At 37.4% G+C, this 72,089-nt stretch overlaps 2 protein-coding genes and 1 pseudogene across 2 annotated transcripts; 1 reads left to right on the top strand and 2 right to left on the bottom strand.

Moving 5' to 3' along the window:
• The first annotated feature begins 14,194 nt into the window (after positions 1-14,194).
• On the top strand, positions 14,195-15,468 carry LOC124103830 (E3 ubiquitin-protein ligase SH3RF1-like; annotated as a pseudogene).
• Positions 15,469-53,772: 38,304 nt separating this feature from the next.
• LOC131424791 (cerebellar degeneration-related protein 2-like) lies at positions 53,773-56,176 on the bottom strand. The gene is given in 1 exon segment (XM_058584389.1): positions 53,773-56,176. A coding segment is annotated over 1 exon segment (1,179 nt). The 5' UTR covers positions 55,960-56,176; the 3' UTR covers positions 53,773-54,780.
• On the bottom strand, positions 53,773-56,238 carry LOC124103827 (cerebellar degeneration-related protein 2-like). Its single transcript, XM_058584390.1, has one exon. The coding sequence runs from the start codon at positions 56,236-56,238 to the stop codon at positions 56,005-56,007; it is 234 nt and encodes a 77-aa protein (XP_058440373.1). The 3' UTR covers positions 53,773-56,004.
• Between the last annotated feature and the right edge of the window lie 15,851 nt (positions 56,239-72,089).

Genomic DNA, 72,089 nt, shown 5'->3' with positions numbered 1-72,089 from the left:
CCCCCCCTCCGTCTGGAGAGGGGAGACGGTGAAGGGGCGGAGAGGACAGATGGGTGGAGGAGCCGGGAGGAACGGGGGCGGGAAATATCCGCCGTACTGCTGAGTTGAATCCTCCGGGTGGACTGCACGGACCCCGCCCCTGCAGGAAGAGATTTGCAGGGGTCCTGCCAGGTTAAAACACATGGCTGTTGATCTAGATGGCCACGCGGCCTGGCTGAAAGACAATATCTCTGACTTTGCGGATTAGAGGGAGTTACTCAAACAGAGACAATACAAACGTGACATGGACACACAGTAAACGTTTAACACAAGTTCAGAAGCAAAGATTAAAGACAGACAGTGAACTCAACCTGAGAAAAAGAATAGACAGCAAGACCAGATGGGTTGGCAGCAGAGCACCTGACAGGGGCGCCTCCATCCCCCTGAGGGCACTTTCGTCCCTCTACCAGATGAGGGCACTTCTGTCCCTCCCTGAGTCCTCCAAGGCATCCCTTTGGAGAACGTGACCTGTGGCTTCAGGACACTTCTGTCCACCACTGCCAACCCAAACCGAAAAACCGAAACTGAACAAAAAAGCTCTGAGAGCTCACACTCTCCACTGAGCCAAAAACCAAACCTGAACCAAAAAGCTCTGAGCGATCGCAAAGGAAAAACAAGGAGAAGAAGGAGGAGAAGAAGAAGAGGAAGAAGAAGAAGAGGCGCCTTACTTACCCCCTAAAGGAGTCCGTTGGGGTCTTCTTGTCTGGTGATGCGCAGTTCCTGGCCAACGCACCAAATGTAAGGGTCCGGCAAAGCGTCGGAGGAAGAGACCATCAAGAGACTACTCATACAATTGGCAGAAGGGGATTTATTGAGATTCCAGCATGCTGGGGCTCCGTGCCCACTCAAGAAGGGAGAACAGCCCAGAGCCCAGAGCAGGGGTTGAACAATGCTTAAGTACACTTTTTGGGGAGGGCGGGGGCTTTGCATACATCACAGTCTCCTTTAACAAATCACCTTACACCGTGGGAAAATCAAACAACAACTCCTAGACTTGATTAGTACATTCATTGGCGGGGACAGGTCAGGCTGGAGTGATAGGTCATTCCTAAGGAGGGGGTTACATTCAAACTGATTGGTTTGGGCCTTGAATGCCTACGTGACAAGCTGCACAGGGTCTTAGGCTATAAATCAACTAAATGCCCTGATTTTTCTGATTTTCCTTTTTACCTTCCAAAGGCTCACACTTCTCATTTTCCATTTCTTGCTCTTTTTACAGTTGCTGTAGGAATTCTTTATGTACCATCCTTCCAGCTTAGGGCTAGATTCCTGTCCTTTGTCATGCAAGTTCAAACTAGCTGGTATGGTTATATTTAACTATATATTCCCTTTTATTCATTTTGTTTTTTTATGAGTCTGTTTAAAAAGGTGGCTCTCCTCCATGCTTAGCAGATACACATCACATGCTTTTCCAATAAATGTAACATTTCCCTCTTTAGTTTGGGCCTGTAGTTCACTGGACTATGGGTTGTGGAACAAGTGCAGGCTCAACCCTCAGGCAAGCCCATCTATGAAAGCATCTGATATTTCTCAACTATGTGAAAAGCTGGCAATCACATTGTGTACTATTGTATCTGATGGCATAAAATCATAAGCTCTGCTCTTCAATGAGTTTGTAAAAGTAGCACAAACCCCCAGCCTGCTTGTGGACTGAGACCCAGCTGGACTTGATGCTACTCTCTGGGACCCCAAGAAGCCCAAGTAGATTAAAAGGCACACATTCACATATGTTATCTGTCTCTTTTCCATTTCCTATAAATATCTCCTTGCTAAAAGTGAAGATTCACCATATCTCATTTTCCAATCTCACTCTGCAATAAGAGGAATCAGGATTTCCTGGCATGACAGCTGACTGTGAGGCAAGGGCAGAAAAGAAACAAGGTGTTCCCAGAGGCTCTGGTGGAGCCCAAAGTCAGGAAGCACTGAAAGAAAACCAAGAACACAGAGTCCTGCAAAGTGCTGGAATGTGTCAAGGGACAAAGCAGCACCTCAAAAAATGATGGGGAAAAAAACTGGAGCAAAGGGGCAAGATGACACAAGGTATGGGTCAATAATATCCAGGTCAATATTCAAGACAAGTATCAGGAATCATATGACATAAGAAGGTAGGTGGGGCATGTAGAGAGTCCCTCTCCTGGAAGCAATCTGAGTAACCAGCAGACAGTCCACCTTTAAGGAGGCAGCTCCATCCCTGCTTCTTGCTCCTCCAGGGTGCTCCCTGCATGACACCTACTCCAATGTGCACAAAACAGAAGGTAAAAGGGTGAAAAATGACATGGAAAACACTGACTGGATTGAGCTTCTGTCCCAGGCCTGATGGAACACATGGTTAAGATGTCCCATCTCTGTGGCTGACATCAGTCAGAGGAGGCACTAACAGAGCAGGCACATGGTCCCCACTCCCTGCTCCAGTTTCCACATACCCTGCCTGGTCACACTGCTGGCTGGACCTCTTCTGGTTCCTGGGGATGCCTGATTCATAATCATTTATTGTTTTGCTCAAATAAACTCAGTTTAAGCTTGTCCATGGGTTTTCCCTTTTAACAAGATTCACCCATGTCCTGGAGAAACCTGACTCATGCTGCCTTAACCAGATGACAGAGGCTGACAGCAGCAGTGTAGTCAAGGTGATGGAAGGCAGCCTCAAAACCAGAGCACGGGAATGGACTCTGTAATCTTTTGCCCCAAACACCAATAGAAATGTGTTCAAGAGAAAACCATCAGGCAAATCCCAGCCAAGGGACAGTCTAAAACATGCTTGATCAGCATTCATCAAAATCATCCAGATCATCAAAAACAAGGAAAATCCGGGACACAGTGGAGCCGGCCTATAATCCCAGCTGGAGATCAAGCAAGAGGATCACAAGTTGCCAGCCTCAGCAACTTGGTGAGACCCTGTCTCAAAATAAAAACCAGAAAGGGCTTGGGATGTAGCTTGAAGCTAGAGTACCCCTGGGTTTAATCCCCAGGACCAAACCAAACAAAAAACTAATAAAACACAAAAACTGAGAAACTGCCACAGTCCCAAGAAGCATAAGGAGGCATGGTGGATCCAGTAGGGGGTTCTGGGACACTGAAGGACCTAAGGTAATCAAGGACGCCTGGATAATCAAACACCTACCTGGACACTAATGCTTCCACATGGGTTCAGCATTGTGAAAAATGTACCAACTCATGTAGGATGGGAACCTGGTGTTGAGGATATGGGAACTCTCTGTACTGTGTGCAGATCCAAAAAAAATATCAACTAAAAAAGCTTACTTAAGAAAAACAAAATGGTGCAGGACTGTATCCTCTTGCCCATTAACAACTCGAGAGCCAGACTGGAAGCTGCATGCAAGGAGCACAGCTGGCCCTGGGCACAGGCTGGCTCCCTGCAGGCCAAAGGTGAGGGCTCCCAACAGCTTGGACAAGGGGAGACTCTCCCTGATATTCCCAAATCTGCAGCACCAGGAGGGCTTGATGAGGATAGCCAGCCAAGAAGATGCTGGTACACCAAAACCAAAAGAGGACACCATCCATGCTCACTTCCCCAAGATGAGGAACAGGAGAGTCATTCAAAAGACTGAAAGGTGCACAGCAATGTGTAGGTTATGCCGTCCCTCTGGGTCTTGCCGTATTCCTTGCTGGACTCTTGTTATGCACTGACTGGAGAAAGATTCTTTAGCTTTGTACATAGAAACAGTTGGCTCCCAACTGTAAGACTCTCACCATGCTCTCAGTAAAATCCCAAGAACTTCTCCTACCCTAGTCTTTTCAAGTTTAAAATGAGAGTAACATCCACAAACCCCACTGGTGTTATGAGTTCCAGAGCAAATATTTACGCAAAGTACTTGGGGTCTTACAAAAGCACAATACAAATGAAAACTTCCATCAGCATGGCTGTTTACTATGACAATGCAGCCATGCACTCAATATTGGAAATTCAATATCTGATACTTATCTAAGGACCAGATGAACAGCAAGTACCATCATGTCGTTCACATTTTCCAGAACATATTCACTGAATGTTGCTTCTTTATCAAGGGCTGTTTATAAGGGACAGATACCATGTTGTACTACTGGCTTTCCCAGTTAAGGAGAAATGTTCACATGCTAATTTAATACATCACAAAGCATGATAACATCACCAAATGAGCAAGTACTCTGAGGTATGCTGGTAGTCTCCCTGCTGCTCCTCTTGGCCCATTACAGGTACCACACCTCAGAAGAAACAGCTTTTACCAGGGTTTGCTGTGCGGCCACAGAGAGCATGGGGCCAGCCCTTGCTGATCTTGGCTTCTTTCCATTTGCAAGTTTCTGCAAGGATGCTATTCTCTTTGTTCTCCTGCTGAAGTCCCTTTCCTTCTCTTTGTCTCATCATAAATTAAAGTATAAACCCCCAGGGGAATGTCATTGTCACTGTCAAGCAGTAGCACCCATCCTCCCTTGATGTGAAAACAGCAATGACAACCAGAGGAAGGAGATCTCACCATGAATAGAAACTTAGCTGCCCCAAGAGTTCCACACCCATCCTGGCCCGTTCCCTGCAGCTCTGACAAAGCCCCCACTGTGCAGCCTCACCCACAAGCTTGATAATGTGCTAATTTAATTTTCCACTATAGAAACCAGAAACAGCTCAATTTTAAGATTTCCATTTGTAGTCAATTCAAACCCTTTTTAGCTTCTGTCCTATTACCATTTTGGGTCACAGAGCAGCACTCAACAGTTGTTTTATAGTTTAATCCAGAAATCAACAGCACTCCCTGTACACAGTGATGGCTTATCAAACTCTCTCTTATGTTGTGCATGTCAGCATGTCTGTCTTAATAAGCCCTGCTGGCAGCACGTTGTGCAGGGTCTCGACATCAGGACGTCTGGTAAAGACATTTCTGACAGCTCTGCTAACCAGCAATCTGTCCCAGGCTCACTGCCCCAAATTGGGAACAAAAGCAGGTTACTTTCTTAGAAATGTCAACACTGCACCTAAATCTCAAGCAAATTCAAAGTGAAGCTAACAAGGTAAATGTCACTTTAAATTCTGCCTTGGGCTGCAAGATTAAAAAGTGCATATGTGCTCAGTGAAGCAAGAGCCAATGCTGTCTTTCACCAACAACATGAGAAACAGCCCATGTTTCCAGGTGTTAGCTTGCAGGAATCACCAGTGAAGGCTGTGCTCTCCAGGGTGGCCATTCTCACTTGGCAAATATTTGAACATCCTTGTTACAGAGGGACCTGTGGTTTTGTAATGAAGAGATACATTCTGTGGTTTCATACACAGAAGACTTCGCTGGAGAAAATGCTGCATTATGATTTTCTAAGGGTCCTTCTCATTAGGAAAGAACCCTGCTCTAGAAGGTCCCAGATCCTGATCCTGAGAGGCTACTGTTAACTTCCTCACTTGTTTTAACAAATCTTCAACTTCTGCAGTGCTTGGTTTGGTGGTGCTGTGGGGACACAGGTACTCAGACACCACCTCTTTCTTCATGGTTTTTAAAGTCTAGAAAGCAAACCCCTGGACATAAGCACTCTGCGAGACAGCCAGACACAAACTCAGGCAGAAACAGGTGTGGGGGCAGTGAGGAGGCTTGGCCTTCTCCACATGGAAGTAGTGCTTGCCTGAGCACTGTGGTCACAGCTCTGGGATGAAGGAGAGCCAAGAGACATGGCCACATGGGTAAGATGGGAAGGGAGGACAGAGGCATTGTGGACGGGAAGGGCAACCAGCAAGGGCACCTTGTGGGGGAGCTGAACACATGCTGGGGCCCCAGTGGCAAGGGCACAGGGGAGCAGAACCCCGTAAGGGAGAAGAGGACACTGACAGACTGGATGTACCCAGGTCCAAGGAAGTGGATTTTGACCTCTAGGAAAGAAGGAACCCTGGAGGAGCTGGGCAGCAAAACAGCAAGACCATAGCTGGGCTTTGGGCAGCGGCTCCTGTGATCTGCTGAATTAAAGAGGGAGGCAGCCAGCAGCCAGACACAGATCACAAGTCCTGAAACCTTTCAAAAAAGCCAAAAAGGAGCAAGGTGCTCAGACCATCATTCAGGATACTAAAATATTTGGCACTCTCAGCCAGTGGGCAGCAGGACCCAGGCTGGAAAACCAGCAATGATGCCAACATTGTGTCTCAGGACACAGCTGGGTTTGGGGTGCCCTGGCTGTAACAATCCACTCTGTCTTCTCCAAACTGAAAGAGCAGGAGCTGTAGGTCAGACCCATATCACCCCTGCCCACTACATACTAAGAACCAATTGCTGAGAAGACTGACTGCTACCATTTTTGAGGAGCATTCTCTGAAGGGCCTTGCAGAGATGTCTTGTCTCATCCACAGTCCTATCAAGAGGCACCACAGCCTTCACCATGGAGGTGAAGAAACCCAGCACACAGTAGACCACTTTGTCTCCTTGCTAAATGTTTCCTAAAATACTCATCATTCCTAAGTATCAGGATGATTATTTAAGGACAACAACAACAACAAAAAAAACTATTTTTTTGCTATCAGCAGACATCATCTGCTCTTTACATCCTGCCACAAACCCCACATGAATATTTAAATTTAAATTAATTAAAATTAAATAAAATTTAAAATTCAGTTTCTCCATAAAATCAGCCACATTACACAATCTGCAGTCACATCCCCCAGCTATACAGTTCAAGGACCCCTCCAGGGGGTCAAGAACCCCTCCATCACTGCACAGTCCTCTGTAACCAAGTGTGAGCTCCTGGGGGAAATTCGCTCCTAAGTTGAAAATAACTTCCCTAGTCATGTGCATCCTGTCACACTGCCTGGCTGCACCTCCAGCATTCAGCTGACTGTGTGCTGTGTGCGGTGCAAGCTCATTAATTGCTGGAATGCAGAGGAAATTCAAATAGGGTTTCTTCCCCAAAGGAGTTTACAGTCAAAGAGAATGAAGAACCATATTAATGTAATTATACGATGTTGTATTGTAACATGTTCGGCGAAGCTGGAACCAAACAGACAGGGCAGAGGAATTTACCCAAGTTGGAGAAGGATGAATGCAGTGTGGACTCGGGACCCTGCCACAGGGGCAACTAGAGCCAGAACTACACATCACATGTACAGCACAGCACAGCACAGCAACAGCACAGAGGGGTTGCAAAATCAGACACTGAAGGAAAAGTAAGCCATGGAATAGTGTTTACAGCATGAGCCATCAAAATAAATACTGTGTGTTATTTGAGTGATATTTATGGATGGATATGGTTATTTAGAAGGCTTTGACTTTTAAATTAAACTATACATAAAGCAAGTGAGAACTCATTAATGTGTTCATTAACACTTGGAATATTGTATTTCTCAAAACAAAAGAAAGAAGTAGAGGAACATACAGAAATGGGGAAAAAAGGATCAGTTTTATGGCGAAAAATGGAATGAGACCCCCTCAGGTAAAGAAGGAAGAAATAGATCTGGAGGGTGGAACTGAAGACAACATTTGCCCAACATAAAAATGGCATCAGAAAAGTTGCCCCATGTCATTAACCATCAAAGATATGCAAATCACCCCACAAGAGAGAACACCTCCTGCTTCTTAGAATGCCTTCTATCAGAGGGTGGAGAAGGCAACCCTGCTTCTGCAGCTGGTGGGGATCAGGGCAAATGGCATGAGAGTCTCAAAATATCAAACAGAACTACCAGATGACCCAGCAAGCCCCCATCCAGGCTCGTATCAACAAAAAGGGAAACCAGGACCTCATAGGACACCATACCCCATGTCAGTGAAGCAGTAATTACAGGACCCTGGGCACCTGGCCCCCTGCTCACACAGGTGTCCCCATCCTTTCTGAATACTTCCACAAGCTCAAGATGGCCCACCATGGCCACCCAGGTGATTTCTTCCTTGCCTCCCCTGAGGCACGTCCTTCAGCCTAGGGGAAGGTTGACCTTCCAGGTATGTCTGGTCTTGGTTCTCCTCCTTCAAGTGCCCCCATACCTGTGGGGTTCTATCACTGGCACAATCTTTCATCAGAGCTCAGTCATTCTGTACTCAACTCCTGTCCCACGCACCTGGATGTCCTGCCACCCTCTGCCCACCAGACTACTCTCCCCTCTCACCTACAAACATTGGACAGAAATCCTTACTCCACAAATGGCTAGGCCTCTGTCCTGGCTCTGCCCCATGGTAAAATGCATCTGTCCATTTTTGGCCCAGTCCACTGCTCCAGGTATGAGGTGAGGCAGAACATCATGGCAGAAGAGTGTCATGGAGGCAAGTTGCTGGGCTCCTGGCAGCCAGGAAGCAGAGAGATAGAGAGAGAGGGAGCTGAGGAATATAGCTCAGTTGATAAAATGCTGCCTCCTGTACACAAGGCCCTAGGTTCAATCCCCAGCACCTCCCCCCCCCAAAAAAAAACAAAAAAAAAGAGAGATGAAAAGAGAGAGGAAGGGCCCAGGGACAGATATGATCCAAGGCCACATGCATAGTGACCTATTTTCTCCAGCTACACCCACCTAAGTTATCAACCAGTAGTTCTTTCAAATTATTAATCCATCAGAAGACTAGCCCACCCATGAGTTACAGCCCTCCTCATCTAAGCATCTGGCCTGTGAACAGCCTGCATGGCCTCATGAGGAAGGCTATGTGGCTGGAACTGCATGTCCCACCCACTCTGTTTCCAGTATCCTCCCACAGGCCCTCAGAAGTGCATCATTTTATTTTTTGCAAACATGATACCAAAGGCTTATGAAGATTAACTTAATGAGATTTGAACAGGAGGCCAAAGTGCCAGGATTGAAACCCAGGTAAGCCACCTCCAAGGCCTGCATTCTTGGTGTTGGATTACCCTGTCACTTCCTTAAGTATGTCTTAGGACATACCTAAGACATCTCTCTGATAAAATACTGAGGGATGCATCTCCAGATGCTCCATACATGTTTCCTGGAGAAGGTGGAGGGAAAAAAGGTCCTCTTCTCATAAACTGACTTCTTGGATGCACTAGAAACAATGCACCTCTGACTGGAGGGGAAGATGAAAGAACAAAGCTAGAGCCAATTGCTTGGTTTTCAACAGGGAGAGATGAATCAGGCACATTGGAATTTTACCAAAATTGACTTTGGTATCATTTCTACTAGATTCCATTTCTTTTTTTTTTTTAAAGAGAGAGAATATTTATTTTTTAGTTATTGGCGGACACAACATCTTTGTTTGTAGGTGGTGCTGAGGATCAAACCCAGGCCGCACGCATGCCAGGCAAGCAAGCTACCTCTTGAGCCACATCCCCAGCCCTAGATTCCATTTCTGAAGACAGAGGCCCATCCACTTTATCCAAACAAGGCATATTAAAACTTCTGTGTTTTGCCAGTCCAGATAGTCTACAATAATTAGAATAATATATATTCTGCTTTTGTATAGGAAGATATGGATCAGAATATGGTGGAGGGATCATCATACTACAGGCATTTTCCCATGGATGTGACAGGGTCCCAATATTATAAGGCACTCTCTGAGGATCAATTAACCCATCATAGCCTGATTTTCTTCTTTCAGTGATAATCTGAGGTCCCAGAGGATTCTCCCAGCCTTTTGAGCCTCTTTCTCCTCCCACTGGAACCAAACATGAGAACATGAGTGGACCCTTCTTTTCCAAAAGAGGGGCTCTCATTTCAGATGAAGGTTGACCTAATAGTAAGGGACAATTTGGGGAATGCTCTCTGGCAAAGGCTGTAATCATCAGTTCATAAGGATATTTTTCTAACAGTTTAAATTTAACCTCATTTTAAGTTAATTTTTGTCTGTTGTGAGCATTTTGTTTCCTTAAATCTTGAGGTATCTTTTAGCACTCTGAGCTACTAGCTCATTATCATGTGCTTTTTTCTTATAGTTCATAATCTGCCCCTGATAAGAATGAATGGTTCTCTCCAATCTTCTTGAAGTTCATTGACTTGCTTTCTTTAGGTCTCCAGCTGTTCAGTTGTATGGCTGATGTTTTCATCTACTTTGGAAAGTTTCTCCTCTCACTCTACCTGGTAATTTTTCTCTCCTATTAATTTTCTTTGGAATTTCATTACATTTTTATATCATTCAATCATGACATTAAATTTCTGCTGAAGATTCTGATTCTCTCTTTTAAATTCTGTATTTTTGACTGCAAAGATACTTGCTCTGTCTTAAAATTTTTAATATGTTCTATAAAGTCTTCCTTTACTTCATCTACTCCAGATAATAAAGTAAACATTTTATTTCTTTTAAGGTTTTAAAAGGGCCATTTAACTTAGCACCATAAACCTGTTCCTTTATAGCTCCTTTTGGCTGATCATCTAAGTGCACACCAATTTCTGAATCACTCTTCACTTTCAAGTCCAAGTTACCAGCATCTCTTAGGTTTTCTCCAAGCACAGAAACCCAATCTTTCATCTGCACCAAGTGTTCAGTCAGAGACTTAGAACTTATTCTACATATACTGTAGAGTCTTCCAATGCTATTTTCTGTTTATTAAGATCATTCACTATTTCTTTCCATACTTCAGCTTCTTGTAAAAGTTGTTTCTGACTATCCTGAAGTTGGAATTTTCTTTCAAAACCTCTTTTATTGCTACCTTAAACCCTTCTGCATTCATTTGAAATATTTTCAAGGTTGTTTCACCTTTGGCTATTGGTAACTTGAGGGGTTTTGATTCATCTTCTAAGGAATTAATCCTTCTTGATATATCTGCCATCAATTCATCCTGATGAGAATATTTAGTCTTCTCTTCTTTTAGCTCTTTGTCTAGAAAAAGTATTTCATCACCAAGTTTAGATTTAGACTTATCCAGCTTTTCATATATTGCCTCCAAATTTTCTGTTCTGTGGACTTCTTCTCCAAAATGGCATCCTTTAAAGATGACTCTAAGCCTTCATACTCTTTTGAACAAGGTCACTTTTTCAAGTAGTTGACATTTTTCTTCAATTAGTCCAGCAAGTTTGGGGGCAAACATTTTTCCTCTTCTCACATAACACCTGCTTCTAACACATTGAAAACATCTCCACAGAAACAAGAGTTCAGCAAAAATCCAATAGCTGCATTTATCAACAATTCCAAAGGATATCCATAAGGATGAGGGCCTGGTTTCATATCCACAGACAATGATGCCAGAGCCCTGCATATTTCTTCCAGGACCAGCCTCAAATACAGCTGAGGGGCAAAAAACCTTGGCCTCTCCATCACTCTAAGGCTGCTTTTAGCCTACTCCTGTTGCAGCCACAGCCTGCCCAGCCACACCCAAACAGGCTGTGGACACTCAGGTCTTTGGTGAGGAATTCAAGCATGCACCAGGAAACAGAGCATACCATTGTGAAGCAGCTGCAGGGGTGGGATAGTGGAGCTAGAGGCATGGGCATGGGAAGCCACAGTCATAGGCTCCCAGGGGCCTAGCACATTCAAATGCCTGTCAGGGAAATCTTGGCTCCTTCACTGTGCTTTGCATCCTGAAGCAGTGCAGGTTCAAGTCTGTCCCAACTGAGCCAGAGAGGACTCCTCTCCATGCCACCCACCCCTTGGTTTAGTTTCAGCCAGGCCAAGGGAGGTCTTATTATGTGCTATTCCATTCAATCATAATGTCAACCAATTTGATGTAACTAAAATTCTAAAGCTTTGTAAAATAATTTAAAGAGCTAGTACATTATATATTTATATTTGTACCACTTGCGCTTTTATTGTAATGACTCATTCTTTTCCCTCCCCTCCTGTCCACTCCCTTTTTCCTTCCTTCCTTCCTTCTTTCTCCCTTCTCTCCCTTTCTTTTTCTTGCAGTGTTGGGAGTTAAACTCCAAGGCCTTCTCCACGCTAGGCAAGCTCTCTACCACTGAGCTACATACGCAGCCTGTTGAAACTTACTATAGAAGTAATCTGAAATATTTCTATACAGAAACTCTCTATTTCAAAAGTAATTTTAGTAGAGTTACTACCATGGGCACAAATCATTTATGACAAGTTGCTTTTAAAAAGTACAGCATATGTAATATTTCTAAAAAAAACGAACATAAAACTTGAGTTCAGTTTTTCTAGACTACTACTTATTTAAGTCTTCAAAATCTTTTTTCTGATGTCCTTTTGACTTCTTATAGGATGTAAAAACTTCTAAGTAACTGGGTCATTATAAATAAATAGCAAAAAGAAGGATAAGATGTGACTCTTTGAAATGGCTTTAGCTCCTGAAGGTAAATTATGTTGTTGTTACGATAGAGTTCATGCTTGATGTAAATAAAAAACATCTAATATATTTTTTGTTCCTAGTTATGCTTGAATTGTTGATAAACTATAGAGATACAGGATTTGATCATGGATGGTACAAAACTATATGTTACAACACAATTAATCACTCATTTCTTTGGAACCATGTACTATTAATCTCTTTACTCATCCCAACTAGAATAATGATTCAACCACAAAAGCTATACAGAGATCATAAAAGACAAAGAAAATTTTTGGTTCTATTCCTGGAAATGCTCAAGTTTATAAGACTACACAACAGTGCAGCACTTAGAATGACCCTAAAAAATTATAGAGAAGACCCAAAAAGGTGACCATTTACCCTTCTGCTTAAATTTAAATTGTATGAATTGGTTACAAATGGATACTACCCAGTAAGTAAGACCTTGTCACATGGAAAATAATTAAAATCACCATATAGATTTTTGAAGGAAAATATCTGCATTTGAAGACAGAAATAAGGGGAATATCATGGATGATGAAAGGAGACCCTCATCATTATATAAAATACATGTATGAAGATGTTAATATGGTGTCAACATACATTATATATAATTAGAGATATGATAAATTATTGTATAATGGTGTATAAGAATTATAATACAAAAATAAATAAATTAATTAATTTAAAAAATGAAAAATGTCTTAATTTTCAAAAGAAACTAATTAGCTATTTGCAAATTTACAATTCACTAAAGCCATATCACCCTGATTTCATTACCGAAAGTATATAACAGTGCCATGAAATTTTACTCACCAAACAACAGCTTAGAACATAGCCACACAGTTAAAGGTATTTGACAATAAATAATGGTCAATACAAAGAGCCATGCACAAAACAACTGTTCCAAACAGGAACAGTCAGAGCTCTTAAAACACAGGGAGACACAGAGTTGCCCCCAAAAGGCTGTTTCCATCAGCACAAGAGGCAGCCACACAGAACACATTGCACTTGAATTTCTGTTTTCAAGTTCAAGATATGATGGGGTGCTAGGTAAAGCAGAAGGTCAACCCCAAGGGAGTCACAAGTGAAAGTCATTGACTTATCTCCACAAACATGATTTCCAATACCTGTAATATCCACAATCCCCTAGCAGCTGAGCACACTAAAATACTCCAGTCTAAAGTGTACTTGCCTCTGCCAAATTCTCCACCATGTTAGCCAGCATCTGCAGGGTCTGCAACAAGAGGGACTGCTCCAGACCAAAAGTGTAGATGGACAGGTCCTGATGGACATTCTGCAAGGAAAGAGGGAGAGGTATAAATATGTCACCAGTGTCAAGCATCCAGGCCCCATCTACCTTGATGTCTGTCCTTCAGCTGTTTCACAGAAAGAGTGAAGGGCCTTGCTACCTCTGCACTGTCAGCTGCCCATAACCACATGTCACTGTCATTACTGCTCTTGTTTCATACATTATTAAACTCAGGGTAACAAGTGCTGCCACACCTGGAGTGTGTATCCTGACACACACTACATTGGAGCTTTGTCTGTAGTTCCTGTGTTTCCCTACGACAGGGACTATTACTACCACCAGAGAAAAAGAAAGCAGAGAAGTTATGTCACTTTTACAAAGTCATACAGTCACAAAATATTCAAGCCAGGATTGAAATTTGGACTATTCCATCTCTCAAGTATTGGTTTCTAACCCACAAAGCATTCTGTTGATTTAAAAAATAACATTTAAGGCTCGGCAAGTGGGAGGTGGTGACACTTGTTTAATGTGTCTGTGCAGAGAGGAGGGCAGCAGAGAGGAGTCTCCAGGGGCCACTGTGCCTGCTTCAGAGAAATAGGGAGCAGCAGGTAAGGCTGAGTGTAATCTGCATTGACCATGGCCACCACTGCAGGGACCAAGAACAAGGAGGAAGAGCCAAGGTGCAAGAGCAAAGTCTGAAATAGATTTTACATGAATCATTTTAGAGCTGCACACAACTATGAACATTTCTAAAGCCTTCTCTCATTAAAGTACATGAAGTTGGATGAATCTGCCTCCTTGGATCTTTTGTAGTGTCCTTGGTGCTTCTTCAGAAGTCTTGCATTGCCAGAACAGGTTTTGCAAAGGATGTTTGCTGGGATCATAGGTTCCCTCAGTTGTCCCAGTGGAGGACTCTTGTTGGCTCCTGTGATGAGCTTCCAAGTAACATCCTGCTGGTCAGGCTTCTAGATGACATCAAGCAGAGGCCTTGGAAATCTAGCCAGTAAAGGGCAGTGTGAGCAACTGCACAAATGCATTAAGGGTTAAGGGCAGCACTGTCTTATTGTAGTGCAAAAATTCTGTAAAGCTTCCAGTGTGAATGGCAGACTCAGGTGCAAGCCTAGAAGCCCCAGTGAGGAGTGCACCTGTTACCATGTCCTAAAGCATTACATAACTATGAAGGAATGGAGCCTGGAGACTTTAAATTCAGCAAATGTGACATCATCATTTTTTGACAACACGTTGATGAAAACTGGTCCCACAGGGTAAGTCAATGGGATTCATGGCTTTTCCCAAACAACTTAGTGCAGATTATTAAACCATTGCCTCAGATCCCACCTCAGTGCAAAACACTTTATGACTTTGAGGTGAAAGACAAGAAAGCACATAATGACGGCCTTCCATTTCTTAAGAATGATGTTTTGACTGTGATCCAAAGAGTGGAGGAAAGCTATGCTGAAGGAATGTTGGCAGAAAAAATAGGAATATTTTTGATTTCCTACATTGATTTCAACTTGGCTGCTAAACAGCTGACAGAATGGGATAGTCTTCCATGCCAGGAGTTGATGCTGAAGAATATACCTCAGCAGCAGCCCAGAGTAGCACTGCCCCAAAGCACTCACCACACCAAGAAGAACACCAAAAAGCAGCACACCTTCACTTCTCTCACCATGGCAAACAAGTCCTCTCATGCATCCCAGAACTGCCACTCCATGGAGATCAGCCATCCAGTCCTCAGCATCTCCAGCAACACTCTACTGCCACAAGAATCAGAGAATGGTCTGGTCTTTCCTTCAGTGCCCCTTCTCAGATTTATGTGAGTACTGCTGCATTCATTGTGACCCCACATCCAAGCAGCTCAGTGACAACTGGCCCCACATTCACTTTCCTGTTGAATGTCCCTTCTCCAGGTTCCCATGAAAGTATGAATCCTCCCTTTCCAACACCCCCTTCTCATGGCTACCACTGTTTTCTCTCCTCCATCCTGCCAAGTGCTGTGCTGCTTCTGCTGGAATGGGACCCAGTCTTGTGGCAGAATCCACTGCTGACAGGTTAGAAGATTAAGTATTATGAAGATGTTAGTTCTCCCCAAATTTATCTACAGATTTGATACCTTCTCATTACAAATTCTAGCAATCAATTTTGTGGAAATGTGTATATTAATTCCAAATGTATATATTAATTAACACATATTAATTCCAAAATTTAAGCAGGTATAGATCATCTCAGAAGCTGGGATCATAGTATGGTAAAAATAACTAAGAAGTGATGAATTTTGTGTATTAATTATTCCTGATTTTTATATGATGTACTTAATAATAACTTTAATAATGGTAGGATTTAACAATGATTTGAAAAATTTACAAAAACTACCCTCATAAATAAATCAATGTGGGCTGACTTTAGCAAACCAATGATTCTAGGTATGCAGAGAAGTTTAGGTGTCTATGATTTTCTTACCAGCCATTCTTAGTACTGGAAGAATATTAGCATAATGAAGAAAAAGAAAGGAAAAATAAAATGAAAGAAATTTCAGCCCCTGACCCAGAATATATAATTTGATTTTCAAGAGTCAGCAGGTTTTTGGAGTTATATATAGGTCAATTTTTCTTCTACCACAATGCTGCCTTTCCTTTTAGATTATAGGTGAAGTCTATGTGTTTAGATCTGGAGAAAACTTCATATAATGTTCTGCAAGCCATTTAAGAAAAAGAGGGTCATGAATTGTTCATGGTTCCTTTAAACAATATACATTTTGCCCAAATTTTACTCCTCTGGCCACAAATTGTAAGTTGACCATTGAAGTTGCAAATTGTAGACAAAGATGATTTATAGCTAAAGTAATCCCCAAAAGACTAGAAATTTGTTTACCAATTACATCATAACAAGTCCAGAACCCTTTTATCTATCAGATAAATGCTGGTTGATGAATAAAAACTAACAAGCCATTAGTTTTCAATATGCCTTTAGGAGAGCCCTAGAAATGTGAATATGCTGCAAACTTGCAGGAGGTTTCCTTCCACCTATTATTCTCTAATTTAAAGATGACACTAGCACAACTTCCTTAAGTTTTAATTGACAGACAGCAGCCTGTGTCATGTGCATTGTGTAGGTGCCAGTTTCTGAGGTTCAGATCATATATATGGAAAGAAAAGTCACTGGCTAACACAGGAGCTGAAACAAAGGGCAGTAAGAGCTATTTTGTTTTGTGAATATTTTTGGACATGGAATATAATGAAGAAAGATGAATTGACTGGAAATGGATTTAAAACTAATGAAAAACAATGAAGATCTCACTGCTCTGAACCATTGGAGAAATGAATCCTATTTTAAAGTAAATAGTGTGAACTGGCCAGATTTTATGTTAATATGAATCTATAGTTTCCTTCGTCCATGCAATTGACTTCAACACATTTACAAAATACATCTGCTGTGTTGTGTAACCTCCCAGCTGAGGCCTGATTCCTCAACTTTCAAGATATGACATACCTATAACACCCTGAGATATTAAGGTCAACCTGAGGATCATAAGTCCATGAAAATAAAACTCTTGTCTCATTCTGTAATTAAAAACAAGTTAAAAGAAAGGGATTCATAACATAGAGTAACTACTTTTTGAAAAGTCAAGAGGCTGGGCTATATGATTTCAATTTTAAGCTATCATCTTGATGTGTTTAGGGCTTTAATTTATGGAACAATCGGGCAATTTTTATATTTAACTTTAAGTACCTGAATATTATAAATCACCTTAGATGAACATTTATGGGGGAGTTTCAGTGAAACTTCTGAACAACTTGTCATTTTATTGTAAAGCAATGAGTTGTAAAAACTGATATGCTAAGTAATCCTACAGTATAATTTAGGGACTCAAAAACAACTGTCAAGAAATAGGCAGAGATTACATTTAATCAATCTTTGCAGACTAAAGTAATAATATTAAATTAATCAACACAGCTTAACTGAAGCTCTAAGTGTAATAAATTTTTTGTTGCACCTGTTATTAATGAAACTTTAAATGCTTTCACAACTTGAACTCTGGGTTAAATCCAGATAATGAACCACTGTTGCCACACAAAAAAAGAACAAACACTACTTTAATAGCCCTTTGTTTCCATGGGCTTCTTTCTCTTGTACACAGTGGGGACACAGAGGAGTCCCTCCTTCATCCCCAGGGTTATCTACATTGTTGGCAAGATATCACATTGACAGCTGCTGAAATAACTAAAGCAGAATCCTGAAAATAGTAAAAGTGCAGTAGCTAAGACTGGAAATGATAAAAGAATTTTCATTATCTTCAAAGACACTGTTTTCAAATCTGTGCTTCTTGTGTTTTTTTTATTTAAATGTCACAGTAATATACAGTCATGTGCCACCTAACATTTTGGTAAACCACAGACCACATATATAATGCATGTACTACATAACCAAGCACGTAGTAGGCTATACCATGTAAGTTCCAAGATGTGTGCACAATGTTGAAACCACCTAAGATGCATTTCTCAGAGGTATCCTGTTGTTAAGTGCATGAATGTATATTTAAGGATGCTCTAGTTTATGGTGGTAAAGACTTACCTGAACATGTCTCCCAAACCCTTCAGCATTCCCTTCTTGGCTTTCATTTTATCTTTTTTTCTTCTCTTTTCCATTTTTGTTCTTTTTCCTACCAGTATGGTCCCCTTTCTCTTGGTTCCCATTCATTTTTCTCTCCAAAGAGCACAAAGGCTGATCACTGGCTGTGGATATAGATTCTCTTCCTGATTGTGAACTTTATTCTGTGTCTTCTTCCAATGGATAAAAAAATAAAATAAAGATAAGAAATATGGTGAATCATAGCCACAAACATAAGTAATCAAAAATGTTTGAGAACTTTACCTTTCCATATTTTCTACAGCAGAATGGTCCTGCCCTCAACTTGGATGGCAACACTCTTTAATGTTGAGTAGAATTAGAAGGAAATATGTGGTGTGGATGAGTCTCAGGCACACATGTCTTCTCCATGAAGAGGATGCACCATTGCAAGACAGAAGCAGTTTCCTGGCTAGATAGCTAGATGTTTCTGTATGTACAATAACATTCTGATTTCTACACAACATGTATGAGGGGAGGACTCAACCCTCCTTACAGAGCACAGACTTCTCAGGGTATTTGCACTATAGTGGCAATATAAAAAGAAAGAAAACAAGCAAGTTTCCTTCCCCAGGTGCTTCCTTTCTTCTTGATTAATGCAGTGTAGACACATCCTGGTCCCTCATTAATTTGGTAAACTGTACCACTCACTATAAGCACACCACTGTTAGCACAGGACTTCTTTCCTCAGGGTTCCAAATAGGTCCATTTATGATTTCTGGACACAAAAGAGTGGATTTTCTTGGTATATAACAACAATAGATCCTCAAGGGCTCTATAACATTTCTTTATATTGTTAATGCCAACATCATTACTATATGCTACTATTTGTACTACAGATTCTAATTCTCAAAATTTTGCATGATTATCTGCATAAGGACAGCTTAAAAGCATGAAAATCAATAACCCTCACTTCTTCATATTTTGTGGATAAAAGTTATAATGGTAACAATGTTCTTCCATTTAGTCCATACTTTAAACCTATGAAACAAGGGTAGTTCAAACTTTTTACAATTGAAAGAATGGCAAATAACTGAAATAGGCTCCTAATTTATCTTTTAAGTAAGAAGAAAACTGGGAAATGATGTTGCCCAAATTATATTGTAATATTGTGTGTGTATGTAGGAATATTCAGTAATGAATCCCACCACTATATATGTATAATTATAATATACCAATAAAGATATGAAATATGTAAAAAGCATAGATTGCACATATCAACAGTCACTCTTAGCACTCTTTTCTGAGATTGGCTGCCTAAGACTGTTTTCTAAATACATTAAGAATAATGGCATCTTAATTACTTTTTGAATTTCAAGGTCATTTCTTTGCAGCATCAACAAATAAGGCAGAAATCACTTTGAATGTCTAATAACACAGAATCAAATAGGACAGTGAGGACTTCATATCAAACTTTTGCAAAGAACTCACCTTACTATCTTATAATGTGAAATTTGGTCTTGCTTCTCAACCAGCCAGGAGCACTTGAATTACCAAAACAAAGTATTAAGGGACTTAAACTAGCTAATATAGACCCAATATCTTTGTTTTCTGCTTTTAAACCCTCACAAATCTAAGAAAAGTTTATCAGATGATGGCACAGTCATGGCCAAGTAATACAGTTTTTTTTTTTTAAAGATGCCAGCTATTTTAGAATAACATAAAAAAAAAACAAAGGTTCACTATTCTTTTGCTTGACAAATTTGGTTATAAATATGAGCCAGGTCTGGGGATATAGCTCAGTTGGTAGAGTGCTTGCCTTGGATGCACAAAGCCCTGAGTTCAATCCCAAGACACTCACAAAATAACATGAGCCAACATATTTTCTATCCCAGCAGGTCATGCCCCGTGTAGAGCCAAAGGATCACTCCCCCAAGAAAATTCAAATATAGCTTAAGCAGGGTTGCAGTATGTTGCCTAGTACTCTTAAGCAAGGTTGTGTACTACTTCCCCACAGACCACTACTTCACCCTATTTGGGTGTGACCCAAGTTCAAAATAATTAACCAAATCACTATAAAGCAATTATGAAAAGCTGAAAAACTGAGGCCAATTTCTATATTCAATAGAGCTAAATGTATGCCAGTCAATGTTCTACAATTCCTGCATGGAAACCACCTTTTGCTTATAATCCCAGAACTCCTTGTACAATTTTTTGTTATTGTACTTCTCATTTATGTCTGTTTCTCATTCTTGAGGCACCAAAAATGAGATCTACCAGGCAGACAGCAGCTGCAAATAAATGCCCAGGTTAATAAAAAACAACTAGTAAAACCAGGACAATGCCCTTTGGTCAGATTTCTGAGTATCATCATTTCAATATCTTCAGAAAAATGCCTACTATCCCTTAATGAAGCCAATCAAGGCTAATCACAACCCAACTACAGCAGGAACATCCATTTTATGCAATAAAATTCCAATTGGTTTCTGGTATATTTTTATACTATTATTCTTAGTACTACACATAACATCTAATGGATTTTACAATCCTCTACAACATTTGAAACTATAAACAACAACAAAAAAATGAGCTCAATAAATTTAAATGATTTAGTCTTCCACAGCAACCATTATCATAAATCATGAATGGAACTATCAGTAGCAATTCTGTTAGTTTTCTGCCTGAAAGTTTGGCAGAAGTTCAAGGGGCATATGTCTCCTCTTGGCTCCATAACTGAATCAATGCAGCACCTTCACAACTCACTATATGCTGACATCATGTTTGTTGCCAATTCTTTTCATATTCACAGTAATTTTCTGGTATATGTAATGCAACTAATTTCTAAGTTGGGTGAAATAGAAAAGTATTAAATCATCTATTAACATTATGTTTTGTAACCTCATTTTAAATGAAAACTCCTTCCTCACTCTCCTGCCTGAAGCAAACAGTGGACTGTTTAAATTTGCACATTTGAGGATCCTTTATGCTTTGTTCAAATTTAGATAATGCATTATCACAGAAACTCTACTGAGTGGTGTACTGATGTAACTACTTCCTCTAAATGCCAACTAATAAAAATATTTAGCAATATGTAGCTTCATATGTACAAACATAAGATTTTTTATACTATCACATTATATGTACTTCTAACACAGAAATTGTTTGATAGGGGAAAATAATCTCTCACTTCTGTAAAACTGCTCTGGTTTTTAAAGCTCAAATAAATTGGTTACATGTGATATATATATATAATATTATATAATATTATATTATATTATATTATATTTAAGGTCACTAATAAGCTCGTCACATTCTAAGTTTCAAAACCAATCTTTGTACATTTAATACTAGCTTTATAATGAGGGCTATAAAATAGTCTTATTCCTTAGATGGAAAAACATTTATGTAAAAAAGTTTTGAACTAAGGACAGTACCAGTAATATATCACCAGTAAGTGACTTGATCTATTGTGTTCACACATTAAATTACAATGCAAGAACTAATCAAATTAATACTTAGAACATTTACTATTGAAAATGCTATATAATTTTTTTTATGTTTTCCACTTTAATTTTGTTCATGTTTACAGATTATTTGCTTTCCTTTTGCAGACATTCTGAACAAAGAAAGGTGATTATCACCTTCCAAACAAGTAGAAACATCTATTTTGACAATATTTCTACCTGTTTCAACCTGCTCTGTGCACTGAACTCTCAGCTATTTCCCATGTGATTACCTATAAAGACAAATATTTCCAAGTTTCTTTTTTTTAAAAGAAGGTAAAGGGTGAAGCTGCTTATTTCTCTTTCATGTAGCGCAGTCATTCTGCAATTAAGACATACATAACCATCATAAACAAAAGAAATACAAAATTAAAATGTTAACCTAACATTACCTTTTACTTACTACTCAACAGGTACTCTACTCTGAGGACAAGACATAAGGAAGCATCGGTAAATATTTGTTGAGTAGATGACCATATGAACAAAGAGCTGAAAATATGAAAAGCTATCTTTTTTTGCTCCATATTTATAAAGAACTACCCTACAAATTTTAAAACCATAATGCTAGAAACAAATTCTTTAGTAATTTGGTATTTTCATTGGAAAAGCAAAAACCAAATGGGAAAACTCTACACAGGATGACTCACAGTCCTCACAAGGTACCATTTTAAAATGTCACTTAAATTGGGTTAAATATATAACACATTAATAATGGAAGATTTCACTAAACTCAAAAAATCTCCTGACCACCACCAACTTCAGTCAATTAATGACAAGTAAATAACAATGTAATAAAAATTGATGAGAGTGGCCTCACAGGTGTGCAAAGTTCTACATAGGAACTGAGCATGTTAGGTACATAAATTTAAGAAAGAGTTTTCGCTACTCCACATACACACCCATGCTGAATTCAGAAACTTCCTAAAAACAAATCAAAGATCCTTTTCTTAAACTGAATTCTTAATGTTTAAAAATACAAGTTAGAAAAACTGATTTATTTTTTGTACTGGGGATCAAACTCAGGGGTACTCAACCGCTGAGCCACACCCCAGCCCTATTTTGTATTATATTCAGAGACAAGGTCTCACTGAGTGGCTTACTGCCTCCCCACTGCTGAGGCTGGCTTTGAACTCAGAATCCTCCTATCTCAGCATCCCTAGCTGCTGGGATTACACACATGGGCCACCTTCCTGGCTCCTATATTGTACATTTATTTTGTTGTTGTTTTGGTTTTGTTTTGTTTTTTAGCATTTCACAACATTCAACTAATTGTTAAATGGATTAACTAAAGAGCGCAATTCATAAGGTACTTTGACTTTGGAATGTATATCTTGAATTCTTTCATAGTAGTTTTATTTTAATATAAATGGATTCTGGTTTTGATAAAACTAAATTTAGTATGTATTGTTTTTCCTCAAATGCATGTTGACAAAAGGGGTCAGCATACTGAGAAGTGAAAATCAAACTTAAGTTATAAAATAAAATGTGCTATTATTTAGCTAATGAAACAGCAAAATTCCCCCCAGAAGTTCTCATATTACCAATGTAAATTTATTTTCTTTTAATCTCATATTGCAAAGCTAAATTATGTGTGTTTTAGAGCAATGCTTTTTCTTAACCTCCTTAGAGAACTCATGAAAAAGGCATTCTACTCAAAAGAAATATGTCCATCTTTGCAAGACAAAGTTTTTCACATTTAAAGTTCTGAATATAATGTATCTTAAAATAAACAGTTAGAATGAATAGGAGATATGTGGTTCTGTTATGTTTCATCAACTCAACCCCCCCCCCCAAAAAAAAACCTGTTACTAATTTATAATAATAGGGTGTATAGTTTCTGGCAATTTTTAATTATGAAAAAAGATGATATATATTTTTATTTTTATTTTTTATTGGTTGTTCAAAACATTACAAAGCTCTTGACATATCATATTTCATACATTAGATTCAAGTTGGTTATGAACTCCCAATTTTACCCCAAATACAGATTGCAGAATCACATCAATTACACATCCACATTTTTACATAATGCCCTATTAGTAACTGTTGTATTCTGCTACCTTTCCTATCCTCTACTATCCCCCCTCCTCTCCCCTCCCATCTTCTCTCTACCCCATCTACTGTAATTCATTTCTCTCCTTGATTATTTTACCATTCCCCTCACAACCTCTTATATGTAATTTTGTATAACAATGAGGGTCTCCCTCCATTACCATGCAATTTCCCTTTTCTCTCCCTTTCCCTCCCACCTCATGTCTCTGTTTAATGTTAATCTTTTCTTCCTGCTCTTCCTCCCTGCTCTGTTCTTAGTTGCTCTCATTATATCAAAGAAGACATTTGGTATTTGTTTTTTAGGGATTGGCTAACTTCACTAAGCATAATCTGCTCTAGTGCCATCCATTTCCCTGCAAATTCCATGATTTTGTCATTTTTTAGTGCTGCGTAACACTCCATGGTGTATAAATGCCACATTTTTTAATCCATTCACCTATTGAAGGGCATCTGGGTTGGTTCCACAGTCTAGCAATTGTGAACTGTGCTGCTATGAACATCAATGTGGCAGTATCCCTGTAGTATGCTCTTTTAAGGTCTTCAGGGAATAGTCTGAGAAGGGCGATAGCTGGGTCAAATGGTGGTTCCATTCCCAGCTTTCCCAGGAATCTCCATACTGCTTTACAAATTGGCCACACCAGTTTGCAGTCCCACCAGCAATGTGCAAGAGTACCCTTTTACCCACATCCTCGCCAGCACTTGTTGTTGTTTGACTTCATAATGGCTGCCAATCTTACTGGAGTGAGATGGTATCTTAGGGTGGTTTTGATTTGCATTTCTCTGACTGCTAGAGATGGTGAGCATTTTTTCATGTACTTGTTGATTGATTGTATGTCCTCCTCTGAGAAGTGTCTGTTCAGGTCCTTGGCCCATTTGTTGATTGGGTTATTTGTTATCCTATTGTCTAATTTTTTGAGTTCTTTGTATACTCTGGATATTAGGGCTCTATCTGAAGTGTGAGGAGTAAAAATTTGTTCCCATGATGTAGGCTTGCTGAGAAAAAACTTTTCAGTTTAAGTAAGTCCCATTTGTTGATTCTTGTTATTAACTTTTGTGCTATGGGTGTCCTATTAAGGAATTTGGAGCCCGACCCCACAATATGTAGATCGGAGCCAACTTTTTCTTCTATCAGACGCAGAGTCTCTGATTTGATATCTAGCTCCTTGATCCACTTTGAGTTAACTTTTGTGCATGGTGAGAGGAGGGGATTCAGTTTCATTTTGTTGCATATGGATTTCCAGTTTTCCCAGCACTATTTGTTGAAGATGCTATCCTTCCTCCATTGCATGTTTTTAGCTCCTTTATCAAATATAAGATAGTTGTAGCTTTGTGGATTAGTCTCTGTGTCCTCTATTCTGTACCATTGGTCCACCCGCCTGTTTTGGTACCAGTACCATGCTGTTTTTGTTACTATTGCTCTGTAATATAGTTTGAAATCTGGAATCGCTATACTACCTGATTCACACTTCCTGCTTAGAATTGCTTTTGCTATTCTGGGTCTTTTATTTTTCCATATGAATTTCATGATTGCTTTATCTATTTCTACAAGAAATGCCGTTGGGATTTTGATTGGCATTGCATTAAAGCTACACTATCCACATAGCTAAACACGGCTGAATAAAAAATACATCACTATGCAGTCTGCTTCCATTTTATTTTATGTTTTTTCTTGGCCAATTGCTTTTAGAACTTTGATTGTGTGTATCTAGCTACATAGAGAGAAATATAAACATAGAATTCTCTGTTTTAACCATTTTAAAGTGTAGAGTTCACTGGTACCAATGAATTCACTTTGTTGTGCAACCATCGCTACTATTCATCTCTGGAACATCCATCTTTCCATGATGAATTACACATCCATTAAACAATTCCTTGCTTTCCTCTCCTCCAGCCCAAGAAGGCCATCATTCTACTTCTGTTCCTATAGATCTGACAATTATAGGGACTCAGATTAAGTGGAATCCTGTCTTATTCTGATTTATTTCCCTGAGCATAATGTCTTCATGATTCATTCATGTTGTAGTATGGGTCAGAAATTTATTCCTTTTTAAAGCTGTATGTATAGACCACACTTTGTTTATTCAGTCACGATTAAATTTTAAATCTGTGATCCCTTACCTCCCTTCAACCCTCAGTGCTGCCAGACTGTCACACTTCCTTCTCAAGTCCATTTCATTCTTACTCTCATTAACTATCTTTTCATATCTTATTCTATTTTCTCAAAACCAGTAAACTTCATTCACATCTACTGATCTTGTTTTCTAAGTTATTAGAAAATTAGAAAAAAAAATTGAGAATTTCTAGAAGATTCCTCCGCTGTATATATTGGCAGTGAGCATTTGCAACATTACCTTCTTACCACTCATTATCTGTATGCTTTGTGCCATCTCTCATCCCCTTGTCTTATTACTTAAAGCCATTGTGCTAAGAAGTTCCCTCTCTCCTACATAATCAGGGTTTGTCATCAAATGTACCTTTCTTATCAGTACACAACCTGCAGGATATTTTTCATCTTAAAACCAACAACAAAGCTGGGTGCTGGTACACACGTGTAATCGCAGCTGCTCAGAAATCTGAGGCAGGAGGATCATAAGTTCAAAATCAGTCTCAGCAACTTAAGGAGGACCTAAAGGAACTTAGTGAGACCCTGTCTCAAAATAAAATATAAAAAGAACTAGGGATGTGGCTCTTTGGATAAGTGCCCCTGGGTTCAATCCCCAGTACCAATAAATAACTAAATAAATAAGAAATTTAAAAAAATCCAACAACAGCAACCCAAAACCACAATTAAAGTCTTACTTTTCCTTCTACGACCACCAATTCCTTCCCTTCTCTTTGTAATAAAACTCCTTGAAAATGTTCTTTGTACTTGCTGCCTAAGTGTCTCTTTGATTCATTATAGTCTGTATTTTGCTCTACCATTCTGATAGAACATGCTTGGCAAGGTTACCAATGACTTCTAAATACAGTCAATTGGAATGTTACCTCTTTGTAAATCAAGAATCAATTGTATTTGAATCCATGGAACTTCTCAGACCCCATAACACTTGAACTCCCCAAAGCATTTTGCAACACTGATACATTCTTCCTTTGATACATTTTTGTTTGTCTTTCTGGACAACTACTTCTCCTGTTTTTCTCCTATCATTTTGATCTCTTTTCATTAGTCCTCTATTGTTTTTTTTTAATTCCTTGTTTCTAAATGACAGAGGACCCAAATTATAGTTCTTGAACCTCTTAATTTCTCTATATAGTGATTTTCTAATGAGTCTTAAAGATCTTAATAAGTCTTGTGATTATGTCAATAATAGTCCCAGGATGACCTTTTTCTGGTATTTCAGAGTCATATAGTTAATTGGCTACTTGATATCTCTATTTACATGCCTAACAGTTTTCTCTAATTTATTTTCCAAATGGAGCTCCCAATGGTTTCCCCCTAAATATACTGCTTTTATAATCTTATTATTTTAACAAACTGCAATTGCATTCTTCTAATTCCTGAGGTTAAAAAAATCTATATATTGTTATTCTTTCATTTACAAGTTACATCCAATCAATCTAGAAATATAACTAGCTTTCCTTTCAAAATGCAACTGTATCTGACGAATTTACATAGCTTCTTCCTTCTTCTCCTGTATGACTTTAAATAAATGTTACTTATTCAGTGGAAGTTCTGAGAGGGCATGTTGAGCCCCTCACTCTCCGCCATAGCAGTACCCAGCCTATTCCCTATTCTGCTCTTTTACTTTAGCTCCCATTATTACTTAATGTACAGTGTATTTTACACATGTATCTTTTTATTGACTCTCCTTCACAAAAATATAAATTCCATGAGACTGAGGATTTTTATTTTCTTGCTATTATATACAAATGCTTAAAATAGTGCCTGACACATAGATGGAATTTAATAAATATTTGGTGAATGAATGAAAAAATTAGTACTGAGAATTTTAAAAAGAATAGTATTTAGAAATATATACATAAGAAGAACAAAAAATCCATTATCATCTCAATAGTTCTTCTGTGAGCAAAATTTTATGAAGAAGTAGCTTAATAAGCAATAGTAACAATATACATATATTATGCACAGAAACATCTCATGTGCTTTACTCACTTATTTAAGCTGTTCAAACATGAAATAGCTATTATTATCTCCATTTCACAGATAAGATGAAGCAATTTTTTTGAAATCACCTTATTCTAGTGATCATACTGGTTTAAAAATCAGTTCCATCTGGCTTCGAAGTTCAACATTTTTTTTTCTCTGTAGTACATGCACCCATGGGTTATTTTGGCTTTTGTCCAGTGTTTTGGTTAATGGAGATAATAATATAAGCAATAAACAAGGCAAAAAACTGAACAATATGCTCTTCAGCCTACTTAGTTCATCATTTTCTTCATTACACAAACTTCAGTATCATGCAATTTTAATATCTTTTTTATTTGTGGGGAGATCTGAGTAACTAAAATGTAAGGCAAGCATTTTCTCTCATTTTTAATTGCAAATTAAAGGTTACCATGTATCAAAAGTTGCATGCATGCAATATTAGAAAGAGGTGTGTTTGACCTCTTTTACTGTAATATTTAGTTGTTAAAAATTGAATTTTATTTGGTCTGAATATTCCTCTTGCATTTAGGAAGCAATAAAAAGCCCTCCTGCAGCTAATTTAATAACAGCAAATTCTCATGGATATAATGCAAATATCTGCTATGAGGCAAAGCTTGTTTCATTTTATTTATTTATTTCTGCATTTGTTATATTGATTGCACTATAATGGGATGTAGGGACTTTAACCATGGAAAAGAATATTAGATAGGTGCATATGAAAAAAAAAATTAATGGGCTATTTTTCCTGTATTCTGACCAGATGTGATTTTTGTTTCAGACTCATACCTCAGTCACTTTGTGACCATAATAAGCAACATAGATCTTACTCAATTTTCAAGAAGTAATTTGGAACAATATTTTATTTAGACATATTTTAGTTATAGGATAAAACATGTTGATAAATTAATATTCTTTCACATTTAAAATTTCCATTTCTAGATTAAATAAAATGCTTATGGTAAATTACACATAGTTGAGTAATTCAACGATTTAGGCATGACAAAAACTGATTCGTAGCTCCAAATTTTACATTTACTTAGTATCTCTGTGCCTTAATTTTTTTCCTCTGATAATTGAGCACAATCCTCATTCTGTTGCTTTTATGGGCATATTGAAATTTTAATAAGGCAGTATATGAGAAATTACTTAATAAGCTGAAATTTCTATGCAAATATAAAATGATAGTAGTTTTGCTATGTTATGTGTGAAAGGGATTAAGTACTTTCTTTAAAAATTGATAGTTTTTTGTTAAAACATCCACCTTTGTTGGTTTCTTTTTAGTTAATGCAGAGTATCCTGGAATCTACAGTAAACCATTATACTATAATACTGGTAACTGAGCAACAGACACTAAGATTGTATTTTTTTTTCTACCTTCAAAAATTTTCTTTTGTTATTAAAATAATTAATGCTGATATTATATTTGGGGATACAAACAAGGCAATAATACACATTTGAGTGCATTTATCTGCATATTTGTAAAATTTAATCCCAAATCATCTCTCTGCAAAGGCATACATTTTATGTAACTTTTGACCTATACCTTTCTGAGTTAAAATGGAAGACCCTTTCTTTGGCTTCTCCCAAATTCTTCACTGTAATAACTTTAAGTCTATGGGAAGACATTCTGAACATCACATTCTACAATATGTACAAGTACTGAAACATAATAATTTATATGTCAAAAAGAAAAAAATAAAGCTTTCTGTTCGCAATTTCTAATTTAGTTGTCTGGTGGTCAGATAGCACACTCTGCATGATTTGTCTTTGATTTTATGGCACAGAATATGGTCTTTGTTAAAGTTCTGTTTGTATTTAAAAAACATATATGTTCTGCTGTTGTTGGGTGGAGTGTTCTGTGTCAATTTGCTCAAATTTTGGTTGATAGTATTCAAGTTTTCTATGTTACCATTTTATTTACAGGACTTTTGTAACCAAGTACCACAAATCTGAGTATGTTAAATTGATACCAGGAGGTCTACAGGGTCTATCTTTATAGACTGTTGGGAAGGATCTGTTCCAAGGCTTTCTCCTAGCTTCTTTATATGGTGTTATCACAGTGCTTTTGTCTTTGTGTCCAAATTTCCCCTCCTCATAATCCAATCCAGACATATTGGATTAGGCTCCTCTTTTACTTCAGTATGATCTCAAATAATAACACCAACAACATTATTTCCAAATGAAGTCACATTCTGAATTCTGGAAAATAGGACTTCAGTATCTGAACTTTGGGGAAACATAATTAAACAATGTGACATTTTTTACTAACTTTCTGCATCTGTCTCTCTATATATCTGTGTGTATTTGAGAGGACAGATATGGAAATTTGTAACTAATTGTAAATTATATATATATATATATATATATATATATCCTTGCAGTTCTTTCAAACTTACTTCATTTATTTTGAAACTATTTATTTGGTGCATTACTTTTAGAACTATTAGGGTATTTTGATGAATTAACTTCTTTATTATAATGAGATTACATTCTTTAGCTTTAGCAAATATATAATTTTTCTATTTTGAAATATGTTGAGTATTAATATAGACACTTAAAGATTGATTATTCTCCAGATTTAAAATATATGTATAGTCTGTCTAACACTGATGATAACCATCCATTAAAGTTCTAATCTCTCTTAACTCTGTTACTTTCCTCCCCATTATATCTTCTAACATGCCTCTGGAGTGCGGAGGAAGTCTATTTGTCTACCCTGAGGTGATGGAAGGGTGACTGCGTTAGTGAGAGTCCTCTGCCCTTTGCAGGTTCTTTCTTGTCTTACTTCATCTATGAGTATGCATCTGCTGGCATGTGTCAAGTAGATAGGGAAATTTTTGCCTCCATCAGTTGACCTGACTTCATCTTGGAACCTATGTTCCTTTCTGCAAGTTCTCTGCGACTCAGTCAGGTCATCCATCAAGCCTTAGGTACTTGAATCATCTCACTCTCACCATAGTAGCCCTGCCAGGCCCACTGGCTTCAGTTCTTTCTGGCCCAAAACATGGGTGAATGCCTATACAATTTTCATTACCTGTGAAGTCAAAGGCACTTACCATTCCCCAAGGCTTTTACCTCTGCTGTTACCACAGCTCCTTTGAGAAGGGCACTTTCTGCGGCCCCTGTGTTCCATATTGTAGGGCTAATTTTCTCTTAGGTGCTCTTAGATTCTGTAGTGATGGTGTAAAGCCTGTCTAATTTCAACTGTACTCTTTGATGCTTTCATGTCATTGCCTCTTGCTAAATAAAATCTGTGGGAGAAATAAGAATTCCGGCATCTCATCTATTTTTTTTTTTTTTAATCTTGAGACTCTCTACCCCTACTCCTACTTCCTACTCCTTTCAATGTGTTTCTGTCAATCTCCTTCCTTGGTCCGTTGAATGGCAACTTATTTAAAACAAAAACTTTCTTTTTTATTCTGTTTTTCTTGAAAACTCACCATCAGTTTCCTGGTACAATAAACCTCAAGGTTAATACCTAGTAATGGAGTGGTGTAGGAGGACTTGATTTATGGGGTCATGAATCATATATTGGTGTAATATTTCCAATACTATTATCTCAATTATGCAAATCAAAACAAAAAAACAAATTGAACCCACAAGAAATCAGATAGTATTCATCTAGGTACGGTGATGCACGCCTATAATCCTAGCTGCTCCTGTGACTGAAGCAGGAGGACAGCAAGTTCAAAGCCAGCCTCAGTAACTTAGTGACACCCTGTCTCAAAATAAAAATAAAAAGGGTTGGGGATGTAGCTCACTGGTTAAATGTCCCTGGGTTCAATCTTTGCCCCCCCCCACCACACACACAAAAGGAAATCAGATAATATTCAGATTTTATTAATAATACTTCCAGGGATATTGGAATTGGATAAAGTTGTGGGAATGAATTATCAATGATTGAAAAATTGCCTACAGAGGTCAAATAAACAGTGATGTAAAGGATAGTGTAATTAAATGAAAGATCAGAGTTTTGCTGACTCCCTCTGCATGTAAGATCCTTATCATATTTCATTTCAAATAATCTTTTCATTAAGTTTTGAAGTTCCATTTTTTAAAAGACCAGAAAAAAGTTACAGCTAACAGTATTGGGAATAGAATTGTGGACCACAATAGAATGTCCATTTTGTGACCCTAAAACCTGTGTTTATTTTAACAAATCCTTTTACAGGTATCAGAGAAGACTGAAGGCTCAGTCTACAAAGACAAGAAGCAGCCTGTAATATACCCCATGAGCACCAATGTAAAGGAGTAGATAGGCTGTTATGCCCTTCGTGAACATATTCCCATTTAAATTATACCTGTTTATATTTTTTTTTCTGATTAAAATCTTGTCAATAGATGTGTGAGCAGAGTGACTATTCCTTAGTGCTGCACACTTCTCGAAAAATAAACCTGTGAGATAAAGTTTAGAATTCATAAAGAAAGGAGTTATCTTTAATGTACATTGGCGTTTTGGGAGAAAAAAAGTGAAAACATTTTTAGCAAAGGGCATCTTGAATGCTTGAAAATATGGTGCTACAAAACTTAAATTGGGCTCAACAATTCTTGAGACTTTGGTCTAAATCAAAAGACAGTTTGATAGTTTATGGATTTGATAGTCTGGATAGTTTATGGATTTTTTTTCTTCCCTGAACTGTAGGAAGCCATAGATTTGAAAGAAATTCACTGAGATATGATTATCACAGCGCTGATAAGCTGTTATCTCTGCAGAACAGTGGTAGGCAAGTCAGTGTTTTGTGTTACAGAGTTCTTCAGCCTTAGAGATACCAGAGGCTATTCTGAGAAAGCCAACCTCTGAACATGGGCTGTTCGTGGGGAAGTCTTACCAACATAAACTTTGCCAACTCACTTAAATGAAAATCACATGGTTCTATATTAAATGCCTTAGAAAAGAGTTTTTGCCCTTTCTCTACTAGTATTTTTAACTTAAAAAGAAAATTATAACTGTGTAACTAAATGTCACCATCTGAAGCTGTAGTCTCCTCATTTGCCAAGTTGTACATCTTATCAGTAAAAAATTTTAAGGCACATATCTCCAAATTATTTTACTGTTATTCATTCTAAAATTATATTGTAAATAGTTATATATTATAAAAATGCACACAAATAGAAATTTAAAGCACAAATACAAACAAAATAAACATTTAATAGTTAAAAAATTTAAAGAAGCAAAATTTTTGGTTCACTAATAATACTAGTACTATTATTAATGGAAATAAAATATTTCAATTTTTTTGAAAATTTTGATTTAACACTTTGTGACAGTTATTTGAAGTTCTGATTTTAAGGTTAGTTTATTTCAGAACTTGCTTTTCATTAATTTCATAGTTCATAAACATAACAAATATATCATCCACATAGAGAGGTATTATAGACCATGGTCATGAAGCATGAAATTCATGAAAAATTGTCCTGTAGATTGTGCAAGTTTTTAAATTAAAGATCTCCATGTTTCTTGATACTTTTTGTGGTATCCAGTTAAAAATATAATTCTATATTAGAACAAAATGTTATATAATCTTTTTAGCTTTTTTATTTTCAGAATTTTAAAACATGTTAAAATTTTTTCTAAATGTTTAAAATTAAAGATGTGAAAGTTTTACATGACATATACATACATCAGCTTTTAGCAAGAAAACTGTGTAAGAATAGAAACATTACCAAGCACTTGTTTTCAAAATATTCCATTTTATTTTGAAAACAAGTTGGTCTCTCACACCTTCATACATCAGATTTATTGTGATGTGACTTATATAATATATTTACTTTGTCAAGGATATTTGCTACATGTAGTTTACCCAACAAAGACGGGCAGTTTTAAAATTCTTGATTTGTTTGAAAAATAATAATTCTTCACTGATATTTTTAACTTTTAAGGGGGATGGGGATACCAGAGATTGGAGTGCCCAGGGGAGCTTAACCACTGAACCACATCCTCTGCCTTTTTTATTTTGAGAAAGGGTCTCACTAAGTTGCTTAGGGCCTCACTAAGTTGCTGAGGCTGTCAACTTAGAATCCTCCTGCCTCAGCCTCCTGAATCACTGGGATGACCAGAGTGTTCCACTGTGCCTGGCTTATATTTAAGTGGACAAATCTTTGGTGCTTGTCTTGAGATAACTAGTGAAACTGTTGTGGTGGAGAAGAATTTTATGGTTACTTCCCATGTCTTTACAGAATATTATAAATAATGTACCATTTCATAATACTGCTTTTATAGACAAAATAGCATTATGACATTCCAGAGGAAGTGACTAACTCCTTTACTCTGTCAGTAAAGGAGTGTGCTAGCATGAGATCATAAAACTCTTTCTGATGTGATATCAAACTTATTTCTTCAGGTTACTTCACAACAAATGCCTGGACCAATCCATATATTAAAGAAGAGAAAAGCTATCTTTCTTATTTTTATTTTTAGGTAAACATGCATAATTAAGGGGTTTAAATCCCAGTGGAGCCATTATGTTAGAAATAACAAAGCCAAAGTGGTGGTTCTCAAACTTTAGCAGATATGAGAGTCATCTGGGAAGGATATTATAATGCATGTCTCCAGCCCCATCCAAAGAGATTCTGATTTAACAGGTCTGAAGCCTAATTTTGAAATCTGCAATCTTCTCAAACATCTTAGATATTTCAAATGCAGTCCCTTAGTAGACAATGCTTTAACAGACTAAAGGTATACAAAGAATTTTTCATATTTTCCTCATATTATCATCTTTGGTTTAAGATTATTGGCACATCAAACTCAGTTTGAGACTTTACTTGAAGAAATGAAATACATTGATGGACATTTATTTAATTAATTAATTTATTTATATGCTGTGCTGAGATTTGAACCCAGTGCCTCACATATGCTAGGTCAATGCTTTACCTTTGAGCTACAATCCCAAACCCCAGAAATGAAATACATTGAATTGATAATGGCTCTTTAATGTGTTTAGTTAGAGCTATAATTAGTAGGTAGAGCAGCTTTCCAAGATAAGCCCATATAGTTTGTGTATATTATTTAATTAATTATATCCCTATGCCAGTTAAAGACCTCATTTCATGACCTCTTTACATAAAATTTCCTTGATGTTCTTATTAGAAATTCCAGATGAGTTCAATGCCACAGCTAGATTCCTATGAATTCTTACATGATTTTTCAGTTTTTATGATCTCTTCTGGCTCTAAATTCCTAATCTTTTGGGGTCTCATTTTCAGTGTTTGCTCTATTCCCTCTGCTGTGTGAGCAATTCAGGGAATCAATAACTTTTTCTTTGCCCCAACCAGACTGTTTATGCAATGTATTTGGATGTTAGATGTCCCTGCTTTTCAGTGACATTTGGCCATTCCAACATCAAGTGTTTCTCATAGGCCATTTCCCCCCGTGTGCTCTGGCCTCTTATCTGTGCTGTGGTCCCTTACAGGCCCCCCCATCCTTCTCTAATTGGTATGGGTGGTAATTAACTGTTCTATCTGCTACTCAGCTTCTTCCACATTGGATTATACTTCAGAATGGTAGGTTGCAACAAATCATTAGCTACATTGAAGAATTTAACACAGGCTTTGAACTGTCTTCTCTTTCTTCCTTTATCATCTATCTCTATAGATAGAAGAGAGGAGGACATAGAAATAGCTTTGCACTCATCTGAATTATGTCACTGTCCTCAGAAAGAAGAAATGGCTGAATTTTTTTTTTTAATTTTGAGTTCAAATTCACATGACATAACATTTTTACAGTTAAAATGTACAATCTTACAGCATTTAGAAAATTCACAATTGTGCAATTACTACTTGTATCCAGTTTGAAAATATTTTCATTATCTCACATGAAAACCTTATTTCAATTAAATTATCAACCCCAATTTTCTTTTCCCCAAATTCTGGCACCAAACTGTGTTCAGTCTTTGTGTTTTCCTATTCTGAATACTTCATATGAATGGATATACATTATATGTGCTCCTTTGTGACTGGCTTGCTCATTTAGTATAAGATTTTTGAAGTTCACCAATGTGAATGTTTTTATGGCTCCATAATATTCTGGTGCGTGTGTGTGTGCATGCGCGCACATGTGACAATTTGTTGAAAACTCATCAGTTAATGGACAGTTGAGTTGTGTCCATTCTTTGGCTACTGTGAACAGTGTGCTATGAACATTCATGTAGAGCTTTAACTTAAATGCAGTCATCGTTTAAGTATTTTTTGTTTCTTAACACCAGTATCCCTTTTGTACACTTAAAAATTATTGAAGTAATGTGATAGATATTGAGTATTGGATTTTATACTGGTTATTGTTTTGTTCTCTCATTGAAATGGTCAATGTCAGTCTTAGTTTTTGATGGTATTTTCTTGGGAAAGGAATAAAGACAGGACCACAAATCTAGGTCCTGGATCAGTTTTCACCTTATAGTGAAAGTGGAACAAATGTTGGGCTACCACCCAGAGACATGCAGTGTGAGGTTGGTGACAAAAGGAGCAATTTGAAAGAAAGTATCAAGAAAATTGGATCTTGATAGTTGAAGAAAAAGGGGTCATTAGGTTAGGTTCTGGGATTTGATGGATATGATTTAAGAAAAGGACACATTTCTGCCACATTCCTATGCTCTTGTGTGCCTCTCTCTCTCTCTCTCTCTCTCTCTCTCTCTCTCTCTCTCTCTCTCTCTCCTGGCTGCCTTGTTTTTTAAGGTTAATTGTATTTATCTGTTACTCTGGGTACACAGAGTGATTTTTAAAAGTAAGAGAAAATGGAAAGAAGGCAAGTATATCAGTAACACACAGTTATAAATTTTGGGTCATAGGTTAACTACTACCTACAAATCTTATATATATATATATTTTTTTTTTCTCCCACTAGTCAATGCCTTCTAAATTTTCAAGAAATTGTATGATCAATACGACTACTTAAACAATTAAGGCAGACAATGGAGAAAAGATAGCCTTTTTAACAAATAATGCTGGGAAAACTGGAAATCTATATGTAGTAGAATGAAATTAATCCCTATTTCTCACACAATAAAAAGCTCAATTCAAAGTGGATCAATGACCTAGGTATTAGACCAGAAACTCTGCACCTGCTAGAATAAAATGTAGGCTCAACATTTCAACATGTGTGCTTAGGAACTGACTTCCTTAATAAGACTCCTACAGCACAAAAATATAAATCAGAGATTAAGAAATGGGATGGCACCAAATTATAAATCTTCTTCACAGTGAAGGAAACAATTAAAAACATAAAGAAAGGCAACAGAATAGGAGAAAATCTTTTCACCTGCTCCTCAGATAGGGCATTAATATCTAGAATATAGGAAGAATTAAAAAAGCTTAACACCAAAAAACAAACACAAAAACCAAACACAAAATAAAAGCTAATCAATGAGGGGCAAAGGAACTAAGCAGACACTTCTCAAAATGAAGAACTATCAGTGGTCAACAGTATATGAAAAAAATGTTCAACATCTTTAGCAATTAGGCAAATGCAAATCAAAATTACATTTCATCTCATTCTAGTCAGAATGGTAATTTTCAAGAATACAGTTAACAATAAGTGTTGGTGAGGATGTATACATTGCTGGTGGGATTGAAGATTTGTGCAACCTCTCTGGAAAGCAGTATGGAGATTCCTCAAAAAACTAGGAATAAACCACCATATGACCTAGTTATCCTATTCCTCAGTATATATCCAAAGGATTTAAAATCAGCATACTGCAGTGACTCAGCCACATCGATTTTTATAACAGCACAATTAAGAATAACCAAGCTATGGAGCCAACTTAGGTTGGTTATTCTTAAATGAACAAAGAAGGTGTATATACACAATGGAATATTACACAGCTGTAAAGAAGAATGACTTGATGGCATTTGCTGGTAAATACATGGCTCTGGAGACTATCATGCTAAATGAAAGAAGCCAGGTCCCAAAAGTCAAAGATCAAGTGTTTTCTCTGGTATGCCGAAGCTAATTCAAAATAAGGGGGAGAGGGAAGAATAGAAGAAAGATCATTGGAGTAGACAAAGAGGAATGAAGAGATGGGATGAGGAATGGCATAGAGAAAGACAATGGAATGAATCTGATCTAATATTCTTGAGTACATATATGAATGCACCACAGTGAATCTCACCATCATGTACATCCATAAGACACTACAAACAAAAACAAAAACAGAAAACAACTATAAGTAAATACTAGAAAGACCAGTAAAGTGGTGGAAAGGGAACAGGGGGAGGGAGGAGGGGAAGAAAAGGGGAAGTACTTGAGTTAGAATCAATTTACATTCCACACTTTTATAATTATGTCAAAATGAATCCTATTATCATTTGTAACTAAAACGAACCAATAAAAGCATTTAAGGCAGATGGGTTCATTGATACTTTTTAAAGAAATTAGAATTAACTCTGTATTGCCTTTTATTATTTGGAAACAAAGTTTTTTTTTTGTTTTTTGTTTTTGTACTGAAGCTTGAACTAAGACTGTACCCTTGAGCTGCATCTCCAGCCCTTTTTATTTTTCATTATGAGTCAGGGTCTTGCTAAGTTGCTGAGGGTCTCTCTCAGTTCTTGAGTCTGTCCTCAGACTTGATCTCCAAAGTTGTTGGAATTACAGGGATGAGACACATGTCTGGCTATAAAGATCTTATTTATACTCCATTTGAAAGGTCTTTTCTCCTCACTTACTTAGGAGAGTCAAAATTAAGGAAAATATGTTGCTCAGAGTGAGGAATAAGAGTATTGAGTAGATTGCTTTAGTTAGTTGTCATTTTTTAAAAAATAGTTTTTTGAGGTACACACACACACACACACACACACACACACTTGTTTTTTTAAGAGTGCAGTCCAAGGAGTTTTGGGTCAGTATACAGAGTTGTGCTAAGATTCATTACAATTCAGTTTTATGGTATTTGCATCATCCTGGAGAGATCTCTCAAGCTCATTTGCAGTCAATCTCCATTACTACTCAGTGATAGACCACCACTGATATGATTTTGGCTTCCTAGATTTGCTTGTATGAAAATGGTATATAAATCTACTTACGCAGCGTGAAGTGTTTGCCTCTGGTTTCTCTTACTGAGCTTTGTAGTTTTGAGGTTCATCTATATTTAGAATGTGTCAGTATTCTGTTCCTGAATAATATTCCATTGTATGGGTGTACTATATTTTGTTTATTCAATGATGGGTATCTGGGGTGTTTTCCTTTTTCCCTTTTGTGAATAATGCTGTTAGGATCATTTTAATGCAAGTCTTTGTGTCTACATAGTTTAATTTCATTTGGGTAGATAAATCTAGAAGTTGAGTTGTTATGTAACGAATTAACATATACATTTATTAATGTATAACATTTGTTTAAAATTTGTGAAAAATCCTACCAATTGTTTTTCAAACTTTTTATGTAAAATATTGTAAACACCAGAAAATCATGAGGTTTCCTTTTTTTTTTTTTTAGCAACCTCACCAACATTTATTTATCTGTCTTTTTAATATAACCATTCTAGTTCATGTGATGTGATATGATATCTTATTCTGGTTTTAATTTGCATTTTCCTAAAGACTATTAATGTGTAACATCTTTTGCTTATTTTTATTGTTGCTTTTCTCTTAATAACCCAAAAGTCATTTATAAACATACTTGGGATACAAGTCCTTTTCTTTCAGTTTATTGCTTATCTTTTCGTTTTCTTAATGGTTCACTTGAAAGGCAAAATATTTCAGCTTATATAAAGTATCATTTGTCATTTTTTTTCTTTTATGGATTATATTTTTGGTATTGCAGTTAAGAAATCTTTGCCTAACTAAAGGTTATAAGGATTTTCTCCTATAAATTCTTAAAAAAATTGTGATTTCAGTTTACATGTATTTTTTGAACTGTATTTTTAGTTTTAAATGACAGTGGTTGTACAGATTTATATGGCACAGTTTGACACTTTAATACATGTATACCATGTGTAATGATCAGATGATGGTAATTGACACATCTATCACCTTGGACATGTATCATTCCTTTGTGCTAGGAACATTTTAAATCCTCTCCACTAGCTCTTTTAAGATATTAAATCAATTGTTATTTTCCAAAGATATTTTACTGTGCTATAGAACATTATACTCTTCCATTTAAATATAGGTTTCTAATATATTTTAATAGGGTAGACACAATAGAAATTATTGAGTATCCTAGTTATTTACTAGTTATTTGGTTGTAGAAGTAGGAACTGACTTAAATGTTTTAATTAAAAGTAAATATGGGTCTGAGGCTGCGGATCAAGGGTAATATACTTGCCTGGCATGTGTGAGTCACTGGGTTCTATTCTCAGCACCATGTATAAATAAATTAAAAGGTCTATCAACAACTAAAAAATGTTTTAAAAAAGTAAATTTATTGCATGAAAACTGGGGTATGTGATGGAAGCTAACTTTAGAAAGTGCATTTCTGTTTCGTGAGAACTGGAAAGTCATCAGTCAAACTTTCTCTTGCTCTGTCATCCTAGCTCTCATTTGTTCAGACAAATGACATCTACAAGGTTTTTATTTTGACACTTTGTTTTTCTTTAGAGCCCTAGAAACTGGGCCTGTTGGAAGCACTTTTCATAGATTGCCTGGTGTTTTGTTTGTTACGATTTTATCTCCTTCTTGACATTTTGAGTATTAGTTTGGTATTCATTTTATTATGTGCCTTTGATTTGAGTACTTTCCTGATATCAGCAGATGGGAAATCTTCATTAAAAGTGTTTGTATTCTGGTCCTGTTCTCATAGTTTTGGAAAGATGAGGCTATCCCCTCTCATTATCAGGTGAATTGATCCAGATATTTGATTAAAAATTTTAAAATCATGATTCTTAAACTCGCTTAAATAGTTAAAAAATGTCATCTTTTACTTCATGCTTTATCATTAAAGAAGAAATAATGCGACTGCTTCAAAATAAGTGGGCTCATATCTTATATTTCCAAATTGGCTGATCTTCTTAATTTTTATCTAAGAATTTGTGTCTGAATGGCCTTTGTCCTTATGTGTATTATTCATGACTGAATACTGACTGGAACATAGATTTAGGCATTAGGTAAAAGAAACTTCTCTTGCAATTGCTAAATCCTGATCTCTTGGTTAAATTCTTAATTGCACTGGAAGCTTTCTACAAAGTTCTGTAATGAGCAGATTATCTTCTATTTCTCCTTCTAGATCTACTCCCCACTCCTCTCCATCCTGCTTCATCCTGCTTTGTGCCCCAGGATGATGATTTATATGGACTGTGTTAACAGTTGCCATACTCTCTGGATTTTAACTGAGTTTGGCCAGTTGAAAGTTCTGACCACACATGGTGGACTTTCTTTTTTACCAATGTTTTCTTCACAATCAAGAGAGATAAGTCGGATTTCAGGCTTTCTCTTTCTCTGTGCAGTCTGTTGCTAAAGATGACCCACCGAATGGATTATAAGAATCAAGTTTATTTCTGATGAAGAGGTATCATTCATCAAAAATACTGCTTGTTGTGGCTGGGGTTGTGGCTCAGTGGTAGAGTGCTTGCCTATCATGTGTGAGGCACTGGGTTTGAGTCTCAGCACTGCAAATTAATAAATAAAATAAAGGTCCACTGACAACTAAAAAATCTTAAAAAATTCTGCTTGCATTTCTAATCAGACTATCAATATCTTGCTATTACATATTTTCCTTTTTGCATTTCTCCTTTTAGTTTTTGAATTTTTTTTTCATTCTGTGCATGTAGCAATTATCTATTGAGTGCTGGATTGTACTTGTATGGCTTTAGCTTGTCAAAGAATGCTGTACTGATTCCTCATTGTGCATTATTTAATTGTGTAAAGAATGCGTTCTTGCCTCAGTTTCTATTAAGGCATTAATACAATTGATAGCAGGTACCAATGTGAGTGTGAGAGTGTGAGCTAGAGCATCATAGTCAGAAATTACAAATAATAATGTCAAGAAACAAACCAATGATGTTTCACTCCCTTGACTATATCAAAGATAAAGAGAACAGTGAAAATTCTGACTTGTGAGAAAATTTTCTTGTAAAGAGTTGTTATGAAGGGCTGGAGTTGAGGTTCAGTGGTAGAGTGCTAGCCTAGCATGTGTGGAACACTGGATTTGATCCTCAGCACCACATAAAAGTAAATAAATAAAACAAAGGTATTGTGTTCATGTACAATTAAAAATATATTTTTTAAAAAAGAATTGTTATGGTTCTATGAATCCCAACCTACATACCAGACTATGGTGGGCATTCTGACTGACTCATACTTGACAAAGCTAATATGGTCAATGATGGAAAGTTGGAAGTCAGTTTTTACCTCAAGTTTTAATGAACTGTAAGAATTGTGTTTCCTGTGCATTGAAAGTAAGTCCCACAAGAGAGAGCATGCAAGAATAGATTCATTTTGGTCTTGACCAAAAGAGAATGAGAGAATTCTAATAGAGTATGTGTAAAATGAAAACCAGGGAACATGGAGCACAGCAGTAGGGATCCTCCATGTTCTAGGTATCCTCCATGCCATGGGATTTGAAGTCAGAAGGGCCCAGTGAAAGAGCTCAAGATGGACTCAAGAAAGCACCACAGGAGAAGTCAACTGGAAACATCTGCCTTGTATGTTGTGGTCTAGAATATAATACATTAAAAAGTGGCTCGTGGGCATATAATATTCTCTGATTTTAGGATATAAACTTAAGAACAATATTTTATCTTAATTATTGATTTCCCTTTATGCCATTTATTTTTGTTTATGTGGATTAACATAAGTAATTGTAGGTTGCAGTCTGTCGTTGAAATTGTGTTTCTTTTTAGAAGTGTTGGCATCTGATAGACTTTTTGATTTTATCTGACTTGGTGCATGAATGTTCAAAACTGCCTTATCCTAATTGTAAAAACCACTAAGATAGCAATAGATAAAAGACACAAAAAGTCTCTTTATAAAAACCAAAAACATGACAAAGCCAAAAGTGTTAAATCTCACTACTAATAAAAAACTTCATGTTTTTATTTAAAAATATTCATCCTACAAGTATTTATTGCAGATCTATTTTTTTTGCCAACCCTTAAACTAGCCATTGGAAATACATAAGAAATATCAAATATAGCCCCTGTTGGTATAAAAGAATAAGAACCAATATATTTTTAAATACTTCTATTTTTGTCATCCATTTAACAAATATCAAAAAATATAATATTTAGTGCTAATAAGAATACATTGAGGATCTAGGGTTGTAGCTTAGTGGTTGAGTGCTTGCCTTGCATGCATGAGGCACTGGGTTTGATCCTCAGCACCACAAAAATAAATAAAACAAAGATATTTAAAAAGAATATATTGAGCAGGTATCCTTGCAAATTGGTTAGCTAGTTATATACTTACATACATACTTTTAAATAAGTTGCTTTGCAATAAAAGACATAAATGCTCAATTTTGACATAATTTTTGCATTCCTAGAACTCTTTGCTAAGAAAACAATAAAAATGAAGTTAAACATGTTGAAAATTTATGTGCACAGAAAAACTTGAACATGGATGTTTATAGAAGTTTTATTCACATTGTTAAAACTTGGAAACAGTATTATAGAAAATACATGTATGAAGATGTGAAAAAAAAACAACAAACAAAAAAAACTTGGAAACAGCTATGATGTCCTTCAGTAGGTGAATGAATAGATAAATTTTAGTTTGTCCAAACAACGGGATATTATTTAGTAACAAAAGGAAATGAGCTATCATGCCTTGAAAAGACATGAAAGCAACTGAAGTGCATATTACCAAGTGAAAGAAGCCTGTATAAAAAGGTGATATACTACATGATTCCAACTATTTGACATTCTGGAAAAGGCAAAACTCTGCAGATGGTAAAGTGGTTGACAGGGTTTAAGGAGAGGGAGCAATGGGCAAGTAGAACACAGAAAATTTCTAGGGTATTGCAACTATTCCATATGATACTGTAATGATAGGCACATGTAATTTATGTTTGTTGAAACTCATAGACTGTAAAGCATCAAGAATCAAGCACTATGTATTCTATAGACTTTTGGTGATAATGATGTGTCGATTGTGAGCAGTGTACCATTCTGGTGAGGAATGTTGACAAAAGGGGCATCTATGCCAGGTGGGGAGGCATGTGGGGGCAGGCAGAATATGGAAAATCTCTTTTCCTTCTGTTCACTTTACTGTGAACCTATAACTTCTCTAAAAATAAAGTCTGTTAACTTATGTTAGTCAAGAGTCTTGGATGTAAATAGGTCTGGTTTTGCTGACTCTTATTAATCTGCAGAACTAGCCATAACTCCAATTGTTGTCAGATCTCTTTAGAATGTGAGATACATAATACCAGTTTGAAGTCATTTATTTTCAAGCAAAAGAAGAGGTTTATTAAAAGTTTCATTATACTGATTTTGTGGGAAGTAATTTTAAAGCGACTTGTGCCCCCCTTTAATATGTTCATTAACCGTGCACAGAAGAACTGCAAAACATCTATCCAAGTTGTAAACTCAGGCTCACTACAGCCTCTCTGAGGTGTGGGGCCTCATTCCTCCCTCCAGATATTGGGATATGCTCTGTGATTGTGCTCACATATCTTATGGGCCAAGTTAGAGCACCACTGCCTAGCAATTTATTAAATGTTAGTCAACTTTGTTTTTCACTTTAAATATAAACATAATTTAGAAGTTTTGATATTTTCTTTTTGCATTCCTATGGATCATCATTTCCATTCCTTAATGAGCACAAATATAGAGAGAACAGGCAGAGAAATGTGGCAGAGTGAGCAAATAAAATGAAATTGGGGAGGTGTTTAGAAAATTTAGCAAAGGTGGAAGTATTATTGTTTCCTTAGGTAACATTCAACAGAGTGGAGGACACAAAAAGAAGACAGAATGGGAGGAAAGAATGACATAAGCAGAATAATAAATTTTGATAAGGAAAGTTTATATGTGTAGAAAGTATATGTACCAAGGTATGGCTAGATGGGATGTGAGAGAGTCAAGGATTTTATTTTTTAAAGAGATGTGTAAGATGTATGTATGCACATGTATTATGTATATATTCTCTATCTTCTGTCTATGCAGCCTATCTGGAAAGTTTTAATTTCCAATAGATTCTCTGTAGTGTGTATCAATAAAGTTTCCAAGAGGATCGCAGTAGACAGGAACAAATTTCTAATAGGTTAATTTCAATTTCAAATGATGTTGAACTAGGCTTTATTCTATGCTCTTGTTTTTCTTCATATACTTAGAACTTGTGTATGTTACTGTTTTGATATAGCTTTTGCGGTGATTTGATTAAGTTTTGGAGGCAAAAACAATTGGAAAATACACCTTCCATGTTGATAGTATGACAGATACTTTCACAACTGCTAAAATAATGGTTTATGCTTGCAAACTTTCTTCAATGGTAAACTGCTAAGGAAAACTAGCTTTCTTCATGGTCAGCTTGAGGACATACTGCAGTTAACAGCAGTAAAATTGACAGGAGGTGGTGCTATAGAAAAGCAGAGAGAGGTAATTCTGACACTCTGCTGTGATTTTTTTTAAATATTAAAATGATTTCTGTATTCTAGGCTTGGAATTTATTCCCTTTCATAGGTCCAAAACCGTGTTTAGACACTCAGGCAGACTTCATTTAGCCTTTGAGAGTTACTAGACATGCCCATATGATATATACTTTACACAATAGAAAACTGACAGATTATACAAACACAGTACTAGCTTTCATCAGAAGCTGAAATAGAAATTAAAACTGCAATTTTGGTTACTGTAAGATCTAAAAATTGCTTTGCAGATATTTCAAAATGCTATACAGTACTGTGGAAAATATAATTACTATGAGATAGCAACAGTTACTAGGTAGGAAGAACTCCATTTATTGCTTTAAGTCAGAAAGAAAAATGATAAAAAATCAGTGTGATAATAGGGCTAATGTGTAACTTGCCATCAAGCTTCTAAAACCAATGATTCATAGTTCACTCAACCTTTTTTTTTCACCTTTTATTTAATTACACTGGCTAGTGAATATCATCAAAGAAAGCAAAAGGAGACAAAAGAAATAGGAAGCTGAATAAAAAGGAAATGGAAAAATACATCCCTATTTAGGCAGATTTACTTTCAAATAAAGGATGCACTAAACATGCATTTGTGATTTATGTCAAGATTATTAAATTTTTCAAAATTCTGAGACAGATGATATCAAACAAATGCATCTTCATACAACTAAATGGTTGATGAACCCTGCTTTCTGGGCTTCAAAACAACCAGAATCCTGGGACAAATGAAGACTGTCACATACCTTGAGGTTTATCTTAGTGTAAAATAACCAAAAGCTAGGAACAAATCTCACCTCATTTGATGGCTATTGACTATTCAAAACTATTGCCTTAACAGAACATCAGACAAAGTAATGACAGGAAATAAGGGCATGGTACACTGCTTCTAGAACCCAAGTGCAACACTGTTAAGAGTGAATGTATAATAGAGGAGATTAGCTAACTGAAGACATCACCCCAGCAAGGATTTCCAGCTGTGTACTGGGAGACTTGGGTTGCTGGGGTATAGAATCACAGAGGCATAACAAAAGTGTGTCACTTAAGAAACTTGAAGTCTTAAGCAACTGTTCTCTATGCCAGCAACAGAAAATGGCATTATCAGATATGGAGAAGGTTTTCAGAGAAGATGAAAAACAGGAGCTCAAACTTTCCCTTCATCTTCATGCTGGGAGGGGAGAGTCCTTACTGGCTCCACAAGCATTCTGATCTTATTGCTCATGCACCTCTATAGTAGGGAAGGATGCTTTGCCATCCCAGCTCAGCAGTGTATAGTCTTAGTTTAACTCTATGAGGTCTTGGTTTGAGGTCTATGATTTTAATCACAGAATTTTTGTCAGGGAGACAAGTAACAGATTCTCTCTTTTCCAACAGCAAATAAATTAATTGAATGATTCAACAAATATTTTCTGCACATCTATTTCACATCTGGGTTTCGGTGTACATTATTCAACAAAATAAGCATAGTATCTGCTTTCAGAGCTTATAAAATATTCTTCCTCATTAATAGTAATGTATCGTTACTTAAAAGAAATGTTGACATGGCATTTTATTTAACCTCTTAAAATTTGATTAGAACAGATTAGTCACCCAAACTGGATTATTCTATTAGCATTTGTTAAACAATAAGTTTCTGAAGATGAAGGTGAGAAAAGGAATAGTGATTGTGATGTTCCTCAAGTGGTTGCACAGAACAAAGACATTATCTGCATGGCCAGCTTGTCACCTTCAATGACGTCTCTACCTTGTATTTTTCCTACCTGAAACAAACAGTATTTTCAGAAGCCGTCATGAGACAAGATTTCAAATGAAGCATGTAAAAAATGAAAATAAATCTTTGAACCATGGTTCCTGAGTAATGATAAGGTAAGGGAGAGGTGTTGATACTCAGATTTCTAACACAAAATAGTGTGAATAAAATAAGTCACATTTTAAATGACTAATTTGGTTTTTAAAAATGTATGTTTTCCCCCATCTATGCAGTCAAAGTAGAAATGCTACTTTAAAATGATGTGTTTTATAATTTTGGATCTTTAAGTAGATTTTTTTTTAATTTCAGCTAAGTACTTCAAATTAATTTTCATTTTCTACATAAGTAAGAAAATTAAGTGTTAAATAATGAACAAACCAAATTGACTTTACTAGAAAGATAAATAGTGAAAATTTCTTAGAAAAACATTTTAATTTTAAATAATAGTAGGGTTTGAAGTCCTTTATGTCAAGTCAAAACATCAATAACTAAAATCCACAAGATATTAATTCATGATCCTACATGCTTTTTTCCAGGACTATTTATTTTTATGCCACTCAACCTTGAGAGTAGAACAGTAGTTTTATAATTTAATCCTTTAGATATAAAATGGACATGTAAAATAAGTTAGAAAGTACAGCTGAGCTGTGACAATTTAACTTGATAATATGGGCATGTGTTAAAATTTTTTGAAAAGTTTAAGTTTAAGCATTTAAGTTTTAAAACTCAAATTTTATGTTGTGAGGCATTTATGAGAATAAAATTTTGATTTTGCAACACTCTGCTTAGAAGGATCTGCACACATGACTTAACTAATTGAGTTATCTCTCTAGAGTTCTCTGAAAGCTGCACTTTCTAATCTTGAACTGCTGCTTGCTTTAGGGCTTGTGCATTCACATTTGTAACTCTCATTTCAACAACAGATTTCAATTCAGATTGTCCTTAGGGCAATCATGTTGGTGATTTGGGGGTTCTGGTGCCATGTTCCCCTTCACGCCTCTCTTGTTTTCTTCTCTATTCTTCTTCACTAGACTTCTGTTAAAAACCTAGAATTGCAAAGACAAGTTCTTGTTTTATTTTTATATATTTCTTATATCCTAATACAGCAATGGCATGATATGATATTAATTTATTATAGGAATATGATAAAGTACTATATATCCATTAGTGAAAGTCTCTATTATACTCTACCTGTAGTATTTCAGTTGAGGGGCCATGGCATCTTTAGTGAGGTGGATGCGGAGGTCAGAGGTGAGAAGGATCTCTGGAAGAGCTGCTGTTCCTGCTTCTGCCCCTAATAGACTTGTTATGGTACCATGTGATGCAGATTCCTTTAGTTTTAGGAAAGTCCTCTGATCTTCAGCATATCAAATTCAGTTTGAGTCCTCTGAAAGCACAGCTGGAGGCAAGGACTTAAGTGAGGCAGTTTGTTTATGAGGTGACATTAGTGTTCAAAAGTGAAAGAGCAGGGAGTAGAGAAGAGGAGAGGAAAAGCCACTGCATGGTGCATTAGAGAGATTGCTGCCTCAGGCTACAGGTGCTTGCCCCATAAGGCTGTCTGGGAAACAGGGGGATTGAGCATTTGTCCAGCCAGGCCTGTCTTTTACTGCTTGAGGTTTGTTCTGGGTACATTAACTACTTGCTACTTCTAAGTTTCTCTTGATTTCACATATTCCCTCAGTGATAAAAAAGGCTATGGAAGTTGGTAGGAACTTGGAAGTGCCAGGTATCTGAACTTAAAGGCCTACAAGGCATTTGCTACATATTTCACTGAAGAAATTATGGTTTTCAATTGAAGTCTCTGGGAGGAAATTGGCCCAAACAGGTACATTTTGGATGAAAGAAAGATTGAGAGCAGTGGATTAAAAAAAGCCAACTAAAGCTTGCTTTCCTTGCTGTTTCTTCCAAAGGATAAGGCAAAGGAGTAACTTCAGATCTTCAGCCTCTCATCCTAATTGAAACAGTTTTGTTTTAAGTTTATCTACTGTATGTTTTGAGCTTCTGAAATGATCATCTTTTCTTTTTTATGTAAATTTTTAAATTTATATATGACAGCAGAATGCATTACAATTCTTATTACATACATAGAGCACAATTTTTCATATCTCTGGTTGGTATATTCATACCAATTCCTGTCTTCATACATGTGCTTTGATTATTTGTTCTTAAGCTAAGAAAGGTTTGAATATGCGAGGTGTGGTAGCACATGACTGTAATCCCAGCAATTCAGGAAGCTGAGGCAAGAGGATTGCAAGTTCAAGACCACCCCCAGTAATTTAGTGAGACCCTGTGTCTAAACAAAAATGTAAAAATGGACTATGTGGATCAGTGGCAAAGTGCCCTGGGTTCAATCTCCAGTCAAAAGAAAAAAAAAAAAAAGAATTGAAGACCCTAAAGTGTGGTGATTAAGATTGAACTTTGGCTATGATCCTGGGCTCCACAACTGAGCAACTATCTAAATACTGGGCAAGTTATTTAATCCTGACTTTTAAAATCCTGTACCATTTACTTACCTCATGAACTTGTTGTGAGGATAATTTGGGATAATGCATGGAAAGGACATAGCCCAGGTCCTGGTATGGAGTTCGTCCTATAGGACGCAGGACAGGAAGTTTTGAGCAAAAGAGGGCAAATGGAAGGCCTGGAAACTGGAGGGATAGAGCATCAATGTAGGTAAAGAGGGAAATAAAAATTATGCTATTAAGAGCTGCACTGTCCCCGGGAATGACACTGATTATGGATATCTAAGCATTAACAACATTGAAGAAATTTAAGCTCTGCAGAGACAACATTCATAATTTATACGCACTTTATTAACTTAAAAAGTACAGTCTTTTAATAGTACTATGGAACTCAATTTCCTTCTTCAAATACTACAACAGTTTTTAAAATAACAACTTTGTAAATGTTCTTGTTTAGTTGTATGATTGTTATTACTATAACTGTTGGTATTTTTGGGGTACTGGTATTGAACCCAGGGATGCTTAACCACTGAGATATATCCCCAACCCCTTTTTATTTTGAGACAGGGTCTAGCTAAGTTACTAAGGCTGGCCTTGAACTTGCAATCCTCCTGCTTCAGCCTCCCAAATTGCTTGGTGATAACTTTGTGTATATAGTTGGTGGAGAGAATTATTGTGGTATGTTTTGATGGTTATGCAATTATTTATTCCATAATTATTAAATCTTTTATTTGTTTGTGTGGTGCTGGGAATCTATCCCAGTGTCTCACTCATGCTAGGGAGGCACTCTACCTCCCCAGCCCAGTATTTATTAGATCTTTTAGGCTTTAAATCTGCATTTAACATACTTGCTTTCATTGCCTGTCCATTGTAATCCAATCTGAACCAAATTGGAGGATAAATTAGTAATTCAACATATGCAAACTCATTTGGAAAAAAATGGCTAAGAAGAGACATCTTCTGAATATTGAAAACAGACCTGAATATTTAATGTTGATTTAATATTTATATTCTTTTAAATTTATATTTGAGTGTTCCTTTTATTTTTCTTAAATGTTAGGGTGGTAGCTGTAATTTCTGTTTTCTGGATTTCCTGTATTAATTATGTTGTAAGTTTCTTTCATAAGGAAGCAATGCACTTTTAAATTTCAAGTAAATTATTAATGTATCATCTGTAAATGGGATAATATGTATAAATTGATTTATAAAACTTGTTTTCACTTAACACAATAATATGCATATAATAAACTATTTATTCCTATAGTTAGCGATGGTTTTATAATGTTGAAGACCTGGATTATTAGTTGCTCCAGAATTTCATATTGTTCTGTATGATCATGAAATCTCGTAAAACATGTTTTAGTACTACATATATACATCTAATCTTCAAACTATTTTAAGAACATATATATCATCTCATTAATACATCATCCTTTGCAGTAGGTATTATTTTTACAATATGTAAAAGAAGAAATAATGCCACAGAGAAGAAAATAATTTAATGTCACCCTGATAGTATGTGATGAAGAATTTGAACCTAAATCTACTTTTTGAGCAATAATTGTAGTACACATCTAAAAGAAAAGAGATCAAATCAGGTGTGGTTATACCTGTAATTCTAGCAGCTCAGAAAACTGAGGCAGGAGAATTGCAAGTTGAAAGCCAGTCTCAGCAACTTAGCGAGGCACTAAGCAACTTAGTGAGACCATGTCTCAAAATAAAGAATAAATAGGGATGGGTAATGTTGTTCAGTGGTTAAATACCCCTGGGTTCAATCTCTGGTACTGAAAAAAAGAGAAAAAACAGAGACTGAATTTGAAAACCAATTTCAGTATTTTTTAGGTCATTTTGTTATAGACATTCAGATTAAAGGAATATCCTGTTACTTAAATTCTTGCTAACACAGATGATTTAGTTTTTTTTTTTAATAGAAATCTGTAACCATTCAGTATGTCAATTTTGGGATAATTTTTAGATGGGAACATCCTAAGCACTTGTTTCATTATGTGATCATTTGTTAAATGCCTCCTGTATCAGAACCTGTGTGATTGCTAGAGATATAGAGATGAAAGATGTATCATCTAGCATTCAGGATTCCCCATTATAGTGAGGTGAGAGATATAGATGAGAAAGGAACCAGACTATTGTACAGTAGGTGGCAAACCCTGTGACAGAGGGAGGGACGATTGTCGGAGGTATACAAGGATGAGACAGGTTATGAAGTTATTTTCCAAAGGCAGCAACATGTAATGTGGGTAATTCAGCACTGTCTAGTTGCAGGGACATCTACTGACAGCTTTCATCATGGGGCAGATTGTTGAGTTCTGAAAAATAATGGGGCAATAATTCATGTCACTTTTCCTGGCTGATCCAAGGGCATTGATGGAAGGCACTCACCAGACATTCACTAGAACAGCTAAGATGCCTCTACTGCAGGACTTGTGGTGGATGGTCTGTAGGCCTTGCTTCTCCTGGTGCAAATTTCTCTGAGATGGACTGTATGTAGGACTGGCAGTCTCAATTCCTTCTTGCCACTTTCTGGCTCCCCAAGCCCTCACCAGGTTCATTCCTAGCTCTCATGACAAATCCCTTCCTGCCTGAAATACTGTCATTTGGTCTCTTGTAGAAAGGCTTATTTGGCTTACCCTCATACTTTTTCATGATAATTTTTTTTATGACAAAAAGACACCAAAGACCAAGCTTCCTACAGTACCTCCCCTACAGACTCGAGGGATTTTTCTTCTATTAACAAAAACTTGCAACTTCAAAGACTTCAAATTGAAAACCTTGTGATAATAGTCTCAGAAGAATATTTATAGCAGTGCCGCATGCCTATAATCCCAGGGATTCTGGAGACTGAGAGACAGGAGGATTAGAAATTTGAGGCCAGGTTTAGCAATTTAGTGAGGCCCTTAGCAACTCACTGAGACTCTCTCACAAAAAAAAAAGGGGGCTATGGATGTGGCTTAGTGGTAAAGTGCCCCTGGGTTCAATCCCAGTACTAATTAAAACAAACAAAAAACTCTATTGTGGATGTCTCTGATGGGTACTGAGAATAGAAGAAAAATGTACTACAAATATATTCATTATTTTTCACTTTATGAAAGTAATTCTTAAAGATAATTTATTGAATAAATGCACCTTCTCTTTCTACTCTCAAATTTTTTCCGTAGATGCCACTACTTTCAACATCTAGTTCTTTTGGCATTTACCTCTGTTTCAAAATGAATGACATGCTTGATTTTCAGTTTTACATGTTGTGATAGGCAGAACTATGGCACCTGAATTTGTCTATCTTCTGGCCCTCTATGGCAAGGAGGAATGAAGTTAGTAGATAAAATTATAACTGCTGATTAGCAGGCCTGAAATTGATGCCAAGTTATCCAGGATGGACCAGTGTAATGAGGAAGAGGCAAAAGGATTAGTGTCAAATGATTCATGGTAAGACAAACTAAAATGGTGGTTGTTGATTCTGAAGCTGGAAGGGGCCAGGAGCTAAGGAATGGTGCAGCATTGAGGAGCTGGAACAGGCAAGGGTTTCCCCTAGAACACCCAGGAAGAGCACCGCCCTGCTGCATACCTTGGATGTAGCCCAGTGAGACTCTCTTGCTATTTCTGGCCTGAGCTCCAGAACTCTACGATACTAAATTTGTCTTTGTGTTTGACATACACTTGGCTGGATATGGAAATCTATATTGGAAAAATAATACTTTTCTTTTCATAATTTTGAATCCATTGTCCATTTTCTTTCAATTCTGGTGTCAGTGTTGAAAAATCCAAAGCCATCTGATTCCCAGGCTTTTTGTGTGACCTATTTCCCCCACCCCCTGGAAGTTTTAATGTCTACTTATTTATATCTGGTGTTTTGAAATTTCATGATGTATGGATGTTGGTACAGGGAATTATTGTCATTATCATTGTCATTTAGGAACATGTACTTTGGTTTGGGGAAGTTGGATTTTGTTGATAACATTCTTGACTGCATTATCTCTATTGTATATTTTATATATCTAGAAATAATTTGTTAGATGTTGGAATTCCTGAAATGATCACATTTTTAAATGTCATCTTGTTTCAAATTTTAGTTTTTAAATGTCATCTTGTTTCAAATTTTATTTTTGTCTTTTGCTTTGCTTTCTCAGAGATCTCAACTTTATTCAACTCTTTCATTGAATTTTTATTTTTAAATGTCTCTTTTAAATTTTCTAAGAGTTTTTTTTTCAATCACATAATTTTAATGAACAATGAGCAACAAATGAGCAGAATTTGTGCTATTAGTTGGGTGTGATGGCACATGCCTGTAATCCCAGTAACTCAGTAGGCTGGGGCAGGAGGACCACAAGTTTGAGGTCAGCCTCAGCAACTTATCAAGGCCCTGAGCAACTTAGTGAGACCCTGTCTTAAAATAAGCAGTAGATCATTTTCACAGGTAGCTTTATTTGGCTTTTAGAAAAATATATACAATAATCAGAACCTCGGTTCTCTTAAATAGTTTTAAATTAAAAGTATGCAAATGAGAGTTAAGTGTATTTCCACAGTTAGAACATCAACACTGCTTAGTAAAGTAGCAGATGGGAAATCCTGCAGCAAGTCAAAACCATTTACAGGAATTCGAAGAACTGAGCAGGAGTGGCTCTAGCAGGCAAGCTGGCCAGCCAGACCACATCTGGGGGCGGAAGGGATTTGATCTTTCTCCTTTAGCTTAAATTTGGGAAAGGAATGAAAGATTTACACAGTCACCTATCCTAAAGGCTGTAGCTTTGAGTAAAACATTTGAATAAAGAGGGTTAGCCCTCTAGGACATATACTAATGAGCTTTGATCAAACCAAAGCTTGCCATTTGAATTTGGTATTCAGATGGATTTGGATATATTAGGATTATCTGTCAGTCACAATTCAATTGGTGGATATAACAAAAGTTGAGGGCTTGGAATTGTTAATGTCATTTATTCTGGATTAGACTCCCACTTTCTCTTAAACATTCTTCCAAAATGAATTCACAGTATCCAACAGTGTTTGCAAGATATTTCGGTTTGGCAACCCTGACTTCTACAAAGTTTTGAGAAGTTGAGCAAGGAGGCAATAGGAATTGCTTAGCTTTGTTCCAACCCTGCCCTTTTCCCCCACTATAGTAACTCCAAGCCAATTTCTCCAGGAGCATGGATGTCCCTCAACTGGCTCTAAGGTGTTTCTAGGAATTGCAGCCTAATGAGTGCGCCAGCCAGAGGCCAGTTTATCATGGGATTTCCTACAACACTTAAAAAGGAACTGAATTGTAGAATTGACAACAGTTTTCTCGCTGTCTGAATTTGCTACATAAGCAAAGCAATGAAGCATATATCATGAGCAACATCAGGCTCTGAAGTCTGAATGGGAGAGGGTTGGTAAAGACACAGGTAAGTCAGTAGTAGAGCTGGAGACTCATTTAGGAATAAGGAGTGAGAGAGCGGTATTTTGTTCTCTGTGCATCTATTTCCTGCTTGCTTTTCTCAATGCAATTAAAGATCTCCTTAAATAGTGCTTTGTATTCTGGTGGTGCCGTGGTATTGGGAGAACTGATGGGCTCTGGGGTAACAGAGGCAGGTTCCCAGCTGCTGGCACTGGATTCAGACTGGGTGTTCACACCCATCAGGTCCTTGGCGAAAGCCCTGGAGGTCTGCACAACCTTGTGGGACAGAGAGTCCTGTTCCTGCTGGCACTTCTTCAGCAGGTCTTCATACTTCACCTTCAGAGCACTGTACTGAGTGTCCACTTCATGCAGAAGGGAGATGCCTCTCTGCTTCACAGCCTTGGCCCTCCTAATGCAGGTCTCCTCATGGCCCTTCACAATGTCACCCCCTGCCAAGCTGCTAAGGACCGTCTCACTGCAGCTGCGCCTGAGAGGCTTTCTATGTGCCTCTGGCACAGTCAGGAACAACTCCTCCAGCAGGGTCTGGCTGGGCTCTTTGAATGAAACAAACAGAGAGTCTGGCACCAGCTTCTCAACCCCATTCACAAAAGGATGCTCAGCCTGCAGCATCTGCCGCATCTCTGCCACCTCAGCCTCCAACTCCAGCGCCCGCGCCCGGTAGGCATCCGTGGCCCCCAGCTGCTGTTCCAGTTCATTGTTCTCCTTCAGCACGAGCCCGTACTCCTCCTCCATGGTCATCCGCTTCTGCCGCTCTAGACTCAGCTGGGCCTGCAACATTGTCACTGTCTTTTTCAAGTGCTCGTTTTCTTCCTCATCAGGGCTTTGCTGACTTTGCAAGGAAGTGATCTTCTCAGCAAACACATGGTCATAAACAAAGTGTTGGCGGAGGTCATATAGTTCCTTCAGACAGGAGAAGCTGGGTGCAGATTTCTCCTGGTCACATTTCCCCTGTCTTCTCCCTTGGCCAGATGACTTCAACTCCTCCACTTGGCTCTGGAGGTGATCGATGTTGGTTTGTAGACATTCAATTGTTTCAGTCAGGCTCAGAATTTTTTGTTGTGAGGCCTTGCTTTCAGCAACTAGCTTTTGATTTGTTTCTTCCAGTTCCCTTGCTGTGATATCTAATTGTTCCTAAACTTTTGCATGCTGTTCATTCATTTGCCGTAGAAGCTCCACCTGCTTGGTCAGATACATTCCTTCAAGGTACAGACATGCTTCTGATGATCTGATTTTCTTAATTCAGGATCTCTGACACAGTCTCAAATGAATTTGACTTCCATACTCAATTTCCTGTAACTGCTCCTGATTGGTTGTGTACATCTGCTGAAGAGAATCCTCCAACTCTGTGTTCCGATCCACTAATGTCTTCCCAAGCTCAGCAGCAAGTTGGAGATCTTGCTGCAGGTCCCGGTGGTCGTACCACGGCTCGTCCTCTTTCATCTCAAACTCCTCCACCAGGTTTTCCGCCAGCATCTCTGCCGGGGATTCCAGGGGCAGCGTCCCCCGCCACCGCCGTCCCGCCTCAGCCGCTGCCCCGGGCTGTTCCCCGGTCCCGCCGCCCTCAGCCAGAGCCGCCCTCGGGCGGGACGCGCCTCCGCCCAGGCTCCGCCGCGCCGCCTCACCACAGCTATTCGCTGACCGCCGCCGCGGCGGCCCGCAGAGCTCGCCGTCCACCGCTTCCCGACTCCCCTCACGCCGCCCAACGGCCCCAACGGCCGGCGCCCCGGCGCGAGCGCCCGGGTTGGCGCCCAGAGCCGGCTCCTCACGCCGCAGCCCGTTCTAAGAGTTTTAACACAACCCTTTTGTATTTATTTTCTTTCTTTCTATTTTTTGTTTTAGTACCAGTGCTTAACTACTAAGCAATATCCCCATCCATTTTTATTTTTATTTTTCTTTGAGACAGAGGCTTGCTAAGTTCCTTAGGGCCCTGCTAAATTGCTGAGGCTAGCTTTGAACTTGTGATCCTCCTGCCTCAGCCTCCCAAGATGCTGGAATTAGAGGCACATGCCACCATGTGCAGCCTTTTGAATGTATTAAAATGACTTATTGAGGTATAATTTATGTACCATATGTTATAGTTTGGATATGAAGTGTCCCTCAAAAGCTCACGTGTGAGATAATGCAAGAAGATTCAGAGGAGAAATGATTGGATTGTGAAAGTCTCAACCCAATAAGTGAATTAATCCCTGATGGGATTAATAAGTGGTAACTAGAGGCAGGTGGGGTGTGGCTGGAGGAAGTGGTTAATTGGGGGTGTGGCTATGGGTATATATTTGTATCTGGAACTGGAGTCAGTCTCTGCTTCTTGATCACCATGATGTGAGCTGCTTCCTTCTGCCCCACTCTTCTGCCATATGTTCAGCTTCACCTTGAGCCCCAAGGAATGGAGCTGGCCTTCTCTGGACTAAGACCTCTGAAACTGTGAGCCTTCAAGTAAACTTCTCCTCCCCTACAGTTGTGTTGGTCAGATCCTTTAGTCACAGAAGGAAAAAAGCAGACTAAAACATGAAATAATTCGTCCATTCTTCTTCTTTTTTTTATTGGTTGTTCAAAACATTACAAAGCTCATGACATATCATCTTTCATACATTTGACTCAAGTGGGTTATGAACTCCCATTTTTACCCCAAATACAAATTGCAGAATCACATCGGTTACACATTCACATTTTTACAAAATGGCATATTAGTGACTGTTGTATTCTGCTACCTTTCCTATCCCCTACTATCCCCCCTCCCCTCCCCTCCCCTCCCATCTTCCCTCTCTACCTCATCTGCTGTTATTCAATTCTCTCCCTTGTTCCCCCCCTTTCCCCTCACAACTTCTTATATGTAATTTTGTGTAACATTGAGGGTCTCCTACCATTTCCATACGATTTCCCTTCTCTCTCCCTTTCTCTCCCCCACTCGTCTCTGTTTAATGTTAATCTTTTCCTCATGCTCTTCCTCCCTGTTCTGTTCTTAGTTGCTCTCTTTATATCAAGGAAGACATTTGGCATTTGTTTTTTTAAGGATTGGCTAGCTTCGCTTAGCATAATCTGCTCTAATGCCATCCATTTCCCTGCAAATTCCATGATTTTGTCATTTTTTAGTGCTGCGTAATATTCCATTGTGTATAAATGCCACATTTTTTTTTATCCATTCATCTATTGAAGGGCATCTAGGTTGGTTCCACAGTCTAGCTATTGTGAATTGTGCTGCTATGATCATTGATGTGGCAGTATCCCTATAGTACGCTCTTTTAAGATCCTCAGGGAATAGTCCGAGAAGGGCGATAGTTGGGTCAAATGGTGGATCCATTCCCAGCATTCCCAGGAATCTCCATACTGCTTTCCAAATTGGCCTCACCAATTTGCAGTCCCACCAGCAATGTACAAGTGTGCCCTTTTCCCCACATGCTCGCCAGCACTTATTGTTGTTTGACTTCATAATGGCTGCCAATCTTACTGGAGTAAGATGGTATCTTAGGGTGGTTTTGATTTGCATTTCTCTGACTGCTAGAGATGGTGAGCATTTTTTCATGTACTTGTTGATTGATTGTATGTCCTCCTCTGAGAAGTGTCTGTTCAGGTCCTTGGCCCATTTGTTGATTGGGTTATTTGTTATCTTATTGTTTAATTTTTTGAGTTCTTTGTATGTTCTGGATATTAGGGCTCTCTATCTGAAGTGTGAGGGGTAAAAATTTGTTCCCAGGATGTAGGCTCTCTATTTACCTCTCTTATTGATTCTCTTGCTGAGAAAAAAACTTTTTAGTTTAAGTAACTCCCATTTGTTTATTCTTGTTATTGGGCTATGGGCGTCCTATTAAGGAATTTGGAGCCTGACCCCACAATATGTAGATCGGAGCCAACTTTTTCTTCTATCAGGCGCAGAGTCTCTGATTTGATATCAAGCTCTTTGATCCATTTTGAGTTAACTTTTGTGCATGGCGAGAGAAAGGGGTTCAGCTTCATTTTGTTGCATATGGATTTCCAGTTTTCCCAGCACTATTTGTTGAAGATGCTATCCTTCCTCCATTGCATGCTTTTAGCCCCTTTATCAAATATAAGAAAGTTGTAATTTTGTGGATTGGTTTTTGTGTCCTCTATTCTGCACCATTGGTATACCTGCCTGTTTTGGTACCAGTACCACGCTGTTTTTGTTACTATTGCTCTGTAGTACAGTTTGAAATCTGGTATCGCTATACCTCCAGATTCACACTTCCTGCTTAGAATTGCTTTTGCTATTCTGGGTCTTTTGTTTTTCCATATGAATTTCATGATTGCTTTATCTATTTCTACAAGAAATGCCGTTGGGATTTTGATTGGCATCGCATTAAACCTGTAGAGAACTTTGGGTAATATCGCCATTTTGATGATGTTAGTTCTGCCTATCCATGAACAGGGTACATTTTTCCATCTTCTAAGATCTTCTTCTATCTCTCTCTTTAGGGTTCTGTAGTTTTCATTGTATAAATCTTTCACCTCTTTTGTTAGGTTGATTCCCAAGTATCTTATTTTCTTTGAGGATATTGTGAATGGAGTGGTTTTCCTCATTTCCATTTCAGAAGTTTTGTTGCTGATATACAGGAATGCCTTTGATTTATGCATGTTGATTTTATATCCTGCCACTTTGCTGAATTCATTTATTAACTCTAGCAGTTTCTTTGTAGACCCTTTGGGGTCTGTTAGATATATTATCATATCATCCGCAAATAGTGATAATTTAAGTTCTTCTTTTCCTATTTTTATGCCTTTAATTTCTTTTGTCTGTCTAATTGCTCTGGCTAGTATTTCAAGAACTAAATTGAATAGAAGTGGTGATAGAGGGCATCCCTGTCTTGTTCCAGATTTTAGAGGGAATGCCTTCAGTTTTTCTCCATTTAGGATGATGCTAGCCTGAGGTTTAGCATATATAGCTTTTACAATGTTGAGGTAAGTTCCTGTTATCCCTAGTTTTTCTAGTGTTTTGAACATAAAGGGATGCTGTACTTTGTCGAATGCTTTTTCTGCATCTATCAAGATGATCATATGGTTCTTATCTTTAAGTCTATTGATGTGGTGAATAGCATTTATTGATTTCCATATATTGAACCAACCTTGCATTCCAGGGATGAATCCTACTTGATCATGGTACACAATTTTTTTGATATGCTTTTGTATTCGATTCGCCAGGATTTTATTGAGAACTTTTGCATCCAAATTCATTAGAGATATTGGTCTGTAGTTTTCTTTCTTTGAAGTGTCTTTGTCTGGTTTCAGGATCAGGGTGATGTTGGCCTCAGAATGAATTTGGAAGAGCTCCTTCTTTTTCTATTTCTTGAAATTGCTTGAAAAGTATTGGTATTAATTCTTCTTTGAAGGTTTTGTAAAACTCCACTGTATACCCATCTGGTCCAGGGCTTTTCTTGGTTGGTAGTCTTTTGATGGCTTCTTCTATTTCTTCCTTTGTTATTGGTCTGTTTAAATTTTGTGTGTCTTCTTGACTCAATCTGGGCAGATTGTATGACTTAAGAAATTTATCGATATCTTCACTATCTTCTATTTTATTGGAGTATAGGGTTTCAAAATACTTTCTAATTATCTTCTGTATTTCTGTAGTGTCTGTTGTGATATTGCCTTTTTCATCCCGTATGTTAGTAATTTGAGTTCTCTCTCTTCTTCTCTTCATTAGCATGGCTAAGGGCCTGTTGATCTTATTTATTTTTTCAAAGAACCAACTTTTAGTTTTTTCAATGTTTTTTTTTTTGTTTCAATTTCGTTGATTTCTGCTCTAATTTTAATTATTTCTTGTCTTCTACTACATTTGCTGTTGTTTTGCTCTTCCTTTTCTAGGTTTTTGAGGTGTAGTATGAGTTCATTTTTTTGTTGTTTTTTTTCTTTTTTTGAGGAAAGAACTCCAAGAAATGAATTTCCCTCTTAAAACTGCTTTCATTGTGTCCCATAGATTCCGGTATGTTGTGTCTGTATTGTCATTTGTCTCTAAGAATTTTTTTTATCTCCTCCTTTATGTCTTCTGTAACCCATTGATCATTCATGCTGGGTCCTGCCCTAGCGGGGTCCAGGGAGTCCTGAAGGATGAGTGGCATCGGCGAAAAGATGAGACAGGAGTCGTTCCGTTCGAGCAATCTCCAGAGAGAGAGCTAATGCAGCTTTCTCTGGGTCATCTTTTATTACAATTTTTCTCATCATTATAGATTCAGAATACGTCATTGATTATATAATTTAAAACTTTGCCAAGACATGACATTTCCTTAACCATGATTGGGGGTACAAAAAATGTAACATTAATTTACATTTTTCCAGGATATGTCCTTCAGTTATATAATTATTTAAAGTACAGAATCATTAATAAAATACATCACTAATTTACATTTTTCAGATTTTCCCAAGATTTACTATTTTTCCCAAGATATGCTATTTTCTTATTAACTAATGCCAAACTACATAACCAGACTCTAAGTCTCCTAACCAATCATTAACCTAAAGTACACTTGTACTTTATTTCTAATCTAAAATTCCCATCTAAAAAAGTCCCTTTAAATCTTATATTTAAAATATCCTAAAGTTTATGAATCATTCTTAAAACATATCAGAAACCTATACAACTAAAAACTTAAGAATTTCTAAACTTAAGAATCTAAATAAAATAATATTTCTAACATTATTCTAAAACTATGTCTTATAAAGCTATTTTAATTAATTCCTAAATTTATTCTCATAAAACTGGTTGAGCTGCTTTCTCAAAGAGTTTCTTTGTTTCTCAGTCAAGGTGCACTAGTTCTCATATCTTTATAATCTTTCTCAATAGAAAGTAAGTTCTAAAAATCAATCCACTTTCCACCAGTATTAACTATGCTCATCATATATCCCTATGTAAAGTAAGAAAGGGTTTATAAAAAGAGAAAAATATATCTTTATATGTTTTAACTTTTCTAAGTGTATAATATAACTTTCCTTAATCAAAAATGAAACAGCATGTGGTGAACTTTGTGAAATAAGCATACTGACTAGGTTTTCTAAGAGACCGGAAATATGGGCTTGGGTTCTAGTTGATATAATCAATGTGGTGCCTAAAATTCTCATGACCTTTCAAAGGATGATTGTTGTCTGTTATCAGGTTTATCCACAATGTACTGAGATAGAAGAACAGCCTTCTACTTTGTCCTTGATATGCTGAGCGGTAGTAGAACAGCTTTCAAGGCATGAACTACCTGTTATGTTCTAGCCATCTGAAATTTAATTTGTTTGGCACTTAACATACTCATGCCTCCTGTCAGAAACATGAGCATGAAAATGAAAAGTCCCAATTACATAAAAATGGGTCTCATGGTTTCGGTTTCCCACCAACCAGCGTGGCTTTGCCAGCATTCATCCTCACTGTGACCCTGTCAAGAAAGTGGGAGAGTGGCTTTGCCAACACTTTTTCTCACTGAGACCCTGTCAAGACAGTGAGTGGGGGATTGCCTTCACCACATTCAGTAACATATTGTTCATTTTCCATGTGATGTAGGATTTTTCCTTCCTTCTTTTATCATTGATTTCCAGTTTCATTCCATTATGGTCAGATATGGTGCATGGTATTATCTCCACACCTTTATATTTACTGAGAGTCGCCCTATGGCATAATATATGGTCTATCTTTGAGTAGGATCCATGTGCTGCTGAGAAGAACATGTATCCACTTGATGATGGTTGATATATTCTATATATGTTGGTTAAGTCTAGGTTATTGATTGCGTTATTGAGTTTTATAGTTTCTTTGTTCAGCTTTTGTCTAGAGGATCTGTCCAATGGCGAGAGCGGTGTGTTGAAGTCCCCCATAATTATTGTGTTGTGGTCTATTTGACTCTTGAACTTGAGGAGAGTTTGTGTTATTAACGTTGCAGCACCATTGTTTGGTGCATACAAATTGATAATTGTTATGTCTTGTTGGTGGATGGTTCCTTTTAACAGTATATAGTGTCCTTCTTTATCCCTTTTGATTAACTTAGGTTTGAAGTTGATTTTATTCGATATGAATATGGCCACTCCTGCTTGCTTCCGAGGGCCATGTGAGTGGTATGATTTTCCCCAACCTTTCACCTTCAGCCTGTGTGTGTCTTTTCCTATCATATGTGTCTCCTGAAGGCAGCATATTGTTGGATTTGTTTTTTTAATCCAGGTTACTAGCCTATGTCTCTTGATTGGTGAATTTAGGCCATTAACCTTTAAGGTTACAATAGAAATATGGTTTGTACTTCCAGTCATGTTTATTTATTTTAGTTTGGCTAGTTTTTCCTCTTTGGTTATTTTTCTCCCCCTTTACTGAGATACCTCCCACTGTTAGTTTTGGGCGCTATGTTTCAATTCCTCTTCTTGTAGTATTTTGCTCAAAATGCTTTGCAGTGCTGGTTTTCTGACTGTGAATTCTTTTAGCTTTTGTTTATCGTGAAATATTTTAATTTCATTGTCAAATCTGAAGTTTAATTTTGCTGGATACAGTATTCTTGGTTGGAATCCATTATTTTTCAGCGTTTGAAATACATTGTTCCAGGATCTTCTCGCTTTCAATGTCTGTGATGAAAAATCAGTCGTTAACCTAATTGGTTTACCCTTGAATGTAATCTGCCTCCTTTCTCTCGTAGCTTTTAATATTCTCTCCTTGTTCTGTATGTTGGCTATCTTCATAATTATATGTCTTGGAGTTGGTCTATTACAGTTTTGAATGTTTGGGTCCTGTAAGCTTCCAGGATTTGGCAATCCATTCCATCTTTCATCTCTGGGAAGTTTTCTAGAATTATTTCATTTAATAGGTTGTCCATTCCTTTGGTTTGAACCTCTATACCTTCTTCTATCCCAATGACTCTCAAGTTTGTTTTTTTATGATATCCCATAACTCTTGGATAGATTGCTCGTGAGATTTAAGCATCCTTTCTGTGTTGACTCTATTCTTTTCAAGTTGATAAACTTTGACTTCATTATCTGATGTTCTGACTTCTACTTGATCTAGTCTATTTGTAATATTCTCGTTTGAGTTTTTAATTTGGTTTATAGTTTCCTGCATTTCTAGGATTACTGTTTGATTTTTTTTAAAATCTCTATCTCCTGGTAAAGCTTGTTCTTTGCCATTTGAATTTGTTTGTTTAATTCATTTTCAAAATATACTTTCATTGCTTGGACTTGCTGTCTCATGTCTTCTCTAATATTCCGTTCCATCTGAGTTAGGTATGCCTTGAGTTCTTTGCCTATCCATGTTTCTGATGCTTCTAGGTCCTCCTGTAGATTTAAGTTGTCCTGCATTGTTTGTAATCCTTTTTTCCCTTGTTTTTTCATGTTGTTCATGTTACTTTCCAGCTCTGTTTGATTGCTGTGTTTCTTCTCTCTCCTGCTAAAGTGGATTCCGCTGGGAAGGAATTCCGTCGGCTGAACTCCGGTGACGTCACCTCTTTGCTATGGCAGGCCCCAGTCTCCTTGCCAGGGTGTCTGAAGGGAGGGGTGGGACTGGTCTGTCTCTGGTTGTTTTCAGCTCCCAGTTGTCTACTTCATGAAGGCCTGGATATAGACCTCTTCCTAGAGTCTCTGCGCCGTACCTGCTCGGCCGCACCTCGGGGTCTATCGGGCAGGCGGTCGGTCTCCAACCGCCCGGTCTCCAGCCGCCCAGTCACGCGGGCAGCGGGTGGGCGGTCGCCGGCGGGCGGGTGGTCTCTAGCCGCCCAGTCATGAGGGCCTGGCCTCTATTCCCCTGGCTTCTCCTGCTAGCCCGGCCTTCCCCTGTGTGATGCCTCTCCGCAGTTCAAACTGTACTCTGGGCCTGCGGTTTGCTGGGTGTGGAGGGTGGCTATTAGAAATCGGCACCCTATTGTTTTCATTTTTTCCGCTTGCCCCTCCCCCAGAGCTGGCAAGACAGGTTTCGTTTTTGCTGCTGATGGGAGGGGGAGTTGGAGGTCAGGTGTCTCTACCTTTCCCCGCGTCTCTATTCAGGCTCGTTCTGATAATCCCTCCCCCGGAAAGCCTGGGAGAGATTTTATGCGAATTCCCCGCTGTATGGGAGATGGGCTGAGTAACACACACCTGTTTTATTGTTGCAATCTGTCGGAAACTGGCGGTGGTGACGTCAGCTGTCCAAGATGGTGGCCGCTGGCTTCCTTGGTGGACTTTCCGTTGTGGGGGATAGAACTGGACCGCTTCCTTTCCCGTCTCAAACCCCGAACTCAGCCCGGAGCTCAGTGAGGGCACAGCCGGCAGGACTCCACAGAATCCGTAGCACCGTTTCTCTCTGCTTGCTGGTGGCTTCTCGGCGGCGCCCTGCCGTCTGTAGCCGCGGGGCGGGCCGCGTGGCGAGCGGCGGATCAGTCAGCCTGGATCTCCGGTCGCACAGTTGGCTCACGTTTGAGACTCAATAACAGGTCCTCGGTGATGGAAATCCTTCCTCTAGGTTTCGGTGCACCCTGATTTTGCTGTAAATTCCTGACAAGATAGCTTTTTGTCATTCTAACTCGTTATTCACCTGCGCAGTGTTGCAGTACATGGGGTGTGATGCACTCTATTCGCAGCCATCTTGGAATCTTGTCCATTATTCTTTATGGATGCATGGATTGTAATTCTGCTCTTTCAGAAGGTATTAGTACAGATTTTTGATGTTTTCTCTTGTTATTATGTTTGTTTCCCTCAGAGATTTTATTTTATTTTTTTACTTTTTTTTTCCCCCGATTTGAGTTTATGAGTTGCTTTCTTGGTTTTCTCTCTTCTTTCTTAGGGGGGACTTTTTGAAATCCCTAAAGATACTTGGTAATCCCTAACTAAAAAGCTGACTGGAAGCTGTAGTTCTTGAGCAGAACTTGTCTAGCCATGGGCTTCCTTTTAGGGTGATTAGTAGTAGCTTCCTGCTTTGTTGGGGAACCTGACTCTGCAGATCTCCATATTCTCTATCCTACAATCAATTTCCCAAGAGAAGATCTTTCTCACCTCTGCTTGGGCAGGGAGTGGCACTGGACAGGTCTGGCTGCTGTATCACAGAAGTCAAATTAGGCAGGAGATTGATTACGCATCAGAGCAGCAGGTTTCCCTCAGTTTATTTTCTTGTTTTCAGTACATGCTCTTCTTCTCATTGGAGCCTGGATCCTGGAGCCTAGAGTTCTTCAGTCCAGGCTCGAGCTGCCTTACAGGCAAATCAGGGAAGCCACCTGACTTCATGGAGGGGGGATTTAGGGCTTTACTCTTTCTTACATAAACTTTCAACTCATCTGTTTCCCATTTTAATCTTCACACTTACTTTCAGAAGTACCAGATCCATTCAATTCCTAACTCTTTCTGGAGTGGGGCTTAAGAATCATCTTGCTTTTTATCATTCTTTTCTGAGTCTGTAGCTTTTGGCATTGCCCTGCTGTATTTGTCACCCCTTATCTGAATCCTTGATTTTTAACCCCTAAATAATAATATAGAACATGTAAAGAGAAAGGAGTGGTGCCCTCCTTACATGTATATTTTAAAATCCCATGTTTTTTTTTTCTTTTGAATGTTTTGCATTTTCGTCTGTGTGGGTGGGGTTTAAGAGGTAAATTCTGTGTTTGCACAAATCTAGATTTATTATATTTAGATATTATCAGGCACAGAAGCTATGGAGACAATTTTAAATACATTTTTATCCATTTGAGTTCACTAGTACTTTTTGCTTTTTTTTATTATTAGTTGTTCAAAACATTACATAGTTCTTGACATATCATATTTCATACATTTGATTCAAGTGGGTTATGAACTCCCATTTTTTTACCCCGTATACAGATTGCAGAATCACATCGGTTACACATCCACGTTTTTACATACTGCCATACTAGTGTCTGTTGTATTCTGTTGCCTTTCCTATCCTCTACTATCCCCCCTCCCCTCTCCTCCCCTCCCCTCCCATCTTCTCTCTCTACCCCATCTACTGTAATTCATTTCTCTCCCTTGTTTTTTTTGACCCTTTCCCCTCACTTCCTCTTATATGTAATTTTGTATAACAATGAGGGTCTCCTTCCATTTCCATGCAATTTCCCTTCTCTCTCCCTTTCCCTCCCACCTCTCGTCCCTGTTTACTGTTAATCTTCTTCTCATGCTTCCTCCCTGCTCTGTTCTTAGTTGCTCTCCTTATATCAAAGAAGACATTTGGCATTTGTTTTTTAGGGATTGGCTAGCTTCACTTAGCATAATCTGCTCTAATGCCATCCATTTCCCTGCAAATGCCATGAACTTTTTGCTTTCATAAAACCAGACCAAAAACCTTAGGATAATGTTAAAACCAAGTTTTGCAAAACCTAAAATTATAATTTTCTTCAAACGATCTATCTTAAGTGTGTTTAGTGTGGGGATTCCGCTGTGTGAAGAGAGTGTAAGTAGCTGCCTCCATAAACCTGAGTCACCACAAACCCTTTAACATTTGCTTTTGAATTTTAGTATCCTCTAGTCATCCCATGTCTTTTTCCATAATACTCCCTTAAGGAACACTACCTGGAATGTGATCCTTCATCCACAAACACACATCTGCTATGACAAGTGTAAAAAAAAAATGAATAGATTGTGTCTGTCTTTTGGCTATTCTCTGACCTGCATTGCATTTCAATATCTTCTGTTCTCAAAGAACAAGCAGTTCTTTGTTATTCTGATTGCTGGAGCAGAGCATAGGCAATGGCCAATGAATATTCTGGCATGGATATTAATAATATGTGAATACAGAGCCAGACATAATGTTAAAAATTGTGGAATTTTATTTGTTGTTTCTAGGCAGTAGTATACAGTGAAAGGGATAGTATAGGTAATTAAGTACAAATGACATAAACACACACTTTATTCTTTTGTTGCCAAATATAATTATGTGTATCATAAAATTTTTATTTTGAATAGAATACCTAATTATTTCTAAAGTTTTTTTTAACCCCAGCCATGACCTTGACTATTATACATATAGTAAAGCTGCATTTGAAAGAATGTTTTCCATGTAGGAATTGCTTTTTACTAGTCCATTAAATCACTATAAATCACTTTTTCCCTTTCATGTTATGTGGGGAAATGGCAAATAATCTGCCTAGATTGTAAGAATTGGTGGTTAATTGAATTATAATTGTGAACTCCAGGAAATGTGTTACCTATTATTCATAGGAGTAGATTTTTAAAAATTAAAATGAGCATGCACACACACACACACACACACAGCATGTCCTTGAGAGAGAGAACCTTATAACTTAGAAATTATATTTGGGATGTAGTGTTGCAAAGACCATTTTTGTTATACATCCTATGTCTTACATGGAAAGGAGATATTGTTTTGTGTCTTTTATTTATCAAAAAACAGGGGTTAATGTCTCTGTGAGGAAGAAAATCATCACCTTTCTTTCAACATGGATGAAGAATTTTTCATTATTTTAGGATAATTTTTTTCCCTGAAGCAGAAATCCTTTTCTCTTGAAATATTTCAGGAAACTCTAATATAGGATCTCTGCTGGAATTGAAGACATGGCTATTTTCTTTTTCTCTCATTTCTTTTTCTTTTGAACAAATAGATCCAGCATCGCTATGGGGAACAGAAGATGGTGCTCTCCCTTCTGTCTTTTGGTATTTTCCACTTGAATGTTTATTTTAATTCTTCTCTGTTAAGATTCAGAACAGTACTCTATTGGTGAGCTGATTGCTTCTGTGTGGTTAATGACCACTTTTTCACTTATCAGAAGGCTGGGACACATTCCATGAAGTGTAGTATTGAATGTAAGGCACCAACTGTCTTTGGTAATTCAATAGTAAATAGCAGTTAAAGTTTGACAAGGTCCCTTACAGTTTACTTGCCCGTGAGAGCAAGTTGTCTCCTGAGTGATTTTCTCCTCATTTGTTTTATGGGCACGGGGAATAAAAAACACTTAAGTATATGAGATCACTTGGAAAAGATTTGCTATTACCACTTCCACATGCTTTGAAGCTGAGGGCTGATTAAATGAGCACATAGTGATGTAATCTGTGACCTTTTAGCCAATGCTAAGCCTCATATTAAACTTCTTTTGAAACTTAAATCTTGTTTTATTTTCTTGTATTTAGTTTCCAATCTAGATTAGTTTATGTCAGTAAAGTTGAGATTACCTCATAGATGGCAAATATATCAATTCCACTGCTCTGCTTTGTATTTGTTACTTTCTTTTCCAAGGGCATGAAAGTGGTTACAAATATTCATCAAGTATTGCCTAAGTGATGTTAGGATGTTGGGATTAATATATTTCATTTCTTTTTTGAAGGTCATCTCTTTCATTATGCATATAAAATGAGCCCAGCAGATTTTCCTAGCAGTATCTCTGTTTTGGGATCCATTGTTATCTAGTTAATTTTCTTCATTTTAAAATAATATTAGCTCAATATTTGTATATCGGCTCAATATTTGTATATTTGAATAATAAACATCACTGTTTCTTTTCACTAATGTAAACTATTAGGATCTATATGTGTTAGTAAATTGTTGGTTATCTAAATTGGAGTTATAGGATTCAGTTCTATTTTTAGCATTTTGCCTGGCATCAGTACAGAGCTCAAATCCTGGCTCAGCTCTTTATAGATACACCCTTTGGAAAGCTGCTCCCACCTATTGGTCTTTAGGAAGCTGTGTGGTTCCTCAGAGCTCTGTGTATATCTGGTGCAATTCTACATTTTACATCTCAGGTTGTGTTTGTGTTAGTTTATTCATATCCCTCAATCTTATTAGCTAAATATCTCAAGACTTAAGGCTTGCACTCTTGTAAAAATGCATCTGTTAAGAAAGCAAACCAAGGTTCACAATCAAAATAAAAAAATATGTTTGGTTCTTAGAGGAACAAGATAAAAAACTAATGAGATTTTTTTGAACAGTATGATAATAGGTTAGGTAAAAATATGAAGATTATACTTTTGAGAATATGCCTCATGACTGGTGAAATATAGGAAAGGAAAAACAAGGTATGGTTCTAATAACTATGACCAGAGAGAGTTGTCTGCATGTTGTGATAACCATCTGTCTTCTTCCTCTGCTGCCTACTGATAAGGTCTAGAATAAAATTTCACAGAAATCGATTATGAAGATGACTGTGATATACAGACCTCTTACAGAATCTAGTCCTAAAGAATAATGAAGAAATATAACTGAATCTTTGAATTGGGAATTTGAAAGTTATAGAATCCAGGTTCCACATTTTAACTTTTCATTATATTGGACTCTGGGACATCTATATAGCATAAACACAGATTTTTCTCCATTGAGAAGGACAGTGATTTGCTTTGTAGGGACTTTGACAGCAGTAAGTTTAGGCTGTGCAGCTGCTGGTTAGGGTGCACTTTGCATGAGTCTTGCAGCAATAGCCATCAGGAATAAGGTTATAATGCCTAGGAAAACTTCCTAATGTAAACATTGGTGTTCTACATCAGGGGACAACAAACTGTTTGTCAAGGGCCAGGTTGTTAATACTTTAATTTTGGGGGGCAAAAGATACAAAATCAAGGATATTATGTAGGTACTTGTATAACAGTTTTACAGTGTAACCATTTAAACTGGTTAAAAACCTTTCTTAGCAGCTTGTACACAAACAGACCAGGCTCCGTGGTCATGCCTGTAATCCCAGTGGCTCAGGAGGCTGAGGCAGGAGAATAATGAGTTCAAAGCCAGCCTCAGCAAAATCAACGTGCTAAGCAACTCTGTGAGAACCTGTCTCTAGAAAAAATAAAAAACAGGGCTGAGAATGTGGTTGGGTTCCCCTGAGTTCAATCCCTGGTGATACAAAAACAAAACAAAACAAATACAAAAACAAAAAACAGGCAGCAGGCCTGATTTAGTCTGCAGATCACAGTCTGCTCCTTCCCTGCAGGATCCTAACACTGCATTCTACATTGACATTATTTTTTAATAATTCAGGCTAAGGCCAAGATATTTGTTTGGTGAGATATAAGCACACCAGTATTCTTAGAGCACATAAAAGTTTGTTTGAATTATGAAAATATAAACATGTAGCTGATAGGACCGCTTAAAATTTTGGTTTGGTGGATTTGTCTGCATTAATAAAGATAAATTTACATCTGGCAAACATAAAGGAAAGCCCTCAACAATCAAGTGACATTTATTTAATCTATTATGGAAATATGAAAAGTCTTAGCAGAGATAAGAAATCATTATAGCAGGTAGTTTCTGAGGCTTTGCAAATCTGCTTGCGAAAGAGCTAGTTTAAAGTTAAATAATTCAGTTAGAAAAATGTAAAATGCTATTTACTAAAAATGTGAGTGCATAGTTGAGCCTCTTCAACTATAAGACAAAATCTAATGTTCCCTGGTCAGTACTAAGCCTTTGGGAATTGGGTTTCTGTGTAATTTGTAGGAAAACTTCCAGCAGATGTGTTAAGGACCTGTCTAGCAATTGAAATAGTTTTTAGCCCAAAAGGAAATCAGGTCACCCAATCAAACCAAGTCATTCTTTTGAGGCTCTACGCAATTGCTTCTCTGAATGGTGGATAATCATCAGGACATATGGGTGCTTTTAATGTCTGACTGACCTCCAGGAAGAATTCAGTAAGTTTTGTTTGTCACAGTTGAGCTAAATCTTCAACTGTTTATATGTCTCATAATTTGTAGAAAAAGACCATTCTTTCCTGAGAATTATTAGGACTTTAGGGCTTAGAATCATCAGGGTCTCATTTGCTTATAGAGTCTCCTAGCTATGTGCTGTTATGCACAGTAGGTATATTGGCTATAAAAGACATTGCTGTTCATGATACCCAGAGATCTCTCCACGAGTTTTGTCCTGTGAATGCGGCTCTATGGACTCAGTACTTGTTTACCATTTCCAATGTATTGTAATTGATGGTTTTAGTTACTTTTAAATTCTTCTTTGAAGATAAGAAAAGATTTAGTTAGGGAGAAATGATGCAGAAATTTGATATGTGCCTTCAACAAAAAAATCATAGAAGTTTTCTAGATCATAGATCACAATTCAAATAATAATAATAAAAAATCCATAAAGAAGTTTTATCTGATTGTAATCAATTAGCAGTTTTTACAATGCTCCTAAGCCATTACTTAGTAAATAATTTAGACACAGTAACTTCATTTAAATATCTTTTAGATTGTACCTCTTTATAAATCATCTTGGTATAACTTTGATAATCTGACATAAGATTGAAGTTTCTTAAAACTATTATCTCCATAAATATATATTTTATTTAAAGAAAAACCTATAAAGCTCACCCAATATTTGACAATAGTTAGTTCTCAATATTTTAGAACAAAACCTTCGACAGAAGAATTATCATACTGCATTCATGCTGAGAGGGACACTGTTTTTATTTTCACTTCTTAACATCTTTGGAATTGGAATGCATCCTATTATGGATCAT

Source organism: Marmota monax, unplaced genomic scaffold, assembly GCF_021218885.2.
Source record: "Marmota monax isolate L192 unplaced genomic scaffold, Marmota_monax_Labrador192_F-V1.1 WCK01_AAM20220418_F8-fsc00577, whole genome shotgun sequence".
Lineage (NCBI taxonomy): Eukaryota > Metazoa > Chordata > Mammalia > Rodentia > Sciuridae > Marmota > Marmota monax.
Note: the sequence above shows the minus strand (reverse complement) of the source record. Positions and strands in the feature narration are given on the sequence as shown.

What these genes read in the sequence shown, in the direction of transcription:
- LOC124103827 (XM_058584390.1), bottom strand. Translation starts at nt 56,238, where the DNA reads ATGCTGGCGGAAAACCTGGTGGAGGAGTTTGAGATGAAAGAGGACGAG.